The sequence below is a fragment of the Oryza sativa genome, chromosome 4 (assembly GCF_034140825.1).
Source record: "Oryza sativa Japonica Group chromosome 4, ASM3414082v1".
In the NCBI taxonomy this organism is placed as follows: domain Eukaryota; kingdom Viridiplantae; phylum Streptophyta; class Magnoliopsida; order Poales; family Poaceae; genus Oryza; species Oryza sativa.
Window position 1 is genome coordinate 10,696,532 of NC_089038.1, and position 72,089 is coordinate 10,768,620.

Here is a 72,089-nt window from a genome sequence, read left to right on the forward strand (position 1 = left end):
AGCCTCACCGCACGCTGGCCGCCACCCGATGATCTCCTTGGCAGGGAGAACGCCGTGCGCCACCATCTCCTTCAGGTTCTCCTCCGTCACGTCGGATGGCGCCCATTGGCCTTCAAAGCTTTCCTTCTCTTCCGCCATTAATTTTACCCGAATGCGCTGATTTGATTCGAGGGATGGCTGGGGAAAAGTGAGGAATTGAGGCGGTGGATCACGGGAAGGATTTTGATGAACTTTTCGAAGGTGGATTCGAGTGGAATGGTGAACCCTAGTTTGCCGGCACAGCTCTGTACTGTAGCAGGGAGTGGGGAAAATGGCGAGAGTTCCGGCGGGGAAGACGAAGCGGCGCTTGGATCTCGGAATTTCTTGTTAAGGGTATCGGAGGTGCGAATGGGCTTAGGCCTGAACAGTACCTCAGCCCAGTACTTTTAACAGCGTGGCCCATTGTGTTCCTTAGGGACTTAGGCATTTTTTGCTTTGGCAATTTATGCACACAATAGTGTTGCCCAATGCTGATAAAATCCTTTTTACGCGGTCATATAATTCTTTGGAATTATTGCAATGCAAATTAAAAGGTGCCCGACAGAAAGGTGTTATGCTGTTTTTGTAAGCTTTTTTAGGCTACTAAAGCTGTCTGGGTTAACTTGGAATGGCTTGTTTTTACCATAGTCATTTCCCTGGTATGTTATATGCCTGTTTTCATTATGGTAAATAGTCATAGCCTAGGCTATTAGACTTATTCATTACCATAATTTTTATAATTTTTGGTGGGTAATCTTTAGAGTTTTCTATTCGGATGCCCGTCCAGTATGTTCATTCGTGAACCTTTTAGAGTGTTAACCACTCGGATTCTTTTTATTATGGCTGAAAAGCAGTCGGCTAGAATGCCTCTTTAGGCGCCGCGTATGCTTTTGTCATATGATGCACGATTGTGCTGTTATTTTTTTCTCAACTGTATGTTTGGTTTGTTAACTAATCACATAGTTGGGGGCTACACCTAATTAGGTGCATCTATTCGATGCACCATATTCTTTATCTTTTCGCCCTTTACAGTCTTTGTCTTCGCTACTCGGCAGATCTTGGCATGAAAGGTTTGAAGCACTCGGATTATTACCTTTGAGAAGGCTATGATGGTCGACTGCAAAGGTCTCGGGGGCTACTGTGGAGATTATGGATATACCATATCTACACGGCGATGGAATTTGGACTGAATATAGGATACCGAATATAGATAGAATATCTTATTTGTATCTCGGGTTTGTTTCTCAACTTGTACATCAAGGAAACACCTTGAGACTTAGTCGGTTACGACTGTATTTTATCTGTATCTGCATATTCCGTTAGGGATATAGATTATCTTTTGTAACACGGACTCCTTCCCATATATAAGGGGGGTCCGGGTGCCTCTAGGGGCAGAGGTTGATTTTCTCCAAATCATACAACCAATAAGACACTCGGCGGATTCATCCCCGGACAGGAGTAGGGTATTACTTCTTGAATAAGAAGGCCTGAACCTGTATAAATCTTTTGTCTCCAAACCCATACACTTTTCCAGCTTGATAGCCACCCCCTTTTATTATTGCCGAAATCTAGTTTCGACAGCATCTTTCCCGGATCGTAGTCACCCCTCAATAACCAGAGGTATGGACTCCCCAGCGACCCCACGGACTTCTCGCTGCTTCTCAGTCTGGCACACCACAATGAGCCTCGCTATACAAAGTGTCCAGCCGTTGCCCATTCTGGCTTGTGGTTAGTACGGTTAATGTCTCACAACAGTAGCTCGCGAACCGGTCCTTAATTGTCATGAGCACGACCTTCAAAACCATGTGCTCACAACCCACCATTAATCAAGTTTTAGTTCACACTTAATTAATAACCAATCACGATTGACCATCGTGAGCTACCATTAAATATCCATAAGTGATAGTGAAACATTAATTATCCCAATAGTGTACTAATGTTTCTAAGCATGGCTAAGCATTTATTATAAGCATATAGCTGAACAAAACCAAGGTATCAAGGAATAGGGTAATCAATGCAAATTGGCCATAACAAAGGAATAGGTTCATACCACCCGGTGACATTCAAAAATAAATGCACAGTTGAAATGAATAGAGAATTTAAATATAGGATCAACATGTTCAAAGGATTGTGTTTGGGATCTGTGTGACTTGCCTTGCAATAATCGGTCTTCAATTAGTCTTCTTGAACACTTCTGACGCACTCACGAATCTTCGCAACAACGGGAAACGACAAGCTAACACGCAAAACAAAGAAAAAGACTAACAAAAACCAAATAAACAGTACTTAAAAAGTAAACAAACATATAGATCATGATTTTAGATGAATTTAGAGACTTGAACCACTTAATTCCGACTTCATATGAATTAGTTATGAATTTTACAAGATTAATTCCAATTAAAGCCTATTAAAGAAAATAAAACTATTCCAAATTGATTAAACAATTTACAAATGATTTATAACTGAGATTAAATATTAAAACATCCAACGGGAATTATTGGAAAGAACTAATATGCCATTGAAAAGGAATAACATGATTTATATTGATTTTGGATGGCTGAGATTAATCTTGACCGAGTCGACCAAGATCGGATGGCTTGGATTGATCTGGCAAGTGGGCCTCACGAGATACCGACTCAATGAGTCAATTCTACGTGACACGGGATCACCCAAATGATCAACCGAAACCGGCGAACGGAACTAATGGCTCTGAAGGGCTCTAAATTGAAAGACGACTCAACAATGACTTAGCAAGACGGCTACCGAGCGGTAGCAATGGCTCAGCTGAACCATCAATGCGGCAGCTGTCGTAGGCTCTCCGGACCTTCCATTATAATTGAGAGATGAAGTGAATAATTCAAGTCATCAAACAAGCATAATGAAATATCCAACGCCTCGAGAGAGGAATATTGAAGATATTGCTAGGCCTTTAGCCTGCCAGTCAACTTCAGCCTGAGATGTGCCCGTCAAACCACTCGAAGGCGGCGACCAGATGTGTTACACATTCAGGAGACTTGACAAAAATGACTAAAGTTCTACAACATCTCAAATATTCCTAACTCATACTCATGCGAATCTAGTTCCCATGATGTACACTAGATTCACATTTTCATCTCAAGCGTGATTATACATAGCAAACACAAATAAGATGAAAACGATTATAAACTACATCTAACTTTAGTTACACTGGCCGACCGGCCAATTAAATATTAGAACAGCGGAAGCTTGTCTACCCAATCCACAAGCACACCGACTAGGGGTTTACCCCCATTAAGTTCAAGTCCTAGAAGAAGCAGACGATTACCCGCATCACTCAAAGACTAAATCTAAAACCTGCAAGCAAAAGATTAATTCAACAGCAAGAGTCAATAATGTACTGGCAAGCACCAAGACAAGCCTAACACCTTACTTGCAAGACATATAATCAAGGAAGGCATAATATGGTTCTTTTTAGCATAAAGCAAGTTTTATTTGCATAAAACATTTCTAAATCAGGTTTACTTTCAAATAAATTTCAGCAAGCTTGTACTTGACATATTGGGCATCAAGGTAGGCATTAATCATGTATAAATATGCATCTCATTGCCTTCCATGGCAGCAAGGAGATCATTTTCAAATCTCATCACAATTTGAAGGTAAATTTCAGCATTTAGAAGAATAAACTCAAGTCTATACTCAATACATATCCACACGTCGCTCTTGACCGCGAGCATGGCTAATCGATTAGTTTTTACTCTGCAGAGTTTGTACACTTTACCCACATGATGCGAAATAATAATCATGCAAGAGCATGGCACGCGATACATAAGTACCCGATTTATTACCCGCAACAAAGCTTTTCCAAAATTCATGATTTAGTCTTACACCAGCACGATATGTGTTACTCCATCCTAAGCCATACATGTTATATGACCTAGAACCGTTAAGTGGCGGGCCCACGCCTTAAACTTAACGCCGTGGTGGCGGACACAACGGGAACCCACCACATGTCACAATACCGTTGTAATGGACACGCTTAGTCACCTAAACTACCACTTCGGGGTAAATAGGAAGCTCCTCTGAATTATACGAACTCATACACACCGGCCTGCCAGAATGTAAGGCTAAAATATAAATAATTTACTAAGCTTGGGCTATCCCATACTAGCACATGTGGTTGCACTATATACGAAATGAACTGACATTGAGTGAAGTCCTTAGGTCGGTTTGGGCACACTCTCCCCCTATCGGTACACAACTAATCACCATATGTGCACCACTTGAGGCCCAAACCTAAAATCCATGTTTTCCACCATTTTATTTATCAAAATCACAACTATTAAAGTTCTGTCTAGATTAATTAAAAATCAATTTTCATGTTTGTAATGAGCCCATAATGACAAGGAAGACCATTCTAAGCATGGCTAAGCTTTATAGTAACCTAGTGTCACCAAAACTCATATATAAAGTGGTATAGTCATATTGTTCCTAAGGTTAAGAATGAGGAATATGGATATATATGGAGTTAAGGTGATAATGCAAATAATAGGAGTTTATCTAACAAGTTTAACAAAATTTTAATTTATTAGTGTACAATCGACATGCAAGATTTGCAAACATTTTCAATAACCTCGAAGACATAGGTTCAAAGTGATCAAAGAGAGGGAGGTGGGACTTGCCTTGAATCAGGAAAATGTCAGCACCTAAATCACTTCTTCACCGATTAAGCAATCATCTATACAAAGTACACGTTATGCAATTAAACACAGAAATATGTGAAAAATCCAAAATGTTCTATGTTGGCGGATGGCATGAGGCCCTTCGACCAGATCTGCCGAAACCCGTGGCGAAGGCTATGGGGCAAGAACGGCGTGAGGCGAAGAGTCGTATGAGTGCCCTGCCAGGCCAGAGGCGTCTCAGGCGAAGGGTTCAGGGCGAAGACTATCTGCCGAAGGAAGAGGACTTCGCCATGGCAAGTTCGCCCCCGCAAGGGCCGAGGAAGCCTTTCTGGCCCATCAAGCCTAAGGGCCACAAGGCCGGCGATCGCCAGACGACCCATCAGGGGCCCATGAGCCCCTATAACATTATGTACCCCTGTAAATGTCCCTTTCATAAGGGTAGCCATGTAAATTCCCCTGTACAACCTAAACTCTAGTAGTAAGAACCTGTAATGGGGCTATAAATAGTCCCCTAGGGCCATGTAATGGAGGGGATCCCCGAAAAAAAAGAAGAAATTCAAAATTCAATACACTTCGTTTCCTTCCAACCATTGTTGAGTAACCACGTCCTTCGACGTATGCAGTTGTCATTTCGACAACAGCTGGCACCGACCATGGGGACCTCCGAGCGAAACCACTGAGAGTGAATGCCACCGAAGAGGGTCATGAAGGAGAAGGTTGCCAGGCGGAAGGAAAGCGACGCCGGACTGGACATGGCCGCCGAGGAAGGAGCAGAGCCTTCGGCGCCCGCGGCTGAAGATGGAGGAGGACAAGCGCCATCACAACCGCCTTCGGCCCCCGCAACCTCCGAGCAAGTGCCGAACGCGGCCGACGTGGCGATGGCTGCGGCGGCAAGGGCACTCCAGACCAGGGCGGAGATCCTTTCGACAAGCCAACTGGTGGTGCCCTAAGCCGCTCCATCGCAACCGGTAGCGGCCCCAACTGCGCCCGTCGTTGTACAGGCCCAGGTCAGCACCGACCCTGAAGCACAAGCCGAAGCCGACATGGAAGCCATGCAGTAGAACATGACACGGCTCCAAGACATGCTTCGCCAAATGCAAGAGCAACAACGAGCATACGAGGCGGCGAGGCGGGCCAAGGCCACGTCGGCCCCAATCCTTAAGTATTCGGCAGCCTATGTCCCTTCTCAAGTCCATCCGCAAGCCACGACCCAGCCCATTCCGCCACAAGCCGCACAAGCGCCGGTGTACTTCGCCGGGCAGCAATCGGCCGCCGCAGTGCATTCACAAACGGTGGCGAAAGGGGCTTCGGCCTTGCAGGCGCAACTCCAAGCTTTCCTTCAGCAACTCAATCAACCCTACTGCATTTCAAGTACATCCCCATGGGCCTACCCGGAGGGGAATACAAGCTAAGGTGTGCCTAATTGGTTGCCACCGATTCAGCCGGACTTGGGAGTTTCGCCATGGAAGCAAGAACTGTAGTTCGACTTCGTCAATGCTGCTCAGGCACCAACCGTTCGGTAGCAAGCTCCAACTCCAGGCTTCGGAACAAACCAAGCACCAATCCAAGCTGCCGCGACGTGGTCACAGCCAATTTATGACCCATCCATGGCGGCTCAGCAAGTACCTCCAGTTGGAACCAGACAGTCGAATGCCATGGCGCAACCTCACGCACAAGCTGTGATTTTGCCCTTCGCCACACCGTACCTGCAGCAAAGTGCAGTAAACAGGGCGGGAGGCGAAAAGGGGCTACCGCTGAGTGGGGGAATCAAGACTCGTCCAATCCCACCACAGTTCAAGTTCCCACCCGTCTCGCGCTATTCAGGCGAAACTGACCCGAAGGAGTTCCTCTCCATCTATGAGTCAGCGATCGAAGCGGCTCATGGTGACGAAAATACCAAAGCAAAGGTAATACATCTCGCTCTAGACGGCATTGCCCGTTCTTGGTATTTCAATTTACCAGCCAATAGCATTTACTCATGGGAGCAATTGCGCGATGTTTTTGTCCTTAACTTTCGAGGAACCTATGAGGAGCCGAAGACGCAGCAACACCTCCTCGGCATTCGCCAAAGGCCGGGGGAGTCGATAAGGGAATACATGCGTCGCTTCTCGCAAGCCCGGTGCCAAGTTCAAGACATAACCGAGGCGTCGGTTATAAACGCCGCTTTGGCCGGTCTGCTCGAGGGCGAACTCACAAAAAAAATCGCCAACAAGGAGCCACAGACGCTCGAGCACCTACTTCGCATCATTGATGGGTTCGCAAGGGGAGAGGAGGATTCCAAGCGACGACAAGCTATACAAGCTGAGTACGACAAAGCCTCCGTCGCCGCCGCTCAAGCTCAAGCACAAGCTCAAGTTGTCGAACCACCTCCCCTCTCTGTTCGCCAGTCTCAGCCGGCGATCCAAGGACAATCGCCAAGGCAAGGTGTCACGCCCGGAATTTCTATCCAAAATTCCAAACGCTTACATGTGTGTGAACCCTCGTCCAGGAATCAGCCGAGGCACACAATAAGAAATTGATAATAGAGTACAATTATTACTCTAATTAATACGCGAATAAAATGTCATTACAGAGGTAGATAGTTCCTCTCAATCAATAAAGATCTAAGCAGCGGAAAATAAAATAAACGGCGCAGACGGCTCCACTCCACAGGCAGCTTGACCAGGGCTACACCTAATCCTCCACACCATCAGCTTCACTGTAGAACTCTTCCTCTGATGAATGATTGCAAGGTAAGTATATGACATACTCAGCAAGCCACGCAGCAAATATGCAAGTGCACAGGATAACAAAGGATGGCATAATAGGGTTCCATTTTTATTCTGACAGAGGGACTACGTTGCAGAGAGAGTGCTTGATTACTTGGGGTACTAACCATCAAAGGACGTCTAAGATCTTCTACTTCCATCCCATGATTTCCCGCAAAACTCATAGATAAGAATGAATGTGTAGCACCAGAATCGAAAAGCACTGTTGCAGGAACTGAGTTAACAAGGAACGTACCCAAAATCACATCTGGAGCATCTTGAGCTTCTGCAGCAGCGACATGATTGACACGAGCCTTTGGCGCTGGTACGGTAGAGTTGCTCTGGGCAGGGACAACCTTCACGCGTCGGGGCTTCGGACACTTGTCAGCATAATGTCCTGGGTCTCCACAGTTGAAGCACACTACGGGCTTGCTGCCTTGCTCCCTCTTGAAAGGCTGTTGCTGTGTTGGAGCTGCAACAGGACGTGGAGCTTGATTGCGGATGTTGTTGCCAGCATTGTTGTTGAAGAACTGATGCTGCGGACGAACAACGGATGAAGAACCTCCCTGTGGCATGGGCTGGGGTCCTAAAGTAAGACGCGGCCTCTGATTATTCCCCTGTTGTGTCTTGAATTGAGCAATCCGACGTTTCTTTTGCTCCATACGGTTGTACTTGTCCTCCTGACGAATAGCCTTATCCACCAACTTCTGGAAATCATGATAATCTCCAGTCATGAGTGGGTAAGAAAGCTCATCATTAAGTCCTTCCAAGAACTTTTCCTGGCGCTCTTCATCATTGCGCACATCTTCCGGAGCATAACGAGCCAGACGATTGAACTCGTGCAGATACTCCGTAACAGAGCGAGATCCCTGAGTGAGCGACCTGAACTCCTTCTTCTTGAGAGACACCACTCCCGATGGTATATGCGTCTTCCGGAAAGCAGCGGTGAATTCAAGCCAAGTGATAGGTTCCGCAGTAGTCCTATTCAGGCGGAAATGATCCCACCATTCAGAGGCAGGGCCATGCAGCTGGTGTGATGCAAATGAGACCTTCTCCTGATCGGTGCACTGAAGCAAATCCAACTTCTTCTCTATGGCATGCAGCCAATCACCAGCTTCAACAGGATTAGTGGTGCTAGAGAAAATAGGTGGCCTCACACGAAGAAATTATGCTAACTTGCTCTGGGGAGGTGCATGGTTATTTCCCTGGTTCTACTGGTTCTGGAGTTGCTGCATCATCATGTTCATAAGCTGTGCCTGTTGAGCCAGGACTTGGGCAAGAGTTGGGTTTCCTTCATTGTTACTGTTATTGTTGTTGTTGGGGCCAATCCCGTTGCTGCGAGTATTCACCATCTGGCATGGACAGGGCACAAGAAGAGAAACCGGGGGAAACTACTTAGGACAGAGAATTACTTTAACTTTTATTGATCTTAACTGAGTTTCATTATTACAAAACTGAAGACTCTCACACCACTAAACTCACCAACTCCCTAACACTCAAAAGCAGACAAACGCATGCACTTACATCCCACCACTGATGTAAATCACATGCAAGACCCACACACATAACCAAACTTAAAACAAGCAAACTAACACAACGATCTAAAACAACGACTTAACAAGTCACTCTAATTCTTCCGAGCATCGGAGGTCGATTGAAGGCTCATTCGGCTCGTCTTCATCATCTTGAGTTGCTACCCACTCGATCTTGGAATGGGTGCGCTTCGATTCTTCTTCTTCATCATCACTTATGTTGATGACCGGAGGATCCGCTAGGGCTGGGGTAACTTCTTTCTCTACCACACGGACCTTTGGCGCCAATTGGTAGCGAGGGACAAATAGGGCTCTCTTCCTTGCGGTAAGACGAATCCTGGCCTTCTGCGGTGGTGCTTCTCCCTTCAATGCGGCTAGTTCCTTCTCCAAACGATCCACCTTGTCTTCTAGCTTGCAAATCTTACCACGGTTCCGGTCTTCACGATCTTGAGCTGCTAACACAGTCTCCGCACGACTTTCATCCATAGCCCACAGCATCTCAACCAAATGCCTTGTGGTAGCATCATTCTCAATTCCTTCAGTCTCTAGGTAGCTGCCACGGTCACTTCCCTGTGGTTGACGAGGATGGTAGCGATACTCCGTGTCGGCCAACTGATCACTGTAGCGATCGCGGAGCTCTCCTATGGCGATCCTTGCCCCCTCCTGACATGCATGGATGTAGTTTCTTCCTCCAGCTTCGAACATCACTGAGGGGATATCTTCACTATTACTGTTCAGAGTGACTTTGACTCGGCACTTCTCTTCATGGCGATCATGAGGAATCTGGGCATAAAAAGGGGCAGTCCCAAATCCTATGACAAAGGACATCGTACGCAACTCCTGAACAAAACCCTCAACACCAAATAGGTACTCAGGCTTGTAGCGCAGCATCTAAAGACAAGTGAAAGGAGGGAGTTAAGACATTTATCCAATTAATAGCACAAGTTTTTGGATTAATTTGAATAAAGTTTAGAAAATCAAAGTAAAAAGGTAAGTAAATAAAATAAACCAAGCTTGCAAGATAAGTTGAAACAGTTGGAAACAAGGTCACAAATTTTGTACTTTTGAATAACAGGTTTCAAAAGAAATAAAAGAAAGTTATAAAATCAACATGCTAACTTTATTTTATTGCAGCAAGATTAAATGAAACAATATTGTAAAACTTTTGCTGATAAAATGAGCCATTAGTACAGTAATAGATGTACAGTACTAATAACACTGGAATAAATTTTGAATGAGAACCAATAAAAGAGATTATGAAGTGCATGTGCCATTAGTTTGGTTTAATTAAAAGAGAAAGGGAGGAGAACAGTTCTACTTTTCCAATATTTTTAGAGGGCTTCTATGGGTAACCATTTGGCATAACCTAGGGTCAAGGAAGCTCTGATACCAACTTGTCACGCCCGGAATTTCTTTCCAAAATTCCAAACGCTTATATGTGTGTGAACCCTCGTCCAGGAATCAGCCGAGGCACACAATAACAAATTGATAATAGAGTACAATTATTACTCTAATTAATACGCGAATAAAATGTCATTACAGAGGTAGATAGTTCCTCTCAATCAATAAAGATCTAAGCAGCGGAAAATAAAATAAACGGCGCAGACGGCTCCACTCCACAGGCAGCTTGACCAGGGCTACACCTAATCTTCCACACCATCAGCTTCACTGTAGAACTCTTCCTCTGATGAATGATTGCAAGGTGAGTATATGACATACTCAGCAAGCCACGCAGCAAATATGCAAGTGCACAGGATAACAAAGGATGGCATAATAGGGTTCCATTTGCAAAAGCAGCATTTAGCAAACATTTGAGAATTTAATAAAACAGTTAAGTATTAAACAATATTAATCCAACGCTATACAACATACCCTGTTGTATAGGCCCAACCATTCTGAACAACCATCCCGGCTGCACAGTTCTATCTCCAAACCAGGAATATACCATTCCAAACCAGGAGCTAATCAAATTATTACCAGTTATAGCATCTTCTATTATGGTGAGAAGTGTGAGACTAATCACGAAAGACATTGTTAGACCCGCCCATAACCGCGGGCACGGCTATTCGAATAGTTTTACTCTGATCAGAGGTGTACCACTGTACCCACAAGACACAACCCCACATCATGTCACCATGTGCCTCAATACCACCACGGTACCTCGGAAAGGAGTTGTGACATTACCTCTCGTACAACACAATCCACTGCAGCGCACCTTTCCTGGATCATAATCACCCCCTTATAAACAAGGCATGGACTCCCCAGCGACCCCCGTGGGCTTATCTCCGCCACTTCTCAGTCTGGTGCCCCGCAATGAACCATGCTATACAAAAGATAAAGCCGTTGCCCACGCTGGCTTGTGGTTGGCACGGTTAATGTTTCACAACCGAAACTCGTGAACCGGTCCTTAATTGTCATGAGCACGACCATCAAAACCATGTGCTCACAACCCACCATTATCAGGTTTTAGTTGGCACATTAATTAATTAATCAATCACGATTGACCATCGTGAACTATCATTAAGCCATCATTAAATAACAGTGAGTCATAAGTTATCCCAATAGTGTGCTAATGTTTCTAAGCATAGCTAAGCAATTATATCTAATATCTAGTTGAACCAATATAAATAAAGCTCCACTAGTCAAATTGTAATAACCCAAGGTATCAAGGAATAAAGTAATCAAGAACAAAAGGGCTATAGCAAACAATAGGTTAATTCCACCCAATGACATTCGAAAATAAATGCAATAGTTGAATAAAAGCAATAGCTTTAAATAGGATCAACATGCTCAAAGGGTTGTTTGGGATCTGTGTGACTTTCCTTGCTGGCCTTGGAACTCTTCAAACTCTTCTCCGGCGAAAACGGACTCTCCGGAAACGACGGGATCTAAACAGAAAAGAGCAAAAACACCAAAACAGCACATAAACAAGCATGAACAGTACATGTGGATATTTTTAACATGTAGATCTCAATTTTAGAAAAATTTAGAGACTTGAACCAACTAAATCGGAGCTAAGATGAATTAGTTATGAATTTTTGAAGATTAAATCGGATTAAAACACTTATATGGATTTTAATTGAATTATGACGCAATAATGAATTATTTTTGAAAAGAAAAAGGGGATTTATTGCGTCAGCGGCTAGGGTTTCGGCGGACCGGGCGCACGGGCGACGGTTCACGTGAACGGACGGCCGAGATCAATCCATCCAAAACGGACGGCCGAGATCAATCGGGTCCACGGCGGCGCACGGGAGAGGGCGACGATGACGTCGGCGATGACGTCACCACCGGCGGCGGCGGCTCGGCGGCTCGGGCTTGCATGCTCGCCGGCGAACGACGGCACGGCGGCGCGAACGGAAGGCACCAACGGGTAGAGCGCGACGCGGCGAACTCACCGGTGACCAAAGGAGCGGCGGAAGACCAACGGACGGCGACGGCTACGAGGTTGAAGCGGCGGCGGTCTTCGGGTCGACGGTGACGGCGGTGCTCCGGCGGTCTTCGGCGGTGGCAAAGGGGCGGACGAGGACGGCGACGACTTGGCGATCACGACGGCGGTCTTCCCGAGCGACGGCGATGACCGGAACGGCGGCGGCGCACGGCTGGAGCGACGGCGACGACGGCGGCTCAAAGCTACACGGCGCTAGGGCACTACGGACGACGAGAGGCGAAGGCGAAGGTGGCGGCGGGTAGAGGAGAGCTCGGGGAACCTTTTAAAGGGGCTCGGAGGCGGCGACGAAGGCCCACGGCGGCCGGCGACGAGAAGGAAACTTCGGGGTTCGAAGGAAAGAGGCCGATCCGAATCGAACTCGATTCCACGAACTTCCAAAACGAATTAGCCGATGTTTCCAAAGGGGAAAAGGTAGAGGAGATCCCGAGGATCATTTCCCCTCTATCAATTTCACCGGAAAAGGAAAGGAACGGCCGGATTTGGAAAGGAACGGCGGCGGTGCGAAACTAGGGTTTCGGGCGGCGGCGGCCGGAGGTTGACGACGACCCTGACAGGTGGGCCCCACCCGTCAGCGAGCGGACGCGCGCGCGCGCGGCGGCGGACTGGGCCGGGCTGGGCCGAGGAGAGAGAGAGCGGTTTTGGGCCGACTTTCGGCCCAAAGCCAAAAGAGACTTTTTAAAACCTTTTTCAATTTAAATTATTCATGAAATGCAATTCCATTTATTAAAAATACTTCCTTAGCTCAAATAAATCCCACAAAAATCTAGGAATTATAGAATTAAGCAAAGTATTTAATGAAATTTTATCTGGCCCCATTTTATATTGGAATTTATTAATTAAAAAATAGATCTTCTCTTCCAGGCTTTTAAAATAAATTCTAATAATTCCATTTAAACAACAATTTATATATTTTAAATTTTCAGGGTGTGACACAAGGCCAGGCCCCCATAACTTGGAGAAAGTTCAGAACAGACCGTGTGGGCAAAGCTGTGATGGCGATCGAAGAGGTGCAAGCCCTCCGCAAGGGGTTCGATGCCCAGCAAGCGAGCAACCATCAGCAGCCAGCCCGCAAGAAGGTCCGAAAAGACCTCTACTGCGCCTTTCACGGACACTCTTCGCACACCACGGAGCAATGCCGAAACATTAGGCAACGTGGCAACGCGCAAGACCCAAGGCCGCAGCAGGGAACAATTGTCGAAGCATCCCGCGAAGCAATTCAGGAGCAAGCACCCCCAGCCGAACAACGCCAAGATGTTCAGCGAAGGGTAATCCAAGTGATTACAAGGGCTGATCCACCAAGCCAGTTGTCCAAACGGCAGAAGAAGATGCAGATCCGTATGGTCCACAGCATCACTTCGGCAGGTGAAGGGGTGCCGCAGTATCAGAACCAGCTAATTTCTTTTGGGCCGGAAGACGCAGAAGAAGTTATGTTCCCGCATCAAGATCCCCTGGTAATCTCAGCTGAGATAGCTGGGTTCGAAGTTCGACGAATCCTGGTCGACGGAGGGAGTTCGGCCGATGTCATCTTCGCCGAAGCATATGCCAAGATGGGGTTGCCTACCCAAGCCCTTACCCCAGCACCAGCATCGCTCCGTGGTTTCGGCGGAGAGGCAGTTCAAGTTCTCGGCCAAGCATTTTTGCTGATAGCCTTTGGCTCGGGGGAGAACAAACGCGAAGAGCAAATACTGTTCGACATCGTCGACATCCCATACCACTACAACGCCATCTTCGGCCGTGCAACCCTGAACAAGTTCGAAGCCATTTCCCACCACAATTATCTCAAGCTCAAGATGCTCGGCCCAACAGGGGTGATAGTAGTCAAGGGGCTTCAACCTTCGGCCGCTTCAAAAGGCGATCTAGCCATAATCAACAGAGTAGTGCACAGTGTTGAGACCGAACCACATGAATGGCCGAAGCACACGCCAAAGCCCACCCCTCATGGCAAAATAACAAAAGTGCAGATTGATGACGCCGACCCCACAAAGCTCGTTTCACTAGGGGGCGACATGGGCGAAGAAGAAGTTGAGAGTATCCTGGAGGTGCTAAAAAGGAACATCAATATCTTCGCCTGGAGCCCTGACGAGGTGGGGGGTGTCCCGGCGGATCTCATCATGCATCACCTAGCAGTCAAGCCGGACGTTAAGCCAAGAAAACAAAAGTTGTGCAAGATGTTTGCCGATCGCCAAGAAGCAGCGAAAGCCGAAGTACAAAAATTGCTCAGGGCGGGGGTTATCCAAGAGATTGACCATCCGGAGTGGTTGGCGAATCCAGTGCTGGTGCGGAAGTCAAACGGCAAATGGCGCATGTGTGTCGATTTCACAGACCTGAACAAAGCATGTCCGAAAGACGACTTCCCCTTGCCGCGAATCGACCAGCTCGTGGATTCAACAGCTGGATGCAAGCTCATGAGTTTCCTGGATGCATATTCCGGTTACCACCAGATCCACAAGAACCCGCTCGACATCCCCAAAACATCTTTCATCACTCCATTCGGCACATTTTGTCACCTCAGGATGCCTTTCGGCTTAAGGAACGCCGGAGCAACTTTCGCCAGGCTGGTCTACAAGGTCCTTGGCAAGTAGTTGGGGCGGAATGTGGAAGCTTACGTCGTCGACATCGTCGTAAAAATTCGAAAGGCTTTCGACCATGCGATCGACCTACAGGAGACATTCGACAGCTTGCGTACAACAGGCATAAGGCTGAATCCGGAGAAGTGCGTTTTCGGCGTCCGCGCGGGCAAGTTGTTGGGTTTCCTTGTTTCCAAAAGAGGCATCGAGGCGAATCCCGAGAAAATCAATGCCATCCAGCAAATGAAGCCTCCGTCAAGCGTACATGAAGTACAAAAGCTTGCAGGCCGAATTGCGGCACTCAGTCGATTCCTCTCAAAGGCAGCCGAAAGAGGTTTGCCCTTCTTCAAAACCCTCCGGGGCGCAGGAAAGTTTAATTGGACACCAGAGTGCCAAGCAGCATTCGACGAGCTAAAGCAATACTTGCAAAACCTGCCAGCTCTGATAAGCTCACCCCCAGGAAGCGAACTGCTATTAAACTTAGCAGCTTCGCCAGTGGTCGTCAGTGCTGCCCTCGTCCAGGAAACAGAGTTCGGACAAAAACCAGTCTACTTCGTCTCCGAAGCGCTGCAAGGAGTGAAGACAAGGTACATTGAAATGGAAAAGCTCGCTTACACCCTGGGATGGCTTCGCGCAAGCTTAAGCACTACTTCCAGGCTCACAAAGTCATAGTGCCATCACAGTACCCCTTAGGCGAAATACTCCGAGGCAAGGAAGTCACTGGCCGGCTCAGCAAGTGGGTGGCAGAGCTATCCCCGTTCGACTTACATTTTGTTGCACGCTCTGCTATCAAGTCTCAGGTGCTAGCCGACTTCGTAGCCGAATGGACACCGGTACTTGCCCCCGACACCGAGCCCGCCGAACAATTCTGGGTGATGTGCTCCGACGGCTCATGGTCGCAATAAAAGTTAAATTAGTAGAAGAATTAATTCTCTGCCCTAAGTAGTTTTCCCCGGTTTCTCTTCTTGTGATCCTGCCCATGCCAGATGGTGCTCACTCGCAGCAACGAGAATGGTCCCAACATCAACAATAACAACAACAATAGAGAGAATCCCACACTTGCCCAAGTCCTGGCTCAACAGGCACAGCTTATGAACATGATGATGCAGCAACTCCAGAACCAGCAGAACTAGGGAAATAACCATGCACCTCCCCAGAACAAGTTAGCAGAATTTCTTCGTGTGAGGCTGCCCACTTTCTCTAGCACCACTAATCCTATTGAAGCTGGTGATTGGTTGCACGCCATAGAGAAGAAGTTGGATTTGCTTCAGTGCACTGATCAGGAGAAGGTCTCATTTGCATCACACCAGCTGCATGGCCCTGCCTCTGAGTGGTGGGATCACTTCCGCCTTAACAGAACTACTGCTGAACCTATCACTTGGCTTGAATTCACCGCTGCTTTCCGGAAGACGCATATACCATCGGGAGTGGTGTCTCTCAAGAAGAAGGAATTCAGGTCGCTCAACCAGGGATCTCGCACGGTCACCGAGTATCTGCACGAGTTCAACCGTCTGGCTCGTTATGCTCCGGAAGATGTGCGCACTGATGAAGAGTGCCAGGAGAGGTTCTTGAAAGGACTTAATGATGAGCTTTCTTACCCACTCATGACTGGGGATTATCATGATTTCCAGAAGTTAGTGGATAAGGCTATTCGCCAGGAGGAAAAGAACAACCGCATGGAGCAGAAGAAACGCCAGATTGCTCACTTCAAGGCACAACAGGGGAATAGTCAGAGGCCGCGTCTTACTTTAGGACCCCAGTCCATGCCACAGGGAGGTTCTTCGTCTGTTGTTCGTCCGCAGCGTCAGTTCTTCAACAACAATGCTGGCAACAACATCCGCAATCAAGCTCCACACCCTGGTGCAGCTCCAACACAGCCACAGCCTGCCAAGAGGGAGCAAGGCAGCAAGCCCGGGGTGTGCTTCAACTGTGGAGACCCAGGACATTACTCTGACAAGTGTCCGAAGCCCCGACGCGTGAAGGTTGTCCCTGCCCAGAGCAACTCTACCGCACCAGCATCAAAGGCCCGTGTCAATCATGTTGCTGCTGCAGAAGCTCAAGGTGCTCCAGATGTGATTTTGGGTACGTTCCTTGTCAACTCAGTTCCTGCAACAGTGTCACACCCTAAAAATTCAAAATATATAAATTGTTGTTTAATTGGAATTATTAGAATTTATTTTAAAAAGCCTAGAAGAGAAGATCTAATTTTAATTAATAAATTCCAATATAAAATGGGGCCAGATAAAATTTCATTAAATACTTTGCTTAATTCTATAATTCCTAGATTTTTCTGGGATTTATTTGAGCTAAGGAAGTATTTTTAATAAATGGAATTACATTTCATGAATAATTTAAATTGAAAAAGGTTTTTAAAAGTCTCTTTTGGCTTTGGGCCGAAAGTCGGCCCAAAACCTTCTCTCTCTCTCTCCCCGGCCCAAGTCGGCCCAGTCCAACGCAGCCGCGCGCGCGCCCTCGCTCGCTGACAGGTGGGGCCCGCCTGTCAGGTCGTCGTCTTCCTCCGGCTGCCGCCGCCCGAAACCCTAGCGCCGAGCCGCCGCTGTCTCCTTCCAAATTCGGCCGATCCTTTCCGTTTCCGGTGATATCAATTGAGGGGAAACGATCTTTGGGATCTTCTCTACCTTTTCTCTTTTGGAATCATCCTCTAAATCGCTTTGGAAGTTCGTGGATTCGAGGTCGAATTGGATCGGTCTCTTTCCTCCGAACCCCGAGGTTTCCTTCGCGTCGTCGGTCGCCGTGGGCCTTCGCCGCCGCCTCCTTGCCCCTATAAAAGGATCCCCGGTGTCTCCTCTACCCGCCGCCACCCTCACCTTCGTCTCTCGCCGTCGGAAGCGCCCTAGCGCCGTGTAACCTTGTGCCGTTGTCGTCGCCGTCGCTCCAGCCGTGCTTCGCCGTCGCTCCAGTCGTCGTCGTCGCTCGGGATGGTCGCCATCGTGGTCGCCGTCGCGTCGCCGTCCTAGTCCACCCCTTCGCCGCCGCTGTAGACCGCCGGAGCACCGTCGTCGTCGTCAAGCCGAAGAGCGCCGCCGCTTCTTCCTCGTCGCCGTCGCCATCCGTTGATCTTCCGCCGTTGCTTTGGTCACCGGTGAGTTCGCCGCGTCGCGCTCTACGTCCTGGTGCCCTCTGTTCTCGTCATCGCGCCGTCGTTCGCCGGCGAGGTTGCGCTGCCCGAGCCGCCGCCGGTGGTGACGTCGTCGCTGACGTCATCGTGGCCGTCTGCCGTGAGCCGCCGTAGACCCGATCGATCTCGGCCGTCCGTTTTGGATGGATCGATCTCGGCCGTTCTTTCCCGTGAACCGCTGCCGTGCGCCCCGTCCACCGCAAACCCTAGCCGCTGACGCAATAATTCCCTTTTCCTTTTCAAAAATAATTCATTATTGCGTCATAATTCAATTAAAATCAATATAAGTGTTTTAATCCGATTTAATCTTCAAAAATTCATAACTAATTCATCTTAGCTCGGATTTAGTTGGTTCAAGTCTCTAAATTTTTCTAAAATTGAGATCTACATGTTAAAAATATCCACATGTACTGTTCATGCTTGTCTATGTGCTGTTTTGGTGATTTTGCTCTTTTCTGTTTAGATTCCGACGTTTCCGGAGAGTTCCAAGGCCAGCAAGGCAAGTCACACAGATCCCAAACAACCCTTTGAGCATGTTGATCCCGTTTAAAGCTATTGTTTCTATTCAACTATTGCATTTATTTTCGAATGTCATTGGGTGGAATTAACCTATTGTTTGTTATAGCCCTTTTGTTCTTGATTACTTTATTCCTTGATACCATGGGTTATTATAATTCGACTAGTTGGATTTATATATTGGTTCAACTAGATGTATTAGATATAATTGCTTAGCCATGCTTAGAAACATTAGCACACAATTGGGATAACTAATGTTTCACTACTACTTAATGATGGACTTGATAATGGTAGCTCACGATGGTCAATCGTGATTGGATAATTAATTAATGTGCCAACTAAAACTTGATAATGGTGGGTTGTGAGCACCTGGTTTTGATGGTCGTGCTCATGACAATTAAGGACCGGTTCACGAGTTTCGGTTGTGAAACATTAACCGTGCCAACCACAAGCCAGCGTGGGCAACGGCTTTACCTTTTGTATAGCATGGTTCATTGCGGGGCACCAGACTGAGAAGTGGCGGAGATAAGCCCAAGGGGGTCGCTGGGGAGTCCATGCCTTGTTTATAAGGGGGTGATTATGATCCAGGAAAGGTGCGCTGTAGTGGATTGTGTTGTGCGAGGGGTATTATCACAGCTCCTTTCCGAGGTACCGTGGTGCTATTGAGGCACATGGTGACATGATGTGGGGCTGTGTCTTGTGGGTACAGTGGTACACCTCTGATCAGAGTAAAACTATTCGAATAGCCGTGCCCGCGGTTATGGGCGGGTCTAACAATGTTTTTCGTGATTAATCTCATACTTCTCATCATAATAGAAGATGCTATATCTGGTAATAATTTGATTAGCTCCTGGTTTGGAATGGTATATTCCTGGTTTGGAGATAGATCTGTACAGCCGGGTATGGTTGTTCAGAATGGTTGGGCCTATGCAACAGGGTATGTTGTATAGCGTTAGATTAATATTGTTTAATTATTACTTAACCGTTTTATTAAATTTTCAAATGTTTGCTAAATGCTGCTTTCGCAAATGAAACCCTACTATGCCATCCTTTGGTATCCTTGTGCACTTGCATATTTGCTGCGTGGCTTGCTGAGTATGTCATATACTCACCTTGCAATCATTCATCAGAGGAAGAGTTCTACAATGATGCTGATGGTGTGGAGGATTAGGTGTAGCCCTGGTCAAGCTGCCTGTGGAGTGGAGCCGTCTGCGCCGTTTATCTTATTTTCCGCTGCTTAGATCTTTATTGATTGAGAGGAACTATCTACCTCTGTAATGACATTTTATTCGCTTATTAATTAGAGTAATAATTGTACTCTATTATCAATTTGTTATTGTGTACCTCGGCTGATTCCTGGACGAGGGTTCCCACACATGTAAGCGTTTGGAATTTTGGATAGAAATTCCGGGCGTGACAAACAGTGCTTTTCGATTCTGGTGCTACACATTCATTTTTATCCATGAGTTTTGCGGGAAATCATGGGATGGAAGTAGAAGATCTTAGACGTCCTTTGATGGTTAGTACCCCAAGTAATCAAGCACTCTCTTTGCAACGTAGCCCCTCTGTCAGAATAGAAATTCAAGAAGTACCATTTCTGGCCAATCTTATCCTGTTAGAATCCAAAGACCTTGATGTCATCCTAGGGATGGACTGGTTAGCCAGGCATAAGGGTGTGATAGACTGTGCCAACAGAAAAGTAACTCTCACCAACAATTATGGTCGAGTTGTAACTGTTCATGCATTGTCTTCTGAATCTTTAAGGTCAAGTCTGAACCAAATAGCTTTGGAAGAGATTCCCATAGTACAGGAATATCCCGATGTGTTCCCAGACGATTTACCTGGTATGCCGCCTAAAAGGGATATAGAGTTCAGAATAGATTTGGTACCAGGAACCACTCCGATCCATAAGCGACCATATAGAATGGCAGCCAATGAATTGGCAGAAGTCAAAAGGCAAGTCGACGATTTGCTTCAAAAGGGATACATCAGACCGAGTTAATCTCCATGGGGAGCCCCTGTTATCTTTGCAGAAAAGAAAGACCATACCCAGAGGATGTGTGTGGACTATCGCGCACTTAATGATGTGACTATCAAGAATAAGTATCCCCTGCCTAGAATTGACGATTTGTTTGATCAACTTAAAGGTGCTACCGTTTTCTCTAAGATAGATCTTCAATCAGGGTATCACCAGTTAAGGATTAAAGAGGAAGATATACCTAAGACAGCTTTTACCACTAGGTATGGGTTGTTTGAATGTACTGTTATGTCTTTTGGACTTACCAATGCCCCTGCATTCTTCATGAACTTGATGAACAAGGTGTTCATGGAATACCTGGATAAGTTTGTGGTTGTCTTTATTGATGACATTCTCATATATTCCCGAACTAAAGAAGAGCATGAAGAACATCTTCGTCTTGCATTAGAGAAGCTGCGAGAACATCAACTGTATGCCAAGTTTAGCAAGTGTGAATTTTGGTTGTCTGAAGTGAAGTTCCTTGTACACTTCATCTCAGCAGGAGGAGTTGCCGTCGATCCTAGTAACGTGGAATCCGTAACCAACTGGAAACAACCGAAGACAGTTTCCGAGATTCGCAGTTTCCTAGGTCTCGCAGGATATTACCGGCGATTCATAGAGAATTTCTCCAAGATTGCTAAGCCCATGACACGACTGCTTCAAAAAGATGTAAAGTATAAGTGGTCAGAAGAATATGAGCAGAGTTTTCAAGAGTTGAAGAATCGCTTAATATCAGCTCCTATTTTGATTTTACCTGATCCAAAGAAGGGTTTCCAAGTGTATTGCGATGCATCCAAACTTGGGTTAGGTTGTGTTCTGATGCAAGATGGGAAGGTGGTTGCCTATGCATCTCGTCAGAAGAACTACCCTACTCATGATCTTGAGTTAGCTGCCGTGGTTCATGCGTTGAAGATTTGGCGTCATTATCTTTTCGGTACTCGTACAGAGGTGTACACTGATCACAAGAGTTTAAAGTATATTTTTACTCAGCCAGTTTTGAACATGAGACAACGGAGATGGTTGGAATTAATTAAGGATTATGACCTGGGAATTCATTATCATCCAAGAAAGGCTAATGTCGTAGCAGATGCCCTTAGCAGGAAAGGCTATTGTGATGCTATGGAAGGACGACAGTTGCCTTTGGAATTGTGCAAGGAGTTTGAAAGGTTGAATCTGGGAATCGTCAGTAGAGGCTTCGTTGCAGCCTTAGAAGCAAAGTCCACTCTAATTGATCAAGGTAGAGAAGCCCAAATTAATGATCCTGATATTCAAGAAATCAAGAAGAATATGAGAAGAGGAAAGCTATCGGTTTCTTGGAAGATGAGCAAGGAACTGTATGGTTGGGCGAGAGAATCTGCGTCCCCGACAACAAAGATTTAAAAGATGCAATTCTGAAAGAAGCTCATGATACTTTATACTCCATTCACCCTGGTAGTACCAAGATGTACCAGGATCTCAAGGAAAGATTTTGGTGGGCAAGTATGAAGCGTGAAATCGCAGAATACGTAGCAGTATGTGATGTTTGTCAGCGAGTCAAGGCAGAACATCAGAAACCCGCAGGTTTGCTGCAGCCTTTGAAGATTCCTGAATGGAAGTGGGAGGAAATCGGTATGGATTTCATCACTGGTCTACCCAGAACGTCATCAGGCCATGACTCTATTTGGGTGATAGTCGACAGACTTACCAAAGTGGCTCATTTCATCCCAGTAAAGACAACCTATTCCGGAAGTCGGTTGGCGGAATTGTATATGGCAAGGATTGTGTGTTTGCATAGCGTCCCTAAGAAAATAGTGTCTGATCGAGGCAGTCAGTTTACTTCAAAGTTTTGGAAGAAGCTTCAGGAAGAGATGGGTTCTAAGCTGAACTTTAGTACTGCTTATCATCCGCAGACAGACGGACAAACCGAAAGGGTAAATCAGATTTTGGAAGACATGTTGAGAGCTTGTGCTTTAGACTTCGGTGGAAGTTGGGATAAGAATCTACCTTATGCGGAATTCTCTTACAACAACAGTTATCAAGCTAGTCTTCAGATGGCTCCTTACGAAGCACTGTAAGGTCGGAAGTGCCGCACTCCACTTTTGTGGGATCAAACGGGAGAACGTCAGGTTTTCGGGATGGATATCATGAGGGAAGCAGAAGAAAAGGTGAAAATCATTCAAGAAAGATTGCGTGTGGCTCAGTCTCGCCATAAGAGTTATGCCGACAATCGCCGCAGAGATTTGAGCTTTGAAGAAGGAGATTATGTGTACCTTCGTGTCACGCCTCTTCGAGGGGTTCATCGTTACCACACTAAAGGAAAATTGGCACCGCGTTTCGTGGGACCTTACAAGATTGTCAGTAGAAGAGGAGAGGTTGCTTATCAGTTGGAGTTACCTCAATCTTTGGCAGGAGTCCATAATGTGTTCCATGTGTCGCAATTGAAAAAGTGTTTAAGGGTACCTACCGAAGAAGCTAATCTTGAACAGATAGAAGTCCAAGAGGATCTGACCTATGTTGAGAAACCAATCCGTATCTTGGAAATAGATGAGAGAAGAACCAGAAATCGAGTTATCCGTTTTTGCAAAGTCCAATGGAGTAATCACTCGGAAGAAGAATCAACTTGGGAACGAGAAGATGAATTGAAGTCAGCTCATCCGCATCTGTTCGCCAGTTCTTCCGAATCTCGAGGACGAGATTCTGTTTAAGGGGGGTAGGTTTGTCACACCCTAAAAATCCTAAAAATATAAATTGTTGTTTAATTGGAATTATTAGAATTTGTTTTAAAAGCCTAGAAGAGAAGATCTAATTTTAATTAATAAATTCCAATATAAAATGGGGCCAGATAAAATTTCATTAAATACTTTACTTAACTCTATAATTCCTAGATTTTTCTGGGATTTATTTGAGCTAAGGAAGTACTTTTAATAAATGGAATTGCATTTAATGAATAATTTAAATTGAAAAAGGTTTTTAAAGTTCTCTTTTGGCTTTGGGCCGAAAGTCGGCCCAAAACCCTCTCTCTCTCCTCCTCGGCCCAAGTCGGCCCAAGTCGGCCCAAGTCTAGCCGAGCCCGCGCGCGCTCGCTGCCGCTGACAGGTGGGGCCCACCTGTCAGGCCTGTCGTCTACCTTCGGCCGGCCGCCGGCCGAACCCTAGCCAAGCCGCGCCGCCGTCTCCTTCCAAATCCGGCCGCCCCTTTCCATTTCCGATGAAATTAGTAGAGGGGAAATGATCTTCGGGATCTTCTCTACCTTTTTCCTTTTGGAATCGATCGCCAATTCGGTTTGGAAATCCGTGGATTTGAGTTCGATTCGGATCGATCTCTCTCCTCCGAACCTTAGAATTTCCTTCGCGTCGCCGGTCGCCGTGGGCCTTCGCCGCCGCCTCCTTGCCCCTTTAAAAGGACCCCCAAGCCCGCCGCTACCTGCCGCCACCCTCGCCTTCGCCTCTCGTCGCCGGTAGAGCCCTAGCGCCGTGTAGCCTAGCGCCGCCGTCGCCGCCGTTCGTCCAGCCGTGCGCCGCCGCCGCTCCGGTCGTCGTCGTCGCTTGGGAAGGCCACCGTCGTGATCGCCAAGTCATCGCCGACCTCGTCCGCCCCTCCGTCGTCGCCGTAGGCCGCCGGAACACCGTTGCCGTCGTCAAGTCGAAGGTCGCCGCCGCTTCTTCCTCGACGCCGTCGCCGTCCGTTGATCTTCCGCCGTTGTTTTGGTCACCGGTGAGTTCGCCGCGTCGCCCTCTACGTGTTGGTGTCCTCCGTTCGTGTCGTCGCGCCGTCGTTCGCCGGCGAGCTTGCGCGCCCGAGCCGCCGCCGGTGGTGACGTCACTGCTGACGTCATCGTCGTCGTTTCCCGTGGCCCGGTCGTGGACCGATGGATCTTGGCCGTCCGTTTTGGATGAATCGATCTCGGCCGTTCGTTTCCGTGAGTCGCCGCCGTGCACCGGGTTCACCGCGAACCCTAGCCGCTGACGCAATAATTCCCTTTTCCTTTTCAAAAATAATTCATTATTGCGTCATAATTCAATTAAAATCTATATAAGTGTTTTAAACCGATTTAATTTTTGAAAATTCATAACTAATTCATCTTAGCTCGGATTTAGTTGGTTCAAGTCTAAATTTTTCTAAAATTGAGATCTACATGTTAAAAATTTCCACATGTACTGTTCATGCTTGTTTATGTGCTGTTTTGGTGTTTTGCTCCTTTCTGTTTAGATTCCAACGTTTCCGAAGAGTCCGTTTTCATAGGAGAAGAATTTGAAGAGTTCCAAGGCCAGCAAGGCAAGTCACACAGATCCCAAACAACCCTTTGAGCATGTTGATCCCGTTTAAAGCTATTGTTTCTATTCAACTATTGCATTTATTTTCGAATGTCATTGGGTGGAATTAACCTATTATTTGTTATAGCCCTTTTGTTCTTGATTACTTTATTCCTTGATACCTTGGGTTATTATAACTTGACTAGTTGGGCTTTATATATTGGTTCAGCTAGATATTAGATATGATTGCTTAGCCATGCTTAGAAACATTAGTACACTATTGGGATAACTTATAATTCACTATTATTTAATGATGGCTTAATGATAGCTCACGATGGTCAATCGTGATTGGTTAATTAATTAATTTGCCAACTAAAACCTGATAATGGTGGGTTGTGAGCACATGGTTTTGATGGTCGTGCTCATGACAATTAAGGACCGGTTCACGAGTTTCGGTTGTGAAACATTAACCGTGCCAACCACAAGCCAGCGTGGGCAATGGCTTTACCTTTTGTATAGCATGGTTCATTGCGGAGCACCAGACTGAGAAGTGGCGGAGATAAGCCCACGGGGGTCGCTGGGGAGTCCATGCCTTGTTTATAAGGGGGTGATTATGATCCAGGAACGGTGCACTGTGGTGGATTGTGTTGTGCGAGGGGTACTGTCACAGCTCCTTTCCGAGGTACCGTGGTGGTATTGAGGCACATGGTGACATGTTGTGGGGCTGTGTCTTGTGGGTACAGTGGTACACCTCTAGCCAGAGTAAAACTATTCGAATAGCCATGCCCGTGGTTATGGGCGGGTCTAACAATGTCTTTCGTGATTAGTTTCACACTTCTCACCATAATAAAAGATGCTATAACTGGTAATAATTTGTTTAGCTCCTGGTTTGGAATGGTATATTCCTGGTTTGGAGATAGATCTGTACAGCCGGGTATGGTTGTTCAGGATGGTTGGGCCTGAGCAGCATGGGTGTGCTGTTTAGTGTTGATTAAAATTGATGATTAATTACTTTACTGTTTTATAATTCTCAAATGTTTGCTAAATGCTGCTTTTGCAAATGAAACCCTACTATGCCATCCTTTGTTATCCTGTGCACTTGCATATTTGCTGCGTGGCTTGCTGAGTATGTCTTATACTCACCTTGCAATCATTCATCAGAGGAGGAGTTCTACAGTGATGCTGATGGTGTGGAGGATTAGGTGTAGCCCTGGTCAAGCTGCCTGTGGAGTGGAGTCGTCTGCGCCGTTTATCTTATTTGTCCGCTGCTTAGATATTTATTGATTGAGAGGAACTATCTACCTCTGTAATGACATTTTATTCGCTTATTAATTAGAGTAATAATTGTACTCTATTATCAATTTGTTATTGAGTGCCTCGGCTGATTCCTGGACGAGGGTTCACACACATGTAAGCATTTGGAATTTTGGATAGAAATTCCGGGCGTGACAGCGAAGAGGGGCGCGAAGTACCGCTCGAACTCTTGGAAGGGGTAAGGGTCGAAGCACTCGAGCACATGCACAAGTACGCCACAAGCACTTCGGCAAAAAAGTTCGACCCACAGAGCTGATGCCTGGTCATCTTGTCTTAAGGAAGAAGGCGAATCCAGTAGCGGTTGGCAAGCTTGAATCAAAGTGGGAAGGACCGTACCTCATCAAACGCAAGTCCAGGATGGGATCTTTTCGCCTAGCGACACTAGCAGGCGAGGAGTTCGACCATTCCTGGAACGCCGCCTCTCTCAAGCGCTTCTATGCCTAGAATGGGTGGCGCCCAAATCGCCAACTTGTAAAAATGTACATAGTCATGTAAGCCTTTCGGCACTATATAAGCCTTTCGGCAAACAAACAAAAAAAAAGAGGGGGAAAAAGGGGAAAAAGAAAAAAAACTGGATGTAGGGTTATTATCCACTATGGAGAGAGAGAGACGTCGCGAGCTTGAATCCGGCGAGGAGGAAGGGCGGCGAGAGGCGGAAAAGGGCGAGGGAGGTGCGGGGAGGGTTTAAATAGGGTTGGAAGGGGGAGAGAGCGGCCAGAGGGGAAGGAAACCGGCGCGGGAGGTCCGGCCGCCATCAATGGCGCCGGCGAGATTTGCGGGGGCAAATCCGCCCGTTTGAACGCGAGAGAGAGAGAGGGAAAAATGGGGGGAAAGGGAGAGGGGATCACGGGGAGTGATTCCCCCCACTTTATTGCACGCGGGGACGGCGGGAGGCGGCGGGATTCGCGGTGGCGGTGGCGCTAGGGCGCGGGGGAGGTGGCAGGAGTGGCGGGAGGAAGAGGATGACGGGTGGGCCCCACCCGTCAGCGAGGGTGGCGGGCGGGCCTGCCCGTCAGCGGCGCGCGCGCCCGGAGAGGCCGAGTGGGCCGCGGGGAGAGGAGAGAGAGGGGGAGGGAGATGGGCCGAATTCGGCCCAAGGGAGGGAAGGGGGACTTTTTAGGGTTTTTCTTTTTATAAAATCATCTTAACTTTGTTTATTTCTTAATAATTATTATTTGTGTTCTGAAAATTTCACTAAAATTTATCTTCGCGAACTTTAATCTGCTCTGAGTCGGCCTGCTCGGACGGCACTCGAAGACATTTCTTGAGTTGCGACACATAGAACACATCATGCACGTTGCCCAAGGAGGCGGGCAGCTCCAACTGGTAAGCGACTTCTCCGCGTCGAGCAATGATACGGAAAGGACCCACAAACCGAGGTGCGAGCTTCGCTTTCGTCTGAAACCGGTGTACGCCTCGCAACGGCGTGACCCGGAGATACACAAAGTCATCCACTGCGAATTCCAGGTCACGGCGTCGGTTGTCTGCATAACTCTTCTGCCGAGACTGGGCCACCTTTAAATTCTCCCGAATGGTCCTCACCTTCGCTTCAGCTTCTCTCAAGATATCGGTCCCGAACACTTGGCTTTCCCCAACTTGGTCCCACAATAGTGGTGTCCGGCATTTGCGGCCATACAACGCTTCGTACGGTGCCATCTGTATGCTGGCTTGGTAGCTGTTATTGTAGGAGAACTCGGCGTAGGGGAGACTCTTATCCCATGTCTTACCAAAATCTAGGACACATGCACGAAGCATATCTTCTAGGATCTGATTTAGACGCTCGGTCTGTCCATCTGTCTGCGGGTGATACGCGGTGCTGAAATTTAAGCGGGTACCCAACTCTTCTTGGAGCTTCTTCCAGAAATGAGAGGTGAACTGGCTTCCCCGATCAGATACAATTTTCTTAGGAACGCCATGGAGACTCACGATCCTAGCGAAGTAGAGTTCAGCTAGTTTGTTCCCTCCATAGGTGGTCTTCACGGGAATGAACCGAGCTACCTTGGTTAGTCGGTCCACGACTACCCATATAGAGTCATAACCGCCTTGGGTTTTTGGAAGTCCGGTGATGAAATCCATCCTAATTTCATCCCATTTCCATTCTGGTACTTGTAGAGGTTGGAGAAGTATGGCCGGCCGTTGATGCTCTGCCTTGACACGCTGGCACACATCACAAAGGGCCATGAACTCTGCAATTTCCCGCTTCATACTAACCCACCAGTATTTCCCTTTCAAGTCTAAGTACATCTTCGTACTGCTAGGGTGGATGGAATAAGGACTTTCGTGAGCTTCCTGAAGTATCAGCTGTTTAAGTTCCTTGTCGTCCGGAACGCATACACGATTTCCGTTCCATAGGGTTCCATGTTCATCTTCTATGAATCCAGCGGCTTTACCTTGTTTCATATTCTTAAGGATCCCATGCATATCTGGATCATTCTTCTGAGCCTCGCGGATTTGATCGAGCAAGGTAGGCTTGGCTTCTAGCGTAGCCAAGAATCCACGACCAACTATGCTTAGGTTCAGGGCTTCCATCTGTTGATGAAGTTCCGGTGGAATGCCACGGACGCCAAGAGTGTTGCAACGGCTTTTTCGACTTAGAGCGTCGGCGACCACGTTGGCCTTACCAGGGTGATAGTGGATTCCCACATCATAATCCTTGATGAGTTCTAACCATCTTCTCTGCCGAAGATTCAGATCCGACTAGGTGAAGATGTATTTCAAACTCTTATGATCGGTATATATTTCGCAGCGATTCGATTCCCAATGAGATAATGCCGCCAGATTTTTAGAGCATGAACCACAGCGGCCAACTCCAAATCATGGGTAGGGTAGTTGCCTTCATGAGGCCGTAGCTGGCGTGAGGCATAGGCTACCACATGACCTTCCTGCATGAGCACGCACCCTAATCCTTGGCGCGAAGCGTCACAGCACACCATGAAGTCCTTGCGAGTATCCGGTAAGATTAAAACTGGCGAGGAAACCAGCTTTTCCTTGAGAGTTTGGAACGCCTTCTCGCATTGCGGGCTCCACACAAATTTTTCTTCTTTCTTCAACAACTGTGTCATGGGTCGAGCGATTTTGGAGAAGTTCTCGATGAACCTCCGGTAGTATCCTGCCAAACCCAAAAAGCTGCGAACCTGAGTAACTGTCTTGGGTTGCTTCCAATCAGTGACGGCGGTCACTGTTTCGGGGTCCACTGCAACTCCTTTAGTAGATATCACGTGCCCTAAGAATTTGACTTCGGACAACCAGAACTCACACTTGCTAAGCTTGGCATACAATTGATGTTCCCGCAACTTTCCCAACACCAGACGGAGATGCTGTTGATGGTCTTCCTCTGATTGTGAGTACACCAGAATGTCGTCAATGAAAACCACAACAAACTTATCCAAGTACTCCATGAACACTTTGTTCATTAAGTTCATGAAGAAGGCAGGAGCATTGGTTAGACCGAACGACATCACCGTGAATTCATACAGTCCATAACGCGTGGTGAATGCGGTCTTCGGGATATCTTCTTCACGAATACGCAATTGGTGATATCCGGAACGAAGATCGATTTTAGAAAAGACAGTGGCATCTTTAAGCTGATCGAACAGATCATCAATCCGGGGAAGAGGGTACTTGTTTTTGATAGTAACTTCATTGAGAGCTCTGTAGTCAACGCACATCCTCTTTGTCTTGTGTTTCTTCTCCACAAAAATCACAGGAACACCCCAGGGGAAGGGAAGGGGGAAAAACAAGAGGGGAAGGGAAGGGGGAAAAGAGGCGGCGGTCCACGGCTCACCCTAGGTCGACGGCGACGACGAAAAAGGCAGCCGGAGCGGAGGAAGGCGGCGGCGCGGCTCGAGTCGACGGGGTCGACGGCGCTCCGGCGGTCGGCGACCGAAACGGAGAGGTGGACGAGGTCGGCGAGGATGCGACGAAGCCGACGGAGGCGGCGTCGAGGTGGGAGGCGGTCCGGGGCGACGACGGCGGCGGACCGGAGCTCGGCGGCGACGGTGGAGAGAGAGAGCGACGTCGCGAGCTCGAATCCGGCGAGGAAGAAGGGCGGCGAGAGGCGGAAACGGGCGAGGGAGGCGCGGGGAGGGTTTAAATAGGGTTGGAAGGGGGAGAGAGCGGCCGGAGGGGAAGGAAACCGGTGCGGGAGGTCCGGCCGCCATCAATGGCGCCGGCGAGATTTGCGGGGGCAAATCCGCCCGTTTGAACGCGAGAGAGAGAGAGGGAAAAATGGGGGGAAAGGGAGAGGGGATCACGGGGAGTGATTCCCCCCACTTTATTGCGCGCGGGGACGGCGGGAGGCGGCGGGATTCGCGGTGGCGGTGGCGCTAGGGCGCGGGGGAGGCGGCGGGAGCGGCGGGAGGAAGGGGATGACGGGTGGGCCCCACCAGTCAGCGAGGGTGGCGGGCGGGCCCGCCCGTCAGCGGCGCGCGCGCCCGGAGAGGCCGAGTGGGCCGCTGGGAGAGGAGAGAGAGGGGGAGGGAGATGGGCCGAATTCGGCCCAAGGGAGGGAAGGGGGACTTTTTAGGGTTTTTCTTTTTATAAAATCATCTTAACTTTGTTTATTTCTTAATAATTATTATTTGTGCTCTGAAAATTCCACTAAAATTTATTTACGCATTTTAGGCTTTTAGGAAATTTACAAAAATCCTCTAAGCCTTATTTGGCTTTTAACTTTGCACATTTTAATTGTTGGAGGCTTTCACACGGATTTTAATTATTCTAGGCATAATTTAAAGGATATATTTTAGGGTCGTTTTGGGACGTGACACGCGCATAGCAGTCGCCGTATGCGGTGGCGCAGTCCGAAACCGAACCACCAGCCTGTTGGGTCCATTCGGAGAAGTCGAAGACCGAGGCATCTTCGGAGGGGTCACCGCGCACTTTCGCGCCCATATCAGTAAGGGCGAGGCGAAGCGTTTGGCACGCTGTCCGCGCGGACTCGGTGGTCTTCACCATCTCCTGCGAAAACCGCCGCGACTCCTCCGCAGTGCTTGCTTCGGCCTTGCAAACCTCCTGCCGAAGAGCCTCCATCTTCGGCTCGGTAAGGTTGTAGTAATCTATAAGCACGGCGGTGTGGGCCTTCTCTTTCTCCAGTTCGGCCTTTAAGCGATCGACTTCGGCCCCAGCTTCTTTCCCTTTCTCCAGTTCCGATTGGAGCCACTTGTTTTCGGCCTTCGCCTCCTTAAGGGTGTTGACAAGGGCCTCCATCTCCAAATTTTTGCGGCCTAATTCATCATCCTTGGCCCGAAGGTGGTTTTTGAACCCGTCAAGACAGGCTCGTACGGTTCGCTCCGTTGAACAGTGAGCTGCAAGGATCTGGGTCCAGAATAGGAGCGGCGAAGAGAACAAATGTCAGTTATAAAAAAAAAAGGAAGAGAGAGGGAGAGCAAAAATAAAATAAAGGGGGAAAAACGTTCCCGAACAGCCAGGCTTTTTATAGCAGAGCACCCCTCATCGAACTCATTCAGTTCGGTGAACAAGCTCGGGGCGCTGGCGGGCAGTACAAGATTGCTTACCCCCTCCACAAAAGGAAGGATGTCACACCCCGAAGTTCTCCTCCCAAGCCTAAAATTTAATTTATAAATGACCCGAAGAAAATGCCGGTGCAAATCAAGAGAAAACCCTAAGGAAGTAATACAAATAATAATCGAATCTGGCATGTGGAATTTTTTCTTGAGTTCTACATGTCGAAATTCACTAACAGGGATTTTTAGTGGAATTTTCAGAGCCCTAGAAATAATTTTAATCAATTAAAATTGAGCATGCAATATTTTAATTCCAGGGAAAATCCTTTTCTTCCTTTTTCTTTTTCTTTTTCCCCCTTTTCTTTTCGAGTGGGCCGCCGGCCCATTCTCTCCTTTTTCTCCCCTTCCTCCCCGCTGGGACGGCCGCAGGCCGAGGCCCAGCCAGGCCGCCCCGCCTCCCTCCTCTCCCGGGGTCGCCGACAGGTGGGGCCCACCTGTCGGGTCCTCCCCCAACCTCCCGCCGCCCACTCCGGTCACCACCCCCGAAACCGCCGCCGCCGCGCCCTACCTCCCCAGCTTTCCCCGCGCCCGCGCCGCGTCGCCCGCGCCCACGCCACGTCGCCGCCCCCTCTCCCCGCGTCTCCCGGCCGCGCCCGCGCACGAGAGGGGCGGGATTCGATTTTTAATCCTCCCCACCTTCTCTCTCTCCTTCCCCACGTCGCCGGCGGAATCAGACGCGCTCGGGTCGTTCCTGACCTTCCCGCCCCTATAAAATCCATCCCCGAGCTCTCCTCCTCGTTTGTCCTTTTGCCGTCTCTCTCTCCCGAGCTCTCCATCGTCCCCGCACCGTGCAACCACTCGCCGCCGCCGGCCCTGTTACTCTGGCCGCCGCTAGCCGCCGCTAGGGTCACCGCCGCGCCGCGCCGCCGTCGCCTTCGGGTTCGCAAGGACGAACTCCATCTCGTCTGCCCCTTCCCCGTCGGGATTCATCACCGGAATTCGCATTCCCTCGCGCTCCGGTGAGTTCAACCTCTACCGCCGCCTTCGGCCATGAACGCCGGTCACCGTTGTTCATCTCCCTCCCTCTAATCTCTCTCTTCTCCTTCCTTGGGGCACCCCGAATCCCGTCCGCCGGTTGCCGTCGTCATCCCGTGGCTCGCCGTCGCCATTCGCCATCGTCTTCCTCCGCACCGGTCACCCTCGGTGAGGCGCCCTCTCCCCTCTATTCCCCTCCCTCTCCCTCCTAGCCGCCGCTTTAGCGCCGCCGCCCGTTAGCCGTCGCTTTAGCACCACCGCCCGTCGGCGCCGCCTTTGCGCCGCCGCCTCCGCCGCCGGTTGCCGTCACCGGCAACGCGTGTGCGCGCGCCGTCGCCGTGGCCGCTTGGCCGGCCTTGAGCCGAGCCGGGTCGCCACCGCCCGTCCGATCTGCCCCGAGGGCGATCTAGGCCGTCGGTCCCGTGGACCGGCGGTGGACCACCCGCGTGGTCCCGGTCCACAGTGAACCGCCCCCCCCTGAGCCACTGCCGAGTGGGCCCGCGTGCCGGCGCCCCTTTCCTCCCTCTCCCGAGTCGTTGGCCAGTGGGGCCCGTGTGTCGGCGCCGCCCCATCCTGTGCTGACGTCAGCCCTGGAAGGCTTTATTGCGCAATAATTCATTAAGGTTTTTCTTTTATAGTAATAAACACAGTGAATCTTCTAAAATTTATAACTAATTCATCCGAGCTCCGTTTAGGCCCATTCAAGTCTCAGTAAATCAAGAAAAATGTGTGGAATCCATTTAAAATGGTTTTGTTCCCTGTTTCAGTAGTCTTATAGCCTGTTTGCAATGTTTGCCTTGTATGTCGCTAGATTTGGGTTCTTCCGACGCTCCGGTGTAATTCGAAATAGTCGCCGAGGTTCCTCCAGCAGCAAAGCAAGGCAAGTCATGCTTGTCACTTGATCATGTTGATCCTATATTGCAAATGTCCTAATGTTTTCTTTCAAATACTGCATTTTGTTTTGCAATAATACTACGGGATGATTACCTATTGTTACAGCCATGCTATTTTGATACCATGCTCCTTTGTTAGCTTGGGTTATAACATGAATAGATTTTGGACTAGGAATTGCTTAGCCATGCTTAGTTCCACTAGCACACAATGGGGAAAGCTCAATAAAACATAGCCTTTAGGTTCATTTGGTAAGGTTGGTTTAATACCACCGTTTTGGTGTTAGTTAATTAAAATAAATCACATGCTGGGCTGTGGGTGCATGGTTTTGCTGGTCGCACCCATGGCATTTAAGGACCGGTTCGCGGGATGTCCTAGAAGAACTTATCGTACTTACCACAAGCCAGCGTGGGCAACGGCTGGGCTTGTAGTGTAGCTTTCCTCTAGTCGACGCATCCAGGCAAGGGTGGGCGTGATGGAGCGGGGCGGGCCCTGCGACGGCCTCTGTCGCTTCCGGATTCACCTAGGCACGAGAGGGGACTGCCCGTTGCCCGCTGGGGACGGGGGTGAAACCTGAGGTGTGGTGTGCTTGGCTAGAGGGGGTTATGCGAAGGGTCCTGTCACGGCCTCTTTCCGGTATGTCGTGGTGGCATGTCGGCGCACGGAAACGTGTCGTGGGGCTATGTCTTGTGGGTACAGTTGTACACCTCTGATCAGAGTAAAACTATTCGAATAGCCGTGCCCGCGGTTATGGGCGGTCAACCAGATTCACTGTGATTAGTCTCACCCTAGCTTAGTCTAATGAAATTGGATAGTATAGGTGGATGGTTGGGCCTGTTGCAATGTGGGATAGCGTTGGACAGCGGATGATCAATATTAATTAATTATTGCAACTGTTTAATTCTTTCAACCTCTGTATATAAATGCTCGCTTTATGCAAATGAACCACTCTAGCTCTCCTTTGATAATTCCCTGCATCATGCCCCTATTCCGGTATGACTTGCTGAGTACAGTGGGTAGTACTCAGTCTTGCTCTATTTTTTCCCAACCCCAGAGTACGAGTATGTGTCAGATGTAGGTTTCTCTGAGGAGTAGGCTTCATCCGTGCCGTCGAGGATGCCTGTGGAGTGGTGTTCCTGCTGCAGTTCTAGTCAAGGCTTAGCTCCTGTCGTCTTTCGTTTTTCCGCTGCATTTATGTAAGACTTTTATGATGTTTGTAAGACGTGGATCTGAATGTCAACATTGTCGTTTGTGTACCCCGGCCGGTCCTGGACGGGGATTTTAATGCACATTCTGCTTGGAATTCTATTCGGGAATTTCTGGGCGTGACAAAGGAGGTCGGCCCGCGTCTCAAAATCGCCAGGGGCGAAGCGGGGTAACGAGAGAGAATATTCCGAAGCGGACGTCTCAACGGCCGCTCTCTTTCCCTTTGCCTCTGTCAGCGGCGACGCAACCGGCTAACGCGGAGGACTGCCGAATACTTTCGCCGCGGCCATCACGATTCTTTCTGCAGAAGCCGAAGCCCCAGCGGCGGTACTACTGCCCGCTCCAGCAGCGCCGAGTGGAGGAACGGGGGCGGCCGAAAGATCCAGGCTGCGTCCAGCGGGCGAAGTCGGAGTCCCATCAGAGGACTCATCGTCGCTAAAAACGCGAGCGACATCGACGAATCCTTTCTTCTTAGCCGCCTTTTTGGCAGGACCTCCCTTAGCCGCTGTGCCCGAAGAAAATGCAACGAGGGCCTTCGCCTCGTCTAAGTCTTTCTGGCGAAGGGGGGAGCTATTCGACTCCACCCCGGTCTCGTTATGGCCAGGACTCGGAGTAGGGGTATAGCCAGGAGTCTCAGCGCGGCTCCCGGCCGCTTCACCCGTGGTCTTCTCGACCACGATCTCCACCTCCTCTTCTTCACCCTCCTCTTCACCGTTATGTTCTTCGGCATCCTCCTCGTCATCAGCATCAGAGTCCGACGAAGCAGGAGCCCTACGCTTCCTAGGGGCAAGCTTTACCTGACCGCGCATCCGTTTCCGCGAAGGTCCCGTTTCGTCATCGGTCTTGTGGGGATTCGCACAGGGAGGCAGTTCGCCATTGTAAACCCGGTTCGCCTGACCAGCTGCCTGCTGTGTCAGCAACTGGCTGTACTCGACGACAGACACATCGCCGATCATCTTGCGGGCTTCGGCTTCAGCTTGGTCAAGGTTTAGCACTGTAAAGGCAAGGAGGGGGAATCACCGTTTTCGAGTTCACGGTTGCGAAGAATATGGCGCTGAAAAGCTCGGCGTTAGGCCCAAACCCGGAAGTCCGGCATGCCCAGTTGAAGATAGCGATCCGAACAAGCGCCGATGGGCTCAGCTGTGGAAGTTCCACCTGGAAGAGGCGAAGGATCTCCTGCAACAACACGTTACAGGGAAACCGTAGCCCTGCCTCAAAAAAGACGGCGAACACCACCGTCCGATTGTCGGTTGGTTTTGGCACCACGGCTTTCCCTGGGGCGAAAGCCTGCCCCTCAACCAACGCCCCAGAGCTGACCAGCTTCGCCAGCTCGACGTCGTCCATAAGAGAAACCCCCAAAAAGGCGGTGCTGTCGTCATCGACTCGGCCGGGATCCAGCCCTTTCGCCGAAGCAGGGTTTGGCTTGCGAGGGGCCATGGCAAACGGTGCGTTTGCAATGGCGAAGAAAGAGAATGGGCGAAACGCTTGAGGGGTCAAGAGATGCTGCGAAAAAAGAAATGGAGAAAGAGAGCGCACGCGGTAAAATGGCAAGCGTGGCGGTGAAAAGAAAAGAGCGGCGGGAATATATAGCTCACCCGGGCGACCGTTCGCCTACTCACCAGTAATAAAGCGCCACGTGTCGCAAGGGTAGGCGAAACGGTAAATTCCCTCCGTCTGAGCGGCACAGTAAAAAGCCCACGATGAGAAGGCCCAATACTGTTCTGTTCGGCCCGAGAAAAGAAAATATATAAACACCAATCGCAGGAGACGAAGCGCGGCAAAATAACACCAGCTGCACAAGTAACAAACTTCATTCGCAGGAATAATGTAGGTTTCGGCAGGAGCATCGTCGAAAGAGGGCGCCACATACCATACCACATGGCTTGTATGGTCTTGGCCGAAGCTCCAATCTCACCCTTGCCCGTGAGGGGCTTGTTGGCGGATGGCATGAGGCCCTTCGACCAGATCTGCCGAAACCCGTGGCGAAGGCTATGGGGCAAGAACGGCGTGAGGCGAAGAGTCGTACGAGTGCCCTGCCAGGCCAAAGGCGTCTCAGGCGAAGGGTTCAGGGCGAAGACTATTTGCCGAAGGAAGACGACTTCGCCATTGCAAGTTCGTCCCCGCAAGGGCCGAGGAAGCCTTTCCGGCCCATCAAGCCTAAGGGCCACAGGGCCGGCGATCGCCAGACGACCCATCAGGGGCCCATGAGCCCCTATAACATTATGTACCCCTGTAAATGTCCCTTTCATAAGTGTAGCCATGTAGGGCCATGTAATGGAGGGGATCCCCGAAAAAAAAGAAGAAATTCAAAATTCAATACACTTCGTTTCCTTCCAACCACTGTTGAGTAACCACGTCCTTCGACGTATGCAGTTGTCATTTCAACAACATTCTAAAATGCATGATTTGTGCACAGCGAATAGGTACTGGTATAAAATGAATTTAGGTGAAATAATTTCTATTTTATCTCATTTTATTTGGGAGTTATGAATTTTAGAAGTTTCGTCGGTATAGTGTAGGATTTACTTAGTTACTATTGTGAAATGCTGTTGTAAGGTGATTCTTATCAAGTTTATGTTTGCTGGGGTGAAGATATGTGTTTTCTAAGACTAACACATTTGGTTTCATAATTTTTAGAGTTAATATGAATTCTTTATGTATTTTACAAGTTATAACGTGTTATAAGTGTATAGTGTTATATAGGTTCATGGCTTTAGAGGTTTAGGTCCAGAACTTGCCTCATATAGCTAGTGATGTATGAAATGAGTATTTTAGTTAACTAATCTAATCTTAGTTTATAAAATTTTAGTGTTCAAATTACTTTACTTCACATTTTACAAGCTAGGGGATGTTCTATGTTAGAAACTTAACATATCAATCTAGAGATTATTATATGAGTTAAGGATACTAAGTTTTGGTGGAAGGGGATGGATCTGTGCCTTCACTGGTTCAACAAGTTTTATTTGGATTTATTTGGAGCTACCATGCATATATATACTTTTTCATATGTATTGTTTAACCACTACTATGTGTTTAGTACCTATTCTACCAAATTAAGGTTCAGAGCTATGGTCTGTAAAGAGGGTGCTATAATTCACTCTACTAGGTTGAAGTATATTACTTGCTGGTTCTATAGAAAATTTGGTTCACTTCATTTAGACTATAGATGAATTTTCTACAAATGTTACAATTTAAGGTATGCTCCATGTTGCTTATTCCTTACTTAAATACTTAGGGGTTTTCATTATACTGTAAGTATGTATTTTTATTTTATAACATTGAAGTGCACAACTCTATGATTCTACTGAATTTGGGTTTACTCAAAAAGGATCTAATATGAATTTTATATAAACTTCTAAAGTTCAGCTTATGTAAAACTAGTCATTTTAAAGGTAATAGTTTTAGAGGCATTTGATGTATAGTATGTATACTATTTCATTTTGCTTTATAGGAGAACATAAGTTGGTGGATCTGTAGAAACTGAGTTTGCTCCAAAATGAGTTGAAATGAATTTTGTATGCATTTTATAAGTTTGTGCATGCTTTATGTGTGATTTAACTTGGATAAATTTTAGAGGATAAATTTGTACTGTGAGTGCAAGTTTTTATTCCATAAAATCAAAGTTCCCAATTTGGTGAGTTCACAGAAATTTGAATCATCTTAAAATGAGCTATATTTAATTTTATATGGATTTTACAAGTTTTAGTTACTGTTCTTTTATAATTTGAGATTTTGTTCCTAGGGGTGCACTGTCAGTCTGAGGCCAATATGCAAAAAGACCCCTAGGGTTTCAGGAAATCAACCCGCAGTCCTATGACTGTTCTGTGTGTCATGAGCTTTTGCATAAAGGACCCTACATGAACCTAAATTCTTGTGAGGAGGTCCCTGGTTCGAGCTGAAGCAGATCAAGCCATGGCTGAGCTCGATCTCAAGCTTGCCAGCGGCAAACGGTGGCTCGTTTGAGGGTGCGACCAAAAGACAAAATTAAGATCATGCTATTGCGGTTCCATTCCTCTACTTTTCTCGGTCAGTGGACATCGGAGTAACGGCAGCGGCGAGTCCGAGCGGCGGCTGTGCTTAGGCTGCTACTGCATGTTGAGTTGGTGCTCGATTCTAAGTGAATGAAATGCATGAATGCAATCCTATGGGCTCAAGGGTGCTCACCGAACCTTGAACGAGGCGCGGGAAAGTCTGGACAGCGGCAGCGGTGAAGAAGATGGTCCGGCGACGGTGTAGAGCTCCGGGAAGACGGCAACGGCTCGATCCACTCATCGAATTGACATGCATGTGTTTTCATGGGGTTAGTGAGGTCCCAGGGATGGTGTATACGCGAAGAATCGGACAATGGCTCACCAGAGGAGGCGGAATCGACAATGGCGATGGCGACCGGAGGTGAAGAAGACGGTAGCCGATCTCCGCACTCGTAGCACATCCTTCGAGATTCTTGACGGAAAATGGAGAGGAGGTCGAGGCGAAAACGCTGGCGCGACAGCTTGGCCCGGCTTGGTCCAGATAAGCGGGAATGGCGATGAAGTCGCTGCGGCGGTGCACAGAGCGCGCTCTAGAGCGACCATGACATGACGGCGTTCCCGCTGCTGTAGAAGATGAAATGGAATGGGATCAAAACCAAAGTTGTTCGGCATGGTGAGGTGAGAATGGAACGAGTATGAGTTAGAGATGGAGACGGCTCGACGACGGTTGGCGATGTCCCTCTTCTTGGCGGCCGGCGACGAAAGAGAGGTGGAGAGAGAGAGCTGGAGCTTCCTCCCTCGGTTGGATAGGCACTGGAATGGTGGGTGAAGAGTGGCGACGCAGCTGGGTGGAGGTGAAGCCTCCGTTCGGCGCTGCCACGTCGAGGCCACGCGTCGAACGCGCCCGAGGGCTGTCGGCTCGGTCTCTCTCTCAGTTCTGGTCGGCTAGAGATGTTGCACAGAGGAAGGGCAAGCCAAGGAGGCTGCCAGGTGGGTCCAGGTCGGTGTAAGCTAGGTGGGGGTGTGAGGGATGGGTAGATAATTGGGTGTAAGTGATTTTGGACAAATTTTCAGGATTAATTCTCTTACCCTTCCTTTGTAACTCCATAGTTTATTTTGTGGCCAGGATAAATTAGTGTGAATTTTTGGAATGATAGTTGAAGATACCTAGATTCTATTTTCTTTGGTTGCACTTAAAAATTTTAGATAGATTACTCACAGAAATTAGAGGAATATGGGTTCTTTGGAAACTAGTTCGAATTTTTAGGAGACCTAAACAGAGAAGATAAATTCTGGAAAAATTATTTTTATTCATGATAAATGACCTAGTATTTGAATAAATTATTTTACTTATACACTTTTATGAAGTTAAATGCACTTTTAGACAAAGTATGGTTTTAGCCGATTAGGAATTATAATTAGTCTATTATTTGACTGTTTTGACTGATTTATTCGAGGTATCAAATTTAGTTATTAGATTATACCAAAATTACACTGAGTTTTATATGTTAAGTAGAGCCTACATGAATTTTCCCACGATTTTATCTTGCACGAATTATTTTAGATGATTCGCAAGACTTATGTCTTATATGTGTTTCCCTTTTCCTAAATGCATGTAAATGTTTATAAAAGTTATATTTGGACTCTCATTAACGATGTTGATATGTTAGAATTACAATTTACATTACACATGACATAAGCTCCTTACCTATCTATGCATAAGTTTACTTTAGTATTAAATTAAGAGAATGCTTATAGAGATGATTAAGATACAATATACCTTTTTTTTAGTGGATAGAATATACCCTATATGAGATAATTTATTTGGTCACTTCCATGTTCATGACTAGTCTTCAGATGGATGACCAAATTAGTTTTGTGGGGCTTGACATTGGCCTTGTTGATATATTTTAAGGTGTATTATGGTTCCTATGTATTATTTTCCATTAGTTAGCGCTAGGCCCTAATGGTTTAGTTGTTTGTCTAGATTGCAATTATATTCATGAGACCTATTTATGAAATGCAAAACAAAAATCCAAATGCATATGAAGGACTCAAGTCAAAATATGATTTATGCGAGTATGCATGCTTTCACTTGGGTTGCATCCAAGTCCTAGGTTAAAGATGAAAAAGTTTTAATTTGTTCTCAAATTTTATTCATGCAAGAGTTGGATCAACTACACCTTTATTTAAAATGGAAATTTTTGGTTTACAAAATTGAAGAACTTCCCTTTCAACTAGTTTTGATGGAAATTCCTTAATCCTAGAATTCAGGTATGTTACAGGAGCGGTGGCAACGCAACAGCAGCAGCGGCAGCAACGCGGCTTGGTCGGCAGTGGCAAAGCGACGGCGAGTAGTGGGGCAACAGCAGCTGCGGTACATGCAGCGAGCAGCGGCACAACTAGGGCAGCAGCGTGCAGCAGCTACGGCACAGCGACGATGACACACACGAGTCTTACACAAACATCTACCAGAACGGCGGCAACCAGAGAGGATGAGGCGACGGCGACGGTCCGACGACAACACACGGAGACGACGACGACGCTAGGCCAAACATGATTAGATTAGATTTGATTAAAACCATAGGGAAAGAACTATACCGGTGAACGGTATAGGAGCGGTGGTTGCCGGCGAACCACGGCACACTAATGCAAACGGAGGGCACCGGGCGGTAGAGAAGGCGACGGCGATTCTTACCAACAATTACGCGACGACGAACAATGAAGGAGATAGCCGGCAACGAACTCCAAAGGGCGGCGAGGTTCGGGTCCACGACGACGACGATTTTCCAGCGACGAGCGGCGGCAACGGAGGGGTGGACGGGCTTCTCCTCGGTGCTGCGATGCCGAGGGAGGTGGCGGCTGCACTCGGCTCTGTCTGGAGCTGGAAGACGACACTGTAGCGCAGGGAGGTAAACTAGACTTTTGGGCTGGGCCGGAAGGGAGCACCAATGATCATTGAATTGTTTGAAATACTTCCAATGCTCTAATAATTCCAAGAAAAATCCTGAAAATACTTGAACACTGTAAGTATTTAACAAAATTATATCTAGATCATTTATTGATTGATTTAATATTTAAATAATTTCTGAACTGCTCTTTGTATTATTAAAATTAGGAGTTGAGCTCTGAAAAATCCGAGAAAATTCCAGAGAGTATAGTTAACCATGGAGAATTTAACAAAAATTAAATTCAGCAATGCTTTATATTTAGAAAATTTTATTTCCCACATTTAACTTCACTTGTAAATTAATGAACATTTAATATAAATTCTATTAATAATTTATTAAATAATTTATAAATCCTGAAACGAAAATCAGGATGTGACAAATCTACCCCCTTACAAAGAATCTCGTCCCGAGATTCGGAACGGCAAGAAAGAAAGAGGGTATAGGTAAACTGCAGTGTGTCTTATTATTCCATAACTTCGGTAATTATTCAAAGGCTTTAAAGAAAACTACTGCTGCTTTGGAACTGATGGCTAAGCTGTATCCCTTGAAGACGCAACCGACACTGCATTTGCCCCTGTGAGGACGATGTTGTTGACTTGACCTTGTGGCTGTTGACGCTTTGGCTTCGGACACTCTCTTACGAACTGACCTGGCTCATAACAGTTCAAACATACCCGCTGGTCCCTTCCATTATTGCTACCTTCCTGAGACTGGTTCTGCTGAACTGGCACTAATTGAGTAGCTTTCTCAATGTTAACCTCATTGCTTGCATTAGTCTCCGAGTTGATCTCACCACCGATATTCAATTGTTGCGACTGTTCTGGACCTGCAGAAGAAGATTCACCAATTTGGAGTGGATTGATACGCCGCCTCTGGCTGCTACCCTGTGCCTCATGGGAAACAATCCTTCCTCTCTTATAGTTGTCCATCCTGTTCTTCTTATCTTCCAGTCGAATTGCTTTATCAACCAGCTCCTGAAAATCTACATAGTCATGAGAGATCAACATAATTGACAGCTCATCCTTCAGACCTTCCAAGAACTTCTCCTGCCTTTCTTCGTCAGTACGCACTTCTTCTGGAGCATAGCGAGTTAGACTGTTTAACTCATGAAGGTACTTTGTCACGATACGATCCTTTTGTTTCAGTGTCCTGAACTCACGCTTCTTCATAGAAACAACTCCTGCAGGTATGTGTGTCTTCTTGAATGCTTCAGTGACCCAAGTGATTGTCCTAAATTGATCCATTGGTCCAACTTCCTGATCCACTAGCATTGTTGTTGTTTCCACTATAGCTTGCTTTTTTTTTTGATCCGTTGCAGAGTTGGAAAAGTTAGAAGGAGAGGGGTTACACTAAAGACAAAGACCGTAACCAGGTTACCACTGATCTGGTGTGTGTAGACCATTATATTGTTTAAGTTCATTAAGCAAGCAACCTAGTATAATTACACGCTCATCATTGAACCCTTCACGGTGACGATTGACCCTAGCATCCTCCTATCAAACGAAAACACCCCTTACGCAGCGATCACAAGGAAGGAACAGTAGTGAGGAGAAAGTACGTGCGGTCAACCATCACCGCCGATGTATGGCATATGTTAATTATGTATGATTATTAGAATTTTTAACAATTTTCAATCATGCATATGCTAGTTATATATGATTATTAGATTTTTTTTAACAATTTTCAATCATGCATATGCTAGTTATATATGATTATTAGAATTTTTAACAATTTTAAATCATGCATGTGGTATTTATATATGATTATTATAATTTCTAACAATTTTAAATCATGCATTTGGTATTTACATATGATTATTAGAATTTTTAACAATTTTAAATCATGCATATGCTAGTTATATATGATTATTAGAATCTTTAACAATTTTAAATCATGCATGTGGTATTTACATATGATTATTAGAATTTTTAACAATTTTAAATCATGCATATGCTAGTTATATATGATTATTTGAATTTTTAACAATTTTAAATCATGCATATGCTTATTATATATGGGGCATTTGCAAATTTGCCACCGGTTTTTTGAATATTGCAAGGATACCACTCGAATGACAGTTCTAGTGGCATTTTTGCAATTTTCTAGTGGCAGTTTTGTAATAATGATTCAAAGTAGTGGTAAATTTGCAATTGCCCCATTATAGGTATGATCCACTTAATTTACTATAGACAACAATATATTTTAAAGGTTTTGTCATTAATTTTGTGACTTTAAATCATTTTAATGCATTATTTACTATTTTAGAAACCCATATGTAATGAAAATTAATGTGGAGTGTTATTATCTTTAGTCCCGATTCTTAACCCTAACCGGTTTAAAAAAGAATTTGAAAATAGCGGGAAAAGAGTTTTAGTCTCAGTTGTAGCCACCAACCGGAACTAAAGCTATCTTTAATCCCGGTTGTTCTCACCAACCGAGACTAAAGATCCCGGGGTATATATGCCCGAGGCACTCGTCTTTTCCACCAACACTTAGAAGTTTTTCTCGATCTCGGCTTCATCTCCTTCGCAGCCGCCTAGGGCATCACTCGCTCCAACGCCGCCGTCGTCTCGCTGTCGTCGTCGCCGCCGTCGCCGCCGACACTGCCGCTGACGCCACCACCGCATCTCTGGGGAGAGAGCCGCTCGCGATCTCGATCTTTCTCTCTCTCTCTCCAAACCACCGCCGCTTCGTCGTCGTCGTCGTCACGCCACTGCCAACGCCGCCACCACTGCCGACGCCGACCCCGATGCCGCCACTGCCGCCGCCGCCTCGTCCTCGTCACGCCACTGCATGCCGACACCGACCTCGACATCGCCACGCCGCCGCCGCGTCAATGCCGAACGGGAACGAAACGTGAACGTGAACGAATGCGAAATGAAACGTGAATGAACGTGAACGAAACGTGAACGAACACGAACGAATGGGAACGAACGTGAATGAATGTGAACGAACGCGAACGAATGGGAACGAACGTGAACGAATACGAACAAACGGGAACGAACGTGAACAAAACGTGAACGAAACGCGAACGAACATGAACGAAACGCGAACAAACGCGAACAAAACGTGAACGAACGCGAACGAGACGTGTATGAATGAGAAAACGAGTGGAAAAATATATGTTCCTTTGCATTTAGACTAATATTTTTTTTTTGCATGTTGCAGAAAAGATGTCGTCGTCGTCCCTCAAGCCTAAGTTGTAGCTAGCCCTCGGAGGAATTTGCGCAGGAAAGTAATGTAAATATATGATTATTTAGAGTTACCATATATGATTATTAGAGTTTTAATATAAGATTATTAGAGTTTTAATATATGATTATTAGAGTTAGCATATATGATTATTAGACTTAGCATATATGATTATTAGAGTTTTAATATATGATTATTAGAGTTAGCATATATGATTATTAGAGTTTTGTAATAACAAACGGATGACGAATATTTCTTGTATTAACAGATGGTTGATCGCGATGACGAACAGATATGATACGATACAATCGCCGAGGGAAGCAGCTATTGACGGTCATTATCAATTAGTTTCGACCGTCAATATTACCAAAAAAGAGAACTAGTGATGCTTGCAATGCATAAATATGTTAGAACAATAATATTCCACTAGTAATAGGTATACTAACCTTTTGTAGAGAATGACAATAAAATAGGGGAGAATCGACATCAACTCAGACGATAAATCAATCGGACGATGTCGAGAACCAGTCTTATGTATGAATGGGCCAAGAACTCAGAATTGACACGACACACTGGGCCAAAATTCACAAGTCTACGGAGAGGAACACCAGAGGAGGCCACCAGCCAAAATGTGGGCTGGTTGGGATGGCCCCTGGTTCGGCCGAACCTGCTGTGAAGCCGCTGGATGCAGGTTTTTAGGGAACGGTGGAGATTCACTCCTTTGGCGGTTGGAGGGTATTACCGACCTTTCCAACCGCCATAACCATCATTACCTACCTATTTAAGGAGTTCACTCTCTTCACTTCAATACACACCTCAAGCAATAGCTCTCTCATTTCTCTCAAGTTTAGTTTAGTAGTATCTAGCTGGTGGAATAGGAATAGAGTAGAAATCAGGAGTCTGGAAGCCTTCGGAAGAGTTCGGGTATGGCTCTAGTAGCTTTTCTCTTCTCTCTTATAAGCTTTGTACTTTTATTAGAATACTCTTCTAAATACTTTTATGGTATTGAAATACTTTCCAAGTATATGAGTACCTACTTTACATTATGTTCATGTTACATTGAATATACGGCTATCTTATCTGGGAGATGCTTTGGTGCGGGTATAATGTTTGCTTATGCAATTACTCTGTCATGACGAATGATGGAGTAAAGAAATGATTCTCCCTTTTTCCCATACTTTCTCTCCAATTGGTTCTCTTGGCATGATTATGGAAGGGGCATGGCTATATTTTCTTTGCTCAATGTTTTGAGAGCAAACTTTATTTCCTTCTTCTCTTTTTTTTTTCACAGCCATGCCTTTCCCTCCTTTTCTCATTTTCTTTTTGCCGAGAACTTTTCTAGGAGAAGAAAGCATAGTTTAATGTAGGAGTTTATTTAAATGGACATTTTTGTGGAAAGCCAACTTCCAGTGTAGAAACTTAGCTTAATTTTATATGTGGAAATGAAAGTGGAATTGTCCCCTTGATCATGAGAGTATGAAAGATATCTAACACAAGTCACACAAATTTGACAAAGCTCAATATAATGTCAAGCAGTCATATGCATAATAAGGTTTATCAATGATATACTTGCATATGGCCTTGGTAGGTATAAGGTAAAATCAATTGGAGGATTGAGCCTAAAAAAAAGTTTTATTTTAAAAACAAATTCCCAAGAGTCATAACAAGATTTGTAAGAATTCCTTTCATCTTTAATCATCTCTCATAAAGCAATTACTTAGATGTATAAGGTTCCCTAACCATGGATGGTTGTTCACAAGCACAAGTTCAACTGAGAATAATGAATATACACGATCAATCACATGAAGAATTTCATTAGTTGCAAATTTTATCTTTCACTTATGCTTGAACCAATTGTTTTCATTTGGATCAAGGAAAATCTTTAGGCGTTGACCGTTTACCTTAAATATGTTACCTGATTCATCGCGGAGTGTGATTGCCCCGTGCGAAGAGGTGTTGATGACATCAAACGGTCCTTCCCATTTAATGCGCAGTTTTTCGTGACCGAAAAGCTTAACCCTGGAGTTGAACATCAGTATTTGGTTTCCTTGAACATATTCTTGGCATGCCTCGCATCCGCGGCGCTGCACGGCATAGCCTCAACCCACTTGGAGACATAGTCGACTGCCACCAGAATGTACTCGCAGTTGCGAGACTTAGGGAAAGGTCCCATGAAGTCTATACCCCAAACATCGAATATCCCGACTTGCAAATTGTATGTGAGGGGCATTGCATCGCGAGCAGTGATTCCTCCTTGCCTCTGGCAGCTTGTATTTTGAGTCTTCGTACATTGTGGACCAGAAGAAACCACTTTGCCAGATCTTGGCCTGGGTGCGGAATGCATCGTAATGGCCACCATAAGGTGAGGCATGGCATCGCTCTATAATCCTAAGTCCTTCATCAGTTGGCACACATCTTCGCAGCAAGCCATCGGAACAGACTCGATATAGGTATGGCTCATCCCATATATGACGGCGACTTTCATACTTCAGCTTTCAATGATTTTCCCCTGGTGGTATGTATTTGGATACCATGTAATTCACTATGTTGGCATAGCACAACACGGGTTGGAGTCGCGAACCGTCATCAGCATGTCATCTCTTAAGAAATCATTTATCGGCTGTTCCTGCATGTTAGTGATCTGCAGTCTGGACAAATGATCTGCTACGGAATTTTCTACTCCCTTTTTATTTTTAATTTCTAAGTCAAATTCTTTGAGCAGCAAAATCCATCTTAAGAGGCGTGGTTTAGCATCTTTCTTAGTGAGCAGGTATTTCAAAGCAGCATGATCAGTATAAATTATTACCTTGGCTCCCACTAAGTAAGATCTAAACTTATCGATAGAAAAACAACTGCGAGCAGCTCTTTTTCAGTAGTTGCATAATTCAACTAGGCTTCGGTTAGAGTTTTGCTAGCGTGGCAGATTGCATGATGCTTTCTATCTTTGGTTTGGCCCAAGACCGCACCAACAGCAAAGTCACTTGCATCACACATAATCTCGAAGGGCAGAGTCCAATCAGGAGGTTGAATGATTGGACCAGAATCGAGTGCCTTTTTGAGAATTTCAAAAGATTTTAAACACGCGTCATCGAACTCAAAGGGCGTATCCTTGGCTAGCAGATTTGTCAGGGGTCTGGCGATTGTAGAAAAGTCTTTGATGAACCTTCTATAAAAGTCGGCATGTCCCAAGAAACTGCGGATTCCTTTGATGTTCACGGGAGGAGGAAGCTGATCTATCACATCAATTTTAGCACGATCAAATTCGATTCCTCGTTCGGACACCCGATGACCAAGAACTATCCCTTCACGGACCATGAAATGGCACTTTTCCCAATTAAGCACCAGGTCCTTTTCTTGGCATCGTTGTAAGACTTTGTCTAGATTCTGCAGACAATGACCGAAAGTCTTTCCATAAACTGAGAAGTCATCCATGAAGATTTCCATGATATCTTCAATCATGTCCGAGAAAATAGACATCATACATCTTTGGAAAGATGCAGGAGCGTTGCACAGTCCGAAAGACATCCTACGATATGCATAGGTGCCATATGGACATGTGAACGTAGTCTTACTTTGGTCCTCCAGATGGATAGGAATTTGATGATACCTGGAATACCCATCTAGGAAATAGAAAAAGGAATGATTTGCCAGCCGTTCCAACATTTCATCAATGAAGGGTAGCGGAAAATGATCCTTTTTTGTAGTCTTGTTGAGTTTCCTGTAATTGATACACATCCTCCATCCGGTTACGGTTCGTTGTGGAATTAGTTCATTTTGAGCATTTGCAACGGCCGTCATTCCTCCCTTCTTCCGCACAACCTGGACTGGGCTAACTCACTCACTGTATGGTATGGGATAGATAATCCCGCATGCAGGAGTTTCAAGACCTCTTTCTTTACAGCATCTCGCATTGTATTATTGAGCCGTCGTTGAGGTTCCCTAGAGGGAGTACTCTCGGGGTCAATAGGAATATGATGAGTGCAAAGCGCAGGATTAATCCCCCTAAGGTCCTGAAGCGAGTAGCCAAGAACAGAACGATGCTTCTCCAACACGGTGAGAAGACGTTGAGTCTCGTCTTCAGAGAGTTTGTCACTGATTATGACAAGGGCCTCTATGTCATTGTGTAGGAAGGCATATCGTAGGCCTGGAGATAGAGGTTTAAGCTCAAGCGGAGGTCGAGGTGGTGGTTCCATGATTGGCAGGTCGAGAGTCTCACCGGGATCTGCTTCTTCCTTGATGAAGTCGGGGACCTCATCTTCCAGAAGGGCCTCGGGAGACTCATGAGGAGGAAATGCGGTAACCTCTTCTGCTGACTCAATTTCTGGGAGAGGGTCGGTCAAGGTGATCCTTGCCCGCGAGAATGGAATTGAGAATTCATTCCCTCCCAGTGTTATTTTGAGGCTACCTAATCGAGGTGTTTTGATGAGAAGTTGCTCAATGGGAACCCGATTAGGATATCAAAGTCTTGGATTTCAAAGATGTGGAAATCCAAGATCGCCTCCCTGTCTTCAATGCGGACAGGTACATCTTGTACAATTCCAAATCCTTTGATGATGATTCCATTTGGATGCTTGAAGAATTTGTTTATCGGGGTCACTGCCTTAACGCTTAAATAAGCGAGTGCAAAATACTCGGATACGAGATTGGTCCGGACAGTTGGACTGTAGAGAATACCGACGTCGTTCCCTTCCAGATTGTAAGGAATGATTGGGGGAGCGGTATTTATCTGAAGTACTTCGGATGAAAGCTCTGCCTCCCTTAGCCATTCATCGCTCATTATGGATGTTAACTCCCGGACGGTTTCTCGTAGGAACTCGAGTTCCATAGGATCGAGAGGTGACAAAGGAACGGGTGGTTTCCTCTTGCTAAAATAGTTCAGGGTATTGCTGTAGTATTCGTCAAAACCGTCCCTGAACATGATTGCGGCACAATCCGGAGTTTGAATTTCTTCATTCTCAACGGACTGCTGCTCAGGAACCTTCTCATCAATCGAGCTAGCAAAAGTGGATGGTTTGGCGAGTGGCTCGATCATTAGAGGCTCCTCTATCTTCGACACAGATGCCTCCGGCTGGGGTTCCTTGGGTTGCGTCATGAAGGAAGTGTTTTCTAGAATGCGATCCAAAATTGTCCTTCCTTTTGATAGCGTTTTGTGCATGAATGATCCTCCAACGGTTATGCCCATATAGAATGCATACTCCTTATCCAAACCCGTATGGAAATGTTGGAGAAGGACATACTCGGGTAAGGACAGGGTTGGACCGGACTGCACTAAATTAGTGAATCTGGACCAAGCTGCACCGATTGATTCGTTTTCGATCTGCTTGTTGGTATTTAATATGGTCACATATAAAATCCGCAAGCGCACGGATATACCGAAGTAGCACTTCCCCTACGGAGTATTCCAATTGTATCGAATCCAAGGGAACGTGTGTGGTCAGATCTTCCTCCGGTTCATCCAAAGAAACCAAGCATATGATAGGCCAGGATAGAGAGGATTTACTAGTGAGAAACAGTGTCTAGGGAAAGCTTAACAGTGTCTAGGCAGTGGCAGCCCGCTGTTCCCAGATATCGCTCTACTACGTACCCGGACAGGGAGGACTTAAGTGATCTCGAGGGTTGTCACCACCTCTACACACACCTCAAACATACTATGGGATACACAACAATTACTGGATAACAATTACATAAATACCACGTCTAAGCAATTAATATCTACTTTAGTGTTTATAACTCACCAAAGCAATCACTATATTTTAGTTGATTATAGTGAATAATAATCCCGTATGCTATTTAGGAACTAACCAAGAGATAATTTTCACAAGATAAATCTAAATTTGATGCGAACCCGCTAGGGTTTGTGGCCCGATCTTTCGATGAGAGGTAAGGGATAACTCGATTAGATGAAGACGACGTTCACGGCCCGACTACAACTGTCCAAAGACGCTGCGCCTTAGCAACCGATACACCGTCTCCAATGGTCGCCGCAAACTTGTGGTGCGCGTCCACCCGGCCACGAGGGCACTCGTCCTGCAAGCAATCGAAGAACAAGCAAGAACAAGTAGGACAAGCACTGAAATTGCTAGATAAAGATGAAAGTTTCACTATCAAACTCAATATGGTGGGGTTCCGATTACAGGCAGACGGGCGGTTTAGCCAACACGCGCGCTGCGAGCTGGTAGCAAGAAGCTATCTCTATCATCAAAACCCGCCTGTTCTTGGCGGCGACTAGAGGTATAAAAAGAGGGGAAGAACGACCATAGGGTCGTGCTCCAACCCTAGGACGCGCCCCTAATGGGCCCAACTTGGATACACAGCCCATTGGGCCAAAAGAGGTGACGCAGCACCATGGACAGAAAATAGTCGGGAGTAAAATGACAATTGCGGCCGCTCCAGAACAGATATGGACATGTGGCTGGATCCATTTGAAAGTAGACTTGATAAGCTTTCCATGAAGTACTTGCACGCCCAAATCGGAGTTCGCATGAAGTCGTGGCGGCCGTCAGAAGTTGGCGCTGCCCTGCAGTCCGAATCCACCCAGCGCGAATCCTCTTCCCTTTGGATCCTATCCATCGTTCCTGAGTAAAACACGAGTGCACGCGTCTCCGGGGTATAAAGACGAGGAATATGAACTCAAGAAAGAACTCACCTGATAATTTAGTTGACGTGCACGAGCGCGGGTAATAGGACCATCATGCTGTACATGGGGGGACGTGGATGTATCGATGGTGTTGATGTCCTCATCATCCTCCCCTTCTTGCATTTGAGTCGTCCTCGACTCAAGCTCATCTTCTTCTCCCAAATACGGCTTCAAATCTGCAACGTTAAATGTGGAACTAACCCTGAAATCTGCAGGCAAATCAATCTTATATGCATTCTCATTAATCTTTGCTAACACTTTAAATGGTCCATCAGCTCTAGGCATCAATTTAGACTTTCTCAAATCAGGAAATCGTTCTTTTCGCAAATGCAACCAAACCAAATCTCCAGGTTCAAAATTCAATTCCCTTCTACCTTTGTCACCAGCAAACTTATACTTAGCATTCATGCGCTCTATGTTTTCTTTAGTTGTCTCATGCAGTTTTAACATCAACTCAGCACGTTGCTTAGCATCAAAATTCAGTTTTTCAGAAGATGGTAAAGGCATCAAATCAATTGGAGCACGAGGCAACAAACCATACACAATCTGAAAAGGGCACATTTTTGTAGTAGAATGCAAGGAACGATTATAAGCAAATTCAATATGAGGCAAGCATTCTTCCCACATCTTGATATTTTTCTTCAAAACAGCCCTAAGCATAGTAGACAAGGTTCTATTCACCACTTCAGTTTGTCCATCAGTTTGGGGATGACAAGTAGTAGAAAACAAAAGTTTAGTCCCCAATTTAGCCCACAAAGTTCTCCAAAAATGGCTAAGAAATTTTGTGTCACGATCAGAAACAATTGTGTTTGGCACACCATGCAAGCGAACAATTTCTCGAAAGAACAAATCAGCGATATGAGAAGCATCATCAGTTTTATGACATGGTATGAAATGTGCCATTTTAGAAAATCTATCCACAACCACAAAAAATGCTATCACGCCCCCTCTTGGTCCTAGGCAATCCTAACACAAAGTCCATTGAAATATCTTCCCAAGGAACAGTAGGAACAGGAAGAGGGATATACAAACCATGTGGATGTAAGCGTGACTTAGCCTTTTGACATGTAGCGCAGCGAGCAACGAACCTGCCAACATCTCTTCGCATCTGTGGCCAAAAGAAATGACTAGCAAGGATGTCATGTGTCTTCTTGGCGCCAAAATGTCCCATCAAACCGCCTCCATGCGCTTCCTGCAACAACAACAGGCGAACGGAGCTAGCTGGAATGCATAGCTTGTTAGCTCTGAAAACAAACCCATCATTGATAACGAATTTGTTCCATGTTCTTCCATCCTTACAATGCAGCAACACATCATTAAAATCAGCATCATGCGCATATTGGTCTTTGATTGTTTCCAGGCCAAAAATCTTGTAGTCAAGTTGTGTCAACAAAGTGTATCTCCTAGACAAAGCATCAGCAATGATGTTCTCCTTCCCTTTCTTGTGTTTGATAACATAAGGAAAAGATTCAATAAATTCAACCCATTTAGCATGTCTACGGTTCAGCTTCCCTTGACTACGAATATGCTTCAAAGACTCATGATCAGAATGTATGACAAATTCCTTGGGCCACAAATAATGCTGCCATGTTTCTAAAGTTCGCACAAGAGCATACAATTCCTTATCATAAGTAGAATAATTCAGAACAGGCCCACTCAACTTTTCACTAAAATATGCAACAGGTTTTCCTTCTTGTAGAAAAACACCACCCAATCCAATCCCATTAGCATCACATTCAAGTTCAAAAGTCTTATTAAAATCGGGAAGTTGGAGGAGAGGTGCATGAGTCAACTTATCTTTCAACATGTGGAAGGCGTTCTCTTGTGATGTGCCCCAAGTGAAAGGCACTCCCTTCTTTGTAAGCGCATTCAATGGTGCAGCAATGGTGCTGAAATCCTGCACAAAGCGGCGATAGAACCCCGCGAGTCCTAGAAAGCTCCGCACTTGTGAGACCGTTTTAGGAGTCGGCCAACTCTGAATTGCCTCAACCTTGGCTTGATCAACCTCAATCCCCTGCGGAGTTACAACATAGCCAAGAAAAGAAACTCGATCTGTGCAAAAGGTGCACTTCTTAAGGTTACCAAATAAACGTGCATCACGAAGAGCATTAAAAACAGCACGTAAATGATTAAAATGTTCACCCATAGACTTGCTGTAAATCAAGATATCATCAAAGTAGACCACCACAAATTTTCCAATGAAAGGACGCAAAACCTCATTCATCAACCTCATGAAAGTGCTGGGTGCATTAGTTAAACCAAAAGGCATCACTAACCACTCATACAACCCAAACTTTGTTTTAAATGTTGTTTTCCATTCATCACCCAACTTCATACGAATCTGGTGGTAACCACTACGCAAATCAACTTTGGAGAACACAATAGAGCCACTCAATTCATCAAGCATATCATCTAACCTAGGAATAGGATGACGATATCGAATGGTATTGTTATTAATAGCTCTACAATCAACACACATACGCCATGAACCATCTTTCTTTGGTACCAAAATTACCGGAACCGCACATGGACTAAGAGACTCGCGTACATACCCTTTATCAAGCAACTCATGAACTTGACGCTGAATCTCCTTGGTTTCCTCAGGGTTGGTTCGGTATGGCGCACGATTCGGTAGGGAAGCACCTGGGATCAAGTCGATTTGATGCTCAATGCCGCGCACCAGTGGCAGCCCCGGTGGCACTTCCTTGGGAAACACATCAGAGTACTCCTGCAAAATGTTAGCAACAGCAGGGGGCAAAGAATGCTGCATATCGTGAAGTGAAATCAAAGCATCTTTGCATACCAAAGCATAGGCAACTGAAGGTGATGCAATCAACTCATTAATATCAGATTTAGTAGCAAGTAAGTATCTGGGTTTCAAATTGATTGTCTCAGGTTTCTTGCCATCAGATTGGGCTTTTTTATCACTCTCACATTTGGATTTGGCAGCCTTAGCAACATCATCACGCAAAATATCTTCAGGAGACATGGGATGCAACACAATTTTCTTATCATGGTACAGAAAAGAGTACTGGTTTGACCTACCATGATGCATAGAATCCCTATCAAATTGCCATGGTCTACCTAGCAGAATATTACAAGCTTGCATGGGCACAACATCACATTCAACAACATCATGGTAATTTCCAATTGCAAAATTAATGTGCACCAGTTTTGTTACCTTCGCCTTACCACTGTTGTTCAGCCATTGGATGCAGTATGGATGTGGGTGCGGTTTGGTGCTAAGTGCAAGCTTCTCCACCATCTCGCTGCTAGCCAAGTTGTTGCAGCTACCTCCATCAATGATCATGCGGCAACAACGCTCTTTGACGACACACTTTGTTTGGAACAACGTGTGTCGCTGATTTTGCTCCGCCTTCTCCATTTGTGCGCTAAGGACACGCTGCACAATGAGGCTCTCATAGTGATCCGCAAATGCAGCCCCAATGTGCTCTTCCGGTGGCTCATTATCTGCATGGTCAGCCGCAAGCAAAGCAAGTGTATCATCATCGAAATCACTAGCAGAGGAGTACTCACCATCGTTTTTTACTACCAAAACTCGCTTGCTAGGGCAGTCACGCTGCACATGCCCAAAGCCCTTGCAACGGTGGCACTGAACATCTCTCATTCGGCCTGTGGATGCCATTGAAGAAGCACTCGGTGCTGGCTGAGCAGCCTTTATCGCTGACTTGTCACCAGATGGAGGAGGTGCTGCTCGACTGGTTGTGGGTGTGGAAGATGGAGAAGTAGTACGGCCAGCCGGAGGAGTGGTGCGTGTCTGCCATGATGAAGTTTTACCTGCAGAAAAATTAGCCTTGGCACTAGCACGTCGTCCCTGCACTTCCCTTTCAGCCTTACAAGCAAGATGAAACAATCGGGTCATATTAGTGTAAACTTTATAGTCTACGATGTCATAAATCTCGCGGTTTAACCCACCCAAAAATCTAGCCATGGCAGCGTCCTCAGTTTCCTCTAAATTACAACGAAGCAAGCCCATTTGTAACTCCTGATAATATTCCTCTACACTTTTCACACCCTGTCTCAATTGTTGCAACCTATTCAGCAAGTCACGTGCATAGTAAGAAGGAACAAATCTAGCCCGCATGACCCGTTTCAAAGCATCCCAAGTTTGTGGCATGTTATTAGGATTTTTCTTGCCATGTTCTATCCACCAAACCGAAGCAAAATCGGTGAACTCACTCGTAGCAGCTCTAACTCTAGTGTTCTCAGGAAACTCATGGCATGCAAATTTTTGGTCAACAGCAATCTCCCAAGAGAGGTACGCATCAGGATCATATTTTCCATCAAAAGGAGGAATTTTAAATTTAATTTTAGAAAAAACATCATCATTGTATCGGTTGTGGCCCGCTAGGGTTTGTGGCCCGATCTTTCGATGAGAGGTAAGGGATAACTCGATTAGATGAAGACGACGTTCACGGCCCGACTACAACTGTCCAAAGACGCTGCGCCTTAGCAACCGATACACCGTCTCCAATGGTCACCGCGAACTTGTGGTGCGCGTCAACCCGGCCACGAGGGCACTCGTCCTGCAAGCAATCGAAGAACAAGCAAGAACAAGTAGGACAAGCACTGAAATTGCTAGATAAAGATGAAAGTTTCACTATCAAACTCAATATGGTGGGGTTCCGATTACAGGCAGACGGGCGGTTTAGCCAACACGCGCGCTGCGAGCTGGTAGCAAGAAGCTATCTCTATCATCAAAACCCGCCTGTTCTTGGCGGTGACTAGAGGTATAAAAAGAGGGGAAGAACGACCATAGGGTCGTGCTCCAACCCTAGGACGTGCCCCTAATGGGCCCAACTTGGATACACAGCCCATTGGGCCAAAAGAGGTGACGCAGCACCATGGACAGAAAATAGTCGGGAGTAAAATGACAATTGCGGCCGCTCCAGAACAGATATGGACATGTGGCTGGATCCATTTGAAAGTAGACTTGATAAGCTTTCCATGAAGTACTTGCACGCCCAAATCGGAGTTCGCATGAAGTCGTGGCGGCCGTCAGAAGTTGGCGCTGCCCTGCAGTCCGAATCCACCCCGCGCGAATCCTCTTCCCTTTGGATCCTCTCCATCGTTCCTGAGTAAAACACGAGTGCACGCGTCTCCGGGGTATAAAGACGAGGAATATGAACTCAAGAAAGAACTCACCTGATAATTTAGTTGACGTGCACGAGCGCGGGTAATAGGACCATCATGCTGTACATGGGGGGACGTGGATGTATCGATGGTGTTGATGTCCTCATCAAAATTACTCAAGAAGAATATTATATTGAATTCAGAGTAATAAACAGAATAAAAGAAATAGGAGAAGATTACCGATAACTTCGGAATTCTTCCGACTTCTTCTACTCTACTCTCTTCCTATTCTAGTATACAATATAGTATAATAGAGCCTCTTATAATTCAGCTCAGCTTGGAAGTGTGTGTTGAAGTGAGTGAGATGATGTCCTTATATAGGGGTAGGTATGACGGTTGGCAAAGGGGAAATGTCCGAACTTCCCCACAACCGTCATTGGGAGATGATCAGGACTGTCCACGCCAAAACCTCGATCCAACGGCGCACACCAGGGTTCGGCCGAACCCCACTGGTTCGGCCAAACCTGGGCAGGGCCCCCCTGGCCTGGCCTTTGGCCTGGCTTCTCCTCTGGTCCTCCTCTGTCCAATTCTCGGAGTTTTGGGCTGATTCACGGATGTTTCGATGAAGTTCACAACCCATCCTTGCATGGATACATAATTCTCTTGACTTTAATCTGATTTTTCTCTCAACACCGAGGTTTATCATCTGCATACAAATATTCACCAACACTTGTGGAATATGTGAGATTAAGCTCCTATCACTATGTTTGATGTTTTATTATCTGATCTTTATGCAGTTGTTGGCGGTATAGAGTCGGCATTTAACAGCTGCCAACACTGGCTCAGAAGAAGCCGCCGTCCGCACCAAAATCAAAGAAGGTGTGGAGGGAGAAGCCAAAGACGCCCGCTCCATCACCTCCAGAGACGGGTGGAAAATCCGTGAACTAAATCAAAAGGAGGTACGGTCTTGCACATCGGACTTTAAATGACGCGACCTTCGCCAACAGGTAAATTGGTATGTATCTGCATATTTGCTTTCAACAATTTGAATTTTTGCATCACCACATGTTTGAATTTCAAAATTGCATTTAGGATTTTTGAATTTTGAGGAAATTCTACAAATGAATTTCTCAGAGCAAACCAAAATAAAATTTTCAACGAAAATTTGCTGTGCCACGACCACACTGACCGTTCGAATCCAATGGCCAAAAGTGGGGCCAGTTAGGCCCACCAGGGGTTCGGCTGGCCAGGCTAACGGTCGGCTACCTCTTTTTTTTGAGGCAACGGCTAGTGGGCCCCACAGGTCAGTTTTGACCGTTGTGGGTTGTCACGCCCGGAAATTCACTAGTAATTTCCGAACTTATTTGTGCATAAAATCCTCGTCCAGGAATCAGCCGAGGTACACAAACTGACAATTTAATATACAAATCCATCATAATAATAACGTTACACACTTACAAAAGAAAAGAAAACAGCAGCGGAATAACGGTCTAGCGATGGCTTCAGCTCCACTCCCACAGGCAGCTCAATTGGGGTATAAGCCAAACGTCTTCTCCTTCTGGATCCTTTTTCTTCAACTGAGGTTGATTGATTATTGCAAGAATGAGCATATGACATACTCAACAAGCCACACAGCAAATATGCAAGTGCACAAGGATACCAAAGGATGGCATAATATAGGCTCATTTGCAAAAGCAGCATTTAGCAAAACATTTAAGAGAAGTAAAACAGTGGAGTAATTAATCAGAAATTTTAATCAACACTGAACAGCACACCCATGCTGCACAGGCCCAACCATCCTGAACAACCATACCCGGCTGTACAGATCTAACTCCAAACCAGGAGCTAAGCAAATTATTACCAGGTATAACATCCATAATTATTGTGAGAGGTGTGAGACTAATCACGAAAAACATTGCTCAACCCGCCCATAACCGCGGGCACGGCTATTCGAATAGTTTTACTCTGGCCAGAGGTGTACCACTGTACCCACAAGACACAGCCTCAACATCATGTCTACCATGCGTCACGATACTGGAAAGTACCCGAATAGAGGCTGTGACAATACCCTCTGCACAACACAACTCACCACAGTGCACCATTCCTGGATCATAATCACCCCCTTATAAAACAAGGCATGGACTCCCCAGCGACACCCGTGGGCTTATCTCCGCCACTTCTCAGTCTGGTGCTCTGCAATGAATCATGCTATACAAAAGGTAAAGCCGTTGCCCACGGTGGCTTGTGGTTGGCACGGTTAATGTTTCACAACAGTAGCTCGCGAACCGGTCCTTAATTGCCATGAGCACGACTCTCAAAACCATGTGCTCACAAACCACCATTATCAAGTTTTAGTTGGCAAGTAATTAATTAACCAATCACGATTGACCATCGTGAACTATCATTAAGCCATCATTAAATAATAGTGAGTCATAAGTTATCCCAATAGTGTGCTAATGTTTCTAAGCATGGCTAAGCAATCATATCTAATATCTAGCTGAACCAATATATAAAGCTCAACTAGTCAAGTTATAATAACCCAAGGTATCAAGGAATAAAGTAATCAATGCAAACAGGCCATAACAAAGGAATAGATTCACACCACCCAGTGACATTCGAAAATAAATGCACAGTTGAAATAAATAGAGAATTTAAATATAGGATCAACATGCTCAAAGGATTGTGTTTAGGATCTGTGTGACTTGCCTTGCAATAATCGGTCTTCAATTAATCTTCTTGAATACTTCCGGCGCACTCACGAACCTTCGCAACGACGGAAACGACAAGCTAACACGCAAAACGAAGAAAAAGACTAATAAAAACCAAATAAACAATACATAAAAAGTAAACAAACATGTAGATCATAATTTTAGATGAATTATGAGACTTGAACGGCCTCATTCTGACTTCATATGAATTTATTATGAATTTTACAAGATTAAATCTAATTAAAGCCCATTTAAAAAGAATTAAATAAATTTAATTCAATTTATGGATAATTTTAATATGTAGATCTTTATTTTATATAACTTTTGCAACTTGAACCACATTAAACTGAGTTACAATGAATTAGTTATGAATTTTTAAAGATTAAATCGGATTAAAACACTTATATGGATTTTAATTGAATTATAACGCAATAATGAATTAGTTTTGAAAAGGAAAAGGGGTTTATTGCGTCAGCGGCTAGGGTTTGCGGTGGACCTGGCGCACGGCGGCGGTTCACGGGAACGGACGGCCGAGATCGATCTTATCCAAAACGGACGGCCAAGATCGAACGGTCCACGACCGGGCCACGGCAGACAGCGACGATGACGTCAGCGACAACGTCAGCGATGACGTCAGCACCGGCGGCGGCTCGGCAACGCATGCTCGCCGGCGAACGACGGCGCGACGACGCAAACGGAGGACACCAACGGGTAGAGGGCAACGCGGCGAACTCACCGGTGACCAAAACGGCGGCTGAAGAGCAACGGACGGCGCCGGCGACGAGGAAGAAGCGGCGGCGGTTTTCGGGTCGACGGTGGCGGCGGTGCTCCGGCGGCGACGAAGAGGCGGACGAGGACGGCAGTGACTTGGCGACCATGATGGCGACCTCCCCGAGCGACGACGACGACCGGAACGGCGGCGGCGCACGGCTGGAGCGACGGCGACGACGGCGGCATGAGGTCACACGGCGCTAGGGCGCTTCCGACGGCGGGAGACGAAGGCGAGGGTGGCGGCGGGTAGAGGAGACACCGGGGGTCCTTTTATAGGGGCAAGGAGGCGGCGGCGAAGGCCCACGGTGGCCGGCGTCGGAAGGAAAGATTGGGGAAACACGAATCCGAATCAAACTCGAATCCGCCTATTTCCAAAGGAAATTAGACAAAGTTTCTATAGAGGAAAAGATAGAGGAGATCAAGGGGATTCTTTCCCCTCTACCAATTTCACCGGAAACGGAAAGGCGCGGCCGAATTTGGAAGGAGACGGCGGCGGCGGCGCGAGGAAGACGAACCTGACAGGTGGGACCCACCTGTCAGCGGCCGAGAGAGAGGAGGAAGGGGCGCGGCGGACTGGGCCGACTGGGCCGGGGAGGAGAGAGGGAGAAGGAAAGAGAGACTTGGGCTGACTTTCGGCCCAAAACCAAAAGAGACTTTTAAAAACCTTTTTCAATTTAAATTATTCATGAAATGCAATTCTATTTATTAAAAATACTTCCTTGGCTCAAATAAATCCCAGAAAAATCTAGGAACTATAGAATCAAGTAAAGTATTTAACAAAATTTTATCTAACCCAATTTTATATTGAGATTTAGCAAATTAAAATTAGATCTTCTCTTTTAGGCTTTTAAGATCATTTCTAATAATTCCTTTTAAACAACAATTTATAATTTAAGGATTTTTAAACAAGAAAAGCTCTTAACAAATATAATTAGATCATTAATGATCAAATAATTACTGAACTGTTCTTTGTATCATTTAGGAATTGAGCTCTGAAAAATCCGAGAATATTTCAGAGAGTTGACTTAATCATGGAGAATTTAATAAAAATTAAATCCATCCATGCTTTATATTTGGGAAATTTTATTTCCCACATTTAACTTTACTTGTAAATTAAAGATCATTTAATATAAATTCTAATAATAATTTATTAAATAATTTATAAATCCTGAAACAAAAATCAGGATGTGACATGGGTGCACTACTTAAGCCAACCGGCCGGGAGAGGGAACTCCACCCCATTTCAAGACATTTCCATTCCCTCTTCAAAGTTTGCTCTCAAGTTCATTCAAGCTTTAATAGTTTCCCTCAAATTCAAACACTTAGTTGCATATATACAAGTTGCTTTGGTGAAACTAACCGGCGGGTGAAACTCTTGTCATTTTTAACCCCCGCCGAGTTAGTCCGTTCTTGCTCCATTGTGCAGAATGAGGAGGCGACTATCTCGTCTGTTTAAAGAGTCTGGCTCTTCATCAAGTCATCATGACGAGTCTAGTACTCGTTCAGCTGATATCTCAATGGAAGACACCAAAGCTCCACGACGACTCCTGAACGACACTGACCTCGACCTTGTCAGTGATTGGGATAGACAAGAATACTACATGCTGAGCGACCGGGAGTATGCTCACATGTGAGAATACTCACCGGAGCCGCTGAAAAAGATAGGTATGGATGTTGAATTTCGTTCTATTTGGAAAGCTGTTGATTGGCAGAGATTTGCTGCGGTAGATGAGTCTAGTTCTCGTTTGCTTACTTTGCAATTTCTATGCACTTTGAAAGAAATAGAAGATGGTATTTCCTTTCGCTTTTTCCATAAGGAGTAGACACTTACATGGAAAGGCTTAAGTACACTTCTTGGTTTTCACGATTCCTGTAAAATCAATCTCCAGAAAGGAATTTCTGGGTTCGAGAAAAATAGGTTTTGGGAAGACATTTCTGGTGCTCCAATATGCAAGAAACCTAGAACGAATGATATCCATAATCCTACACTTAGGCTCATGTACAAATGGATTGCTATGACTTTGTTTCCTAGAGGTGATCTAAGGCCCATTAGGGGAGATGAATTGATTATTATGTGTGCCATTTTTAGAAAGATCAAAATTGCTCCTATGAAATGTATGATAAGGCAATGGTTAGAAAGTATAAAGTTCTCTGCTCCTCTTGAGTGCACTTCTCTGATTACTCGGATAGCAAAAGGGCTAGGGGTCGTTAGCGACCAAATTGATTTTATCTCAGCCGCTCGTCCGTGTATTGATGAGGCTTATCTAGTGCAAGGGCATATTCTGAAACATGGAGCAGATGGATCTTTGATTTACTTTTTCCTCGGTTGTACAAATGAAATCCCGTTGCCAAATGCGGGGTATCATTTGTACAACTGCCATGAACTAACCATTCCCCTGCAGACCATAGAAGAATCTCGTGCAGGTGGAGCATACAGGTAGACGCACAACATGACAAGGAACGGACGAGAAAGTTCATCATTCTCAACACCCGTGCAGATGTATGAGGCAGGTTGGGCACCAACTTGGGATGCACCCGGATGGACTCAAGCTCCACGCCATAGCATCAAAGTCTCAACCTGGGCAAGTGCTAATGAGGACCGGTGGCATGCGCCTCATGACATCCAATGGAGGGACAATCAAACCTCCCAGATCAAGTAGTGTGCCTCCATCTCCAAGTGAATAGCGCTCAAGCTCCTCTCGTTGGGATTTGGGTGAAATCACTATGAGAATGGATACCCTTGATATGCAGACGGGAGAGATCCAGTACGACCTCACGGAACACATAGCTCAAACGCAAGAATGGCAACAATCTGTTGATGCTCAGTTCACCAACATCAACTACATGATGCAGCAACAGCACGATGACCTTCAAGCGTACTTCCGTTTTCAGGGGTTCAATCCATACCAAGGACCCTGAGCGAAAGCCAAGCTTGGGGGGAGATATCTCTCCCCCCACTGAGGTAACTTGTATCACATTGTATATTTCTCTTTTCAATTGCATATTTGCTTTCCAATTGCATCTTATAAAACTTGAAAACAGCATAAAAATTTGCAAACTAGAAAATACCAAAAAGATAGGATAGGTTTGAGTCATGCTAGGTAAGACAAGCTAGTTCTCTTAGTTGAAATGATGAATAGTAGCTCTGTTTTATATCTCTGATATATGGGTTCTTGGTAAATGCTCTATCAAGGGTTAAATATAAGTAGCCAACATTTATCCGGGAACCTGAGGTAAATGAGCTGCACTTGCTGATCTAAGTCTATGTTCTTGCGAGATATGAGATAGTAAATAAGAGTTGCTATGATCCTGATACTAGTTTGACTTGAATTCCGGATGCTTTGTTTTTCAAAATGATAAAATTGAAAGTTCCTCATTTGATATAAATTCCTACCAGAGCCAAAAATATGCTATCATGATTAAACCATATACATTTTGGTTACTTGTCATTACATTGAACTTTGTCAAACTCTTGTGACTTGTGTAGATACTTCTCATGCTCTATGATCAAGATCATACACCCACATATATGCACATGCTAAACTCCTACACTGGGAGCTAAGCAATATTCTATTCCATTTCCATATTACCACCAAAATAAATTCTCCATGCTTGCATGTGCTTTCTTCTCCTAAAGAAAAAAATATCCTTTCGAAAAAAAAGAAAAAAAAAGGGAGGGAAAGGCATGGTTATGAAAAATAAAGTTATGCTCCATCAAGCATGAGCATGATATTGAAAAAGAAAAAAAAAAGAACTATGCCCTCTCCTAATCAATAAAAGAAGGATTTTTTTGGGAGAAGAAAGTATGCACAAAGGAGAAGCATTTTCTTTATTTTTCTTCATGTGCCATTCCATCATATACCACACACACACATTTTGCACGATCTTGATCTTGAGGATGTTTAGTTATCTGCTTTAGTCTAAGTTTTTGACTTAGTAATAAATGTGAATGCAAGTATGACATGTTTGATCCCTACTGAGCTCCACATATCAAACCTTAGAGTAGGAATAAAAAAGACAACATTTGGTGAGGAATTCATATTGATACACTTAGAGAGACTGAGTGAATCATTTGAGGAACTTGGCTTTCTTTTGCAAAATCATTTGAAAATTTCCGGAATACGAGTTGAATAAAGATCTGGTGATTGGTACTCTAAATTGCTGTTCTGTCTTTCAACCGCCCAAGGCAAGGAGAAGCAATGTCTCGTGGGAATCAGGGGTAAAGGTAAGCAATCGTGCCAAAGATTATTTAATCTGAGAGAGAGTACATATACCTTGCACCTGTATCTTTGAGATATGTAGCATAGTAGCAACTCCTGATCAACAACCAAGTCTTTGTTCCCTTTCATCCTTTACTCGGGATGAGCAAAGGTTCAAGCTTGGGGGGTTTTGTTGACGGTCGTTATCGATCAGTTTCGACCATCAATATTAACAAAATAGAGGAGAACTAGTGATGCTTACAATGCATAAATATGTTAGAATAATAATATTCCACTAGTAATAGGTATACTAACCTTTTGCAGAGAATGACAATAAAATAGAGGAGAATCGACATCAACTCAGACGATAAATCAATCGGACGATGTCAAGAACCAGACTTATGTATGAATGGGCCAAGAACTCAGAATTGACACGACACACTAGGCCAAAATTCATAAGTCTACGGAGAGGAACACCAGAGGAGGCCACCAGCTAAAATATGGGCTGGTTGGGACGGCCCCTGGTTCGGCCGAACCAGGGGGTTCGGCTGAACCTGCCGTGAAGCCGCTGGACGGAAGGTTTTGAGGGAACGGTGGAGATTCACTCCTTATGGCGGTTGGAGTGTATTACCGACCTTTCCAACCGCCATAACCGTCGTTACCTGCCTATTTAAGGAGTTCACTCTCTTCACTTCAACACACACCTCAAACAATAGCTCTCTCATTACTCTCAAGTTTAGTTTAGTAGTATCTAGCTGGTGGAATAAGAATAGAGTAGAAATCAGGAGTCCGGAAGCCTTCGGAAGAGTTTTGGTATGGATCTAGTAGCTTTTCTCTTCTCTTTTGTAAGCTTTGTACTTTTATTAGAATACTCTTCTAAATACATTTATGGTATTGAAATACTTTCCATGTATATGAGTATCTACTTTACATTATGTTCATGTTATACTGAATATACGGCTAGCTTATCTAGGAGATGCTTTGGTGCGGGTATAATGTTTGCTTATGCAATTACTCTATGTCATGACGATGATATTAGAGTAGTATCTGGTAGTTTAGACGTGGTGTCTAGATTACGGGATATCATTATTTGGGGTTATATATTGCAGATGAGAGGTGGGCCGCTGATGGTGACAGCTCAGTACAGGTATTCCTAAGTTAATTCCCTGGGGAGGGTATTCCTCCGTATTTATCCCCGGTTGTATGATCATGACGGGCTGTCGTAAGGAACTCGGCAGTCAGGGGTGGCTTCTCGAAGTACCAGGAGGGCATCGGATAGAGGGTATTAGCTAGTATATCAGTTAACTAGAATGTATGTATACTATGTATATTAGAAGTATAGGAATAGATTACTGCTTGTGTGTCACGAGATGATATATTACAAGAATGAGTAGTTACTGCTTGTGTGTCACTCTACCCTTGAATTATCTTAACCCTTGCTTAGACTATGATTATCACAAGTAATATATAAATTGTTAGTTGAGTTCTCTCTAGATGATCTTCCCACGGGATAAAATAAATACGATACCCTTGGAATACTGTCAGGTGAAATGCTACAATGGTATATCCGTGCGTTTGCGGATGAACTCTGTAACCATAATATACCAACAGTATTTCTGCGCCATTGCTGGGAATTATATTTGTAGTAATGTCGTTAAGAAATACCAACAGCAGCTAGTACTGGAATGAAAAAGAGGGGAACAAGGATCCAAACCAGTACTTGAACGAGGAGGTGAACAAGGAGGGGAACATGCAGGGGAACGTGGAGAGGGATGTGGAGGGGAATGAGGTGGGGAACAAGGAGGAGGAGGCTAGTGGAAGTCAATCCTCCGCTGGACAGAAGAGGGCACGCGGACAACAAGGTGCCACGAAGAAGTTAGAGGGTCAGCACATCATAACTGAGGTGGACGAAGACGGCCGACCTAGTGCCCCGGCAGAAGTAGCCAAGAATTACGTACGACACAGCGGTTGGGTTGTGAGGGATAACGTGCCTGTCAGCAAGGTGTACTAGTGCAGAACAAGGGCAAGCGAGGATTATGATAGCTTTGTCCCAGAATCAGAGAAAGAGATGCTGTGGACCATAATGCTCGAGACGTTCACGCTCCCTGCGGGTACGGAGAACATAGTGAAATAGTGGACTCTTAAGAAAATAGCAGAATAGTTCCATATCTTCAAGGGAGATCTCTACAAGAAATACATCCTGAAGGGCCTAACACCGAACTTCGAGATATTCCCGAAGCTAAGGGATCATTGGGACGAATTTGTTGCTTACAACACAGGGCAACAAGGGCAGGCGCTGATGGAATGAAACAAAGAAAATGCTGCTAAGAAGAAGTACCGTCACCACCTGTGGTCAGGCGGCAATAGCGTCGCAATGCCGAAGTGGGAGGAGATGGAGGCCAGCTTGATTGAGAGGGGTGTCGAACCGGCCACCGCTAAATGACCGGAGCGATCGAAGTTCTGGTACTATGCTCACGGTGGAACACTTAACCCCGTTGATGGCTCCCTGGTGTTCAGTGATCAGATACGCGATGCTGCAAGTCGACTAACGGACGCAGTGGAAACCTCTTCTCATGCCACATTCCGACCCGATAGAAAGAAGGACAAGCCGTCACTCGCCGTGCAGACTCCCAAGCATCCAGGACGAATGCGAGGGAAAGGCGTGGTTCCTTGGAAGATTGGACTCAAGGAGGACATCCACACGTATAGGAGTCAGATGAGGAGCAAGAGAGATACCGAGGCTAAGATTGCAGATCTTGAGTACAGGGTATCGAGCTACAAGCTCAGCATGCAAGAGGAGGTGGCAAGGAAGGTGGATGAACGCATGGTCGTACTTCGGAGCCAGGATCCCCAGCCGTACATTCCTCCTGTAATGGTCAGCCCCTCAGGCAATCGTAGCAGCTGTGCCTGAACGGGCAGTTAGGATCACAGAACATGGACGCCATGCAAACTTAGGACGAAACCACCTGCCCCGTTGATGAAATCACGCAGCGGACACCATGTGAGCTGCATATTCCCTTCAAGAACTTATCAATCAAGGTATGCTCGTAGTTTTATGATTTTTGACATGTACATTCCGCAAGTTGCTGCTTAGGTTGATTACTAATAGATAACCTCTCATCACATGAAGGTGGCGTGGGGAATGGCCATCCCAATAGACCCTTCATGGACTTACCACTGCAGGCCGATTCCACCAGGATACTTGAGGGTCAAGCCGCGTATGAGGATCTCGAGTTGGACTACCCTGGAGGAGATGGTGAGACGAATCTACGAGACACAAGCCACGCCATTATACTATGGCGCAAGCGCTACATCATCCTCCCTGGGCGACAAGCGGCGTCTCCTGCACCATCTCCTCAGGCTCCACCATCTCCTCCACCTTCTCTGCCTCCTCCACCTCGTGCACCGTCTCCTCCTCAGGCTCCTGCGCCGTGTCCTCTGGCATCTTCCAAGTCAAGGTCTCTCCAAGCTCCACCGCCTGCCCGCACAAGGGCAACGAAGAAGAATGTTGCCGGCACCAAAAACAGGAGCCATCGTATGATTGCACGCAAGAGGAGCTTGACACTTATGTGGCAGCAGAAGTGAAGAGGCAATTGAAGCCTCGGAGTCCAGAAAAGCAGATTCCTGTAAACCCGAGTGCCAAGAACTTCTTCAAGAAGATGTCGGGACCGGTCAAGGAGGTCTTAAAGCTAACGGACTATGAGCGAACACTTAGAAAAGCTTATTTTGGAAAGTCCAAACCAGTCCCTCAGCTTGCAGAGCAACCAAACCAGGAGGTCGAGCCATTGGTGACCGGTTAAGAAATTAGAATAAAAGAATTCATTTCTGACACCAGGCTAACTAGGGCTTAGTTGCTTACAGGCGCACCAATCCCAAAGGCGGAAGTGAAATACCAGTTCGAACTCGGTAAACCGCTTGTCAAGCCTGAGCAGCTGAAATCCCTACCGACATAGATCTACCGATTGTCAACGGTACATAGAAATGAGCGCCAACGGTAGAGAGATGTTCGGAGCGAGGATCAAAAACTCCGACTTCTTCCAAGGAGAAGATGTTCTTTGGATCCATTTCAAGGGTATCTATGAACTATACCAGCTGGACGCCCTTGTCGTCTCTCTTCTGAGCGCATGGATTTTGTAAGTATCGTTGAGTTAGATTTCATACGTTCCATTAATTAGCTCCTTGTATATATGTACACCATATATAATAATTCCTTTTATTGTTGCAGAATGGAGATTCAAAGGGCCCAACGGTGGGGGGTTTTCGATACTGGATTCATCGACCCTCGGAAAGTAAACGTCTAAACGATCAGCAAGTTTCTGAAAGACACAGAGGACAATCTCGTCCATTTCTTGATGCAACAGCATTACAAGACGTTCATACTACTGCCGTACAACACAGAGTTAGTTTTTACTGTCTTCCGAACAAATTTCGTTCCCGTACATACATGTACAGTGTTTCATATATCATCTCACGCAAATTGCAGATTTCACTGGGTCCTTTTACTTTTCGACTTGGAGGCATGCAGAGTCAATGTCTATGACTCAATGAATAAAAAGGAGTCTACTTTTGACTAGGTTTTTGAACTTGTAGACAGGTAATGTCATATGTTCCAATGTTATTACGAATTTTGCTATTGCTACTATGGGGATCTCGGATAATAATTAATCATAGCTTTAAACTCCATGTAGGGCTTGGGATCGGTTCCGTACCCAGGTTCGTGGCACTTGGAAAGAAAAACTTAGCCGGAGGTTCAAATTTCCAGTGAGTACATGCTCTAAAATTATATTGAATCTCTAATTCAAATATAAGTGTATATTAAATCTCTCGTCGTTTGTGATGTATATATATAGTGTACAAAACAGAGCCAGGGAACTAACTTGTGCGGCTACTACGTATGCGAGTATTGCCACTGCCTTACAACCCAATTCTACACCACAAGAGAGCTCGATGTACGTATAAACCATTCAAAATTTCATTGCGTATACGTATCGATTTCTTGTTTACAAATGAATTTCATACATTCATAGGTTATTCACATGAGGGACAACCTCACACACAAGGAATTTATCGCGGCTGTTCAAGAACAACTCATGGGATTCATCAACGAACAAGTCCTTGATCCCGATGGTGAATTCTACTAAGACGGATCGACAATTCATAACATCGGTCCTTCTTCTTCTGAGATAACGCCGACGTTAAAGCCGTAGCTAGGACAAAATGAATTGTAATACATGTCTATATTTATATATGTACATATTTACTTTAGTGTAAATATATATTTTGGTCATATATGCACAATGCACATAAAATGTTAAGTGCTTTAAATTATACGTGTCTAATTTATTTTAAATTATATATATATATATATATATATATATATATATATATATATATATATATATATATATATATATATATATATATATATATATATATATATATATATATATATAAGCCATGCAGCAACATGGGCATGCAAATAAAAAAGTAAATGGATCTTTAGTCCCGGTTATTTCACACGGGACTAAAGAGAGCGATCTTTAGTTTTGGATTGGTAGTCCCTGTTTGAAAACCAAAACCGGGACTACAGGGGGGTTACGAGGTGAGACTAATAAGGCTTTCTCCACTAGTGAAATGCACGATGGCCATGGCAGAGGTGACCTCTCTTGAATCCAAAATGTTGATGATGTCACTTCCTTGACAATGGAGTGGAGGGGTGACTCCTCCCTAAACGTTCAATGCCATCGGTTGCCATGATTGCACTTGTGTTTGGCCACATGTGGTTCCTAATTCTCATTTATGTTGAATGTGTTGTTAGATGATCTGATGAAGTCCCAAAGTAACTTTCGTTTGGTAGAGATTATTTGTTTCCTTATGGACAACTTGTGTGTTGGAGTACGAAACTTCTCTAGCGGGGAAGCAAGGCACTCCCCCTTTGAGAGTTTGGTCGGGGTGTAAGTTTTGAGATCGGATCGCTGATTGCGTGTGAGGATGGATGTTAGGGTTGCACGGATGCATAATATCCTACTCCTGTGTGGTGGACTATGGATGATGATGAAGTGGATTGCAAAATGAGACGTGAAAAGTTAGGTGGGAAGGAGAGGATCCTTGCTCACTCAATATATGGCTAGCCTAGTTAGAAGGAAGTGCAAACAATTTTCCCGGTGGCATGGATCCTCCTTTTATACGTGAAGGGGAGTCCATAATACCGATGCATGCATGCAGGAGTGGGACCCTCTCCATTGAACTATATATGCTTAGTCTTGTCACTGTCCCTCCAAGCGAGCCGACCAAACCAATACCGTCTGACAAGTGGAATAGGGAAGCAAAAGTTTGTCCCAGATGTCCTCGGGCTTCCACCGCAGCTACTAGGACTGGACCCAGGGGAAGAATGCCAAGGGCGTGCCACATTACGTTCCTTGTTTTCTTTGGGGTGATGTGGTCATGCGAGAGAGACAATATGTATCGTCATGCCACCATATTGCTAATGAGTTATACACCATGTTTGTACCGTCTTGCAATTAAGGAAACCATCGGATCCCACCAGCCCTACATAACGGGGCGAACCCCTCCCAAGGTTTTGAAGACATGTATTTTGGTGATTGTCAAGCTCGGGTCACCCCGTGTCCTTAGGGCACCTCTATTTGCTCGGGGACGCTCCCGTTGCCGAATTTAGATTTTATTGTTGTACTAGACTAGCTTCACGAAGATGTCGATGAAAAAGGAGTTCATGATGGGAATGGTTAGTTCATGGCAGTTGTACAAATGATACCTCATATTTGGCAACGGGATTTCATTTATACAACTGGGGAAAAAATATATCAAAGATCCGCCTACTCCATGTTTCAGAATATGTCCTTTTGTACATGAGCCTAAGTGTAGGATTATGGATATCATTCGTTCTAGGTTTCTTGTATATTGGAGCACCAGAAATATATTCCCAAAACCTATTTTTCTCGAACCTTGAAAATTCCTTTCTGGAGATCGATTTTACAGGAATCGTGAAAACCAAGAAGTGTACTTAATCCTTTCCATGTAAGTGTGTATTCCTTATGGAAAAATCAAAAGGAAATTCCATCTTCTATTTCTTTCAAAGTGCACAGAAATTGCAAAGTAAGCAAAAGAGAACCAGGCTCATCTACCACAACAAATCTCTGCCAACCAACAACTTTCCAAATAGCACGAAAATCAACATCCATACCTATCTTTTTCAGCAGCTCCGGAGAGTATTCTCGTGTGTGAGCATACTCCCGGTCACTCAGCATGTAGTAGGCTTGTCTTTCCCGATCGTCGACAAGGTCGAGGTCGGCGTCATTCAAGAGACGTCGTGGAGCTTCGGCATCCTCCATCGAGACTATTGGCGGCTATTAAATGCCGATTCTATACTACCAACATATGCGTAAAGTTCAGATAATAAAACATCCAACATAGTGATAGGTGCTTAATCTCACATATTCCACAAGTGTTGGTGTATATTTGTATGCAGGAGATAAACCCCGAGGTTGGGAGGAAATCTAGACTAAAGTGAGGAGAATTATGTATCCAAACAAGGATGGGTTGAGAACTTCATCAAAACACCAGAGAATCAGCCCAAAATACCAAAGAATGGATAGAGGAGGACCAGCGGAGGACATGGGCCAAGGGCCAGGCGAGATGGGCCCAGCCCAGGTTCGGCCAAACCACCTGGTTCGGCCGAATCCCCCTAATCACCGTTGATCCTGGGGTTTGACGTGGATGCTCTAGATGCTCTCCTAATGATGGTTGCGGGGCAGTTCGGA

At 45.9% G+C, this 72,089-nt stretch overlaps 1 protein-coding gene and 1 long non-coding RNA gene across 2 annotated transcripts; both read right to left on the minus strand.

Annotated features, from left to right (window-relative positions):
- Window positions 1-4,513: 4,513 nt before the first annotated feature.
- On the minus strand, window positions 4,514-39,586 carry LOC136355979 (uncharacterized). The gene is made up of 3 exons (XR_010740591.1): window positions 39,474-39,586; window positions 38,958-39,383; window positions 4,514-4,732 (listed from the first exon to the last, which is right to left on the minus strand). It is a non-coding gene; the product is annotated as an uncharacterized lncRNA (long non-coding RNA).
- A 7,348-nt stretch (window positions 39,587-46,934) lies between these two features.
- On the minus strand, window positions 46,935-55,167 carry LOC136356170 (uncharacterized). Its single transcript, XM_066309752.1, has 3 exons — window positions 53,622-55,167; window positions 49,119-49,307; window positions 46,935-47,080 (listed from the first exon to the last, which is right to left on the minus strand). Exons 1-3 carry the CDS (start codon window positions 55,165-55,167, stop codon window positions 46,935-46,937), a joined length of 1,881 nt encoding a protein of 626 aa, XP_066165849.1.
- Between the last annotated feature and the right edge of the window lie 16,922 nt (window positions 55,168-72,089).

Excerpts from the sequence above, each read along its gene's own strand:
- LOC136356170 (XM_066309752.1), bottom strand. The coding sequence starts at position 55,167 with ATGAGAGATGTTCAGTGCCACCGTTGCAAGGGCTTTGGGCATGTGCAG. Across the intron at positions 49,308-53,621 it reads TCGTGATGCACGTTTATTTG|GTAGCCTCAAAATAACACTG; the intron begins GTAACCTTAAGA and ends CACCTCGATTAG. Across the intron at positions 47,081-49,118 it reads CAAGGAAGAAGCAGATCCCG|ACTTCATGGGACCTTTCCCT; the intron begins GTGAGACTCTCG and ends TTTGGGGTATAG.